The sequence below is a fragment of the Apus apus genome, chromosome 15, assembly GCF_020740795.1.
Source record: "Apus apus isolate bApuApu2 chromosome 15, bApuApu2.pri.cur, whole genome shotgun sequence".
NCBI lineage: Eukaryota > Metazoa > Chordata > Aves > Apodiformes > Apodidae > Apus > Apus apus.
This window is the reverse complement of record NC_067296.1, coordinates 13884286-13953984: the sequence shown is the minus strand read 5'-3', so window position 1 is coordinate 13953984 and position 69699 is coordinate 13884286. Positions and strand designations below refer to the sequence as shown.

The following is a 69699-nucleotide window of genomic DNA, read 5'->3' as shown; positions in this document are numbered from 1 at the left end:
CCCACTTTCCTGCTCATCTTCCCCCACCTTTGATGGTGCCTGCACTGCATCTTGCACCTGCAAGGATGAGCCCTCCACGTCTGCAGCCCCACGAGGGTCTGCACAGAGCAGATGCTTGTTGCCATCAGCCCCCTTGGTCCCTCTGCATTTCACCTCCAGCAGCCCAGGAGGCATCTGCCACCTTTGAGACATCCCTGGTGCCACCCAGAGCTGCTGCTGAGGCTGTATTTCCTAAGGACTGAAATTGCTCTTCATTTTCCCTTTCCTGCTGCTAAAGAGCCCCCCGGGAAGACCTGCCAGCAGTTTGCTGGGAGGTGGCCAGGGAGGGATGGGGACTGGGAACACCAGCCCATGGGCTGCCACCAGCATAGGCTTCATGAGCCATGAGGTGTGAAGTGTGGTGACTGGATCCCTCTGGGAGAGCTGCTCTTCCACTCTTATTTCCCCTTAAAGCTAATTAAATCAAACAATTTCCCTTTCAGGCAACTTGTTTCACTAAAACCTTAGGGCTCCTTTTATTAATTTTGTGGGCATTTTCTGTACTACCTTGTCCTCTCTGCTTTCCTGGTGGCACAACCACAGGAGCAGCACACATTTACTCTCAGATACCCACCCCAGACTGGCAGCATCTTTGGGCACGGGGCTGAGCTGGCTTTGCCTCTTCCAGGAATTGTTTTCTGCATCTGGAAGTAACTGCTAGGGCTAGAGCCACGATGAGCAGCTCCTGCACCCTCCAGTGTGCACACACCTGGATGGCCCTGGCTCAGCATGGCCTGGGAACTTGCTGCAGATGGACACAAAAATCCCTCCAGCGTGGAAAATTTGGCCCATTTCTGCAGAATTGGCCAATGCAGGAAAATTTGTGGGAATTCTTATGGTTTCCCGCTGGGGAGGTGGGAACAACCACCCTCTCCTTGCCTCCCCAGGGGACATGGGGATGTGCTGGTGGGTCTGGTGGTGGGACCCAGAGAAACGATGGTGCTGAGTGGGGAGATGGCAGTGACTGGGGGTGACCCCTTTATTTGCTCAAAGAAGGAAAGTACTTCCTGCTCCTGTGTCTCCAAGTGATCTGGGCTGAGCATTTAATCTCTGGGAGGCATGGGAGGGAGAGCAGTGCACCTCCCCACGAGGGGCTGAAGGGGCTTGGGTTTAATATCTCAATTTCTTTGCATGTTCACATTTCGGAGAAGGAGACGCGGCTGCTGGCAGTGGCCTGGGATGAAGGACAGATTTCTGTGTCCAGCGAGGAGGATGCAGTGTCTGCTTCTTGGGTGGGACATTTATAACCCCCCCCTGACCAGCCTGCACCAGCTCCCAGCCTCCAGGGGGATTCCAGCTCTCCAGGGAGGAAGCAGGACCCGCCGCCTCCAGCGCGGCAGATGGAGGGAAAAGGGATTTATTTACTGTGAGTGAGCTGGGAACATCCCCAAACCTTCCTCTGCCAGCAGCAGCAGTCAGGAAGGGAAAACACTTTCAAATGATGGAATTTGTTGACTGCCATTAATGTTTTATCTCCTCCGTGACTGCTGGGTGGAAATGTTGTTCCTGGCTAGCAGGGCTCCCAGGCTGGGAGCTTCCAAGGGGATAAATCAGATCCTGTTCCTGATGTGGGACCCTGAGGAGACACTGTGGCCACTTTCTCTGCTTTCATTTATTTCTTCCATCAAATTTGTCTTAAAAACTTGTCTTAAATAAATGCATTCACTTTAAAAAGAGTTTTCTTCTGAACCAAATAGGAATGTCAATGATATGACATGGAGTTGTCTTGGTTCATACGGGAGGGATGGATTAATCACTAGGAAAGTGTTTTCTTTCCAAGGGCTGATGAGCAGCCTCTAATGTCAGTAACTCCACACACTCGAGCAAGGCACAGCCCTCTGAGTGTTGTTTTGTTTTCTTTTTTAACCTGGATCTGTGAATTAAATAACGTTTCTGTAAAGCTGCAAAAAAGAAATAACAAACCAACATGAACCTCGTTTTTCTCCTCAGACAGCAAGGAAGTCACTGGGTAGTTCTTGAAAAACTTTGAGAGGCAAAAAGGGTGAGTTGTGGGGAGCCAGGTGGCAAATGAGCAGGGAGGAAGGCTGAGTCAGTCCCACCTGTGCCCAATCCCTTGTTACTCTTCCCATTGGTGAACGTGGAAATAATTGTAATAAATGTGGAAAGCTAGGAAGGAGATGGTTTGGGTGGCTTGAGGAGATCTGCCCTCCCCAGAGGCTCTGCTCCCTGCCCAGGTAGGATGGTGTGAGAAAGGCAACTACAGAAAAGCTGCTCTTGCCTGAGCTGTTTTAACGTGCGTCGGCTCATGACTCTAATTTTGCCTTAATTTTCCTTTGGCAACTTTTCATGCTTGGTGTTTGATGTAGCAGGCGTGAGATGCTCTTTGATGTGATTTCAGCTAGGAAGCAGGAGGAGGCTGGAATACCTGATTTAAATTCCAAGCCTGCTGCAAGGCAGATGAAAGGACTCACTTGGATAGCTGCTGGCTCCCAAGTTTTGTCTCTGTTGTCAGTGCAGGATCTCAGATTTTTTTTCTCCTTGGCTGGGTGATATCACCAGCCTCTCAGCTCAGGGCTGCCTTGTGGGGTGTTTTTGTGGGTTTTTTTTGATCTTTTTTTGCTACCTGACTGCAGCTGAAAGCACTGAGTTCTGTCTCTGAGCAAGGGACAGCTGGCTGGGTGAAGTAGGTGTTCTTTTGCTGTTGGGTCAATTGGGCCAGCTAGGGAAGCTCCATGGAGGTCACCTCATTCACTACCTGACGGTAGGAGAGGGCCAGAAAGCTGGATGGGGTATGAAGTTGGATAATTCTGCTCTGAAGCTGGGAGAAAAATCTTCAGCAGAGGAAGTTTGGGGGACAATTGCCTCTGTGTCCAGTGCTCATCCTGGAGCAAAAAAAATTATAATTGAAATATGTTTTGCAGCTAAACTAATGTTAATGATGATAGCCTTCTGTTTGGATTTCCTTCCTTATTTCCTCCTCTCTAGAAGTGCTCAAGGCCAGGTTGGATGGAGCTTAGAGCAACTTGGTCTAGTAGAAGGTGTCCCTGCCCATGGCAGGGAGATTGGAACTGGATGGTCTTTAAGATCTCTTCCAACCCAAACCAGTCTGTAATTTCATCCTTCCCCTCTTTAGAAGGTCAGTAAACAAGTTAAGTGATTTGTTGTGCTCCTCAGCTCTCCCCTCTGGCTTGTGTGTGCTCCCCAACCTTCCTTCTCCAGCTGCTGCAAGAGGGACTCAGCTCCCGGCAGGACCAGATGTGCTTCTGGGGACCTTTAGTTCCTTTAGAATGTCTTCTTTCCCTAAATATATAACTAGGACTTATCCACATGGTTGGCAAGAAAACTAGGGATGCAACAGGTAGGTAACAGTAGAAAAACACCCTCTTGCAAGTGGTGTGTACAAGTTGTGTCCTGAAGTCCACCTGCCTGGCCAGCATTAACTTCATCTCCCATTGGTACCTGACACAGACACGGGATCATCCTGCTGATACCTCCATGTTGCAGGGATACAACCATGTGAAACCATTGCTGTTTAAAGCAGTGCAAGGCTGTGTGTATGAGAGAGAGAAGGATGTCACAACACACCTGGTGAGACCCTCCTCAAAGGAGCTGCCACTCCAGGTTTTTCTCTGGAGTCTCACTTGCTTTTTTGATGCCTCAAACTTCACAAGTGTTTCAGGCAGCAGCCAAGTGTGTTTTCCTGAATCCAGCAGGATTGTGGGAATCCCCTGGGGTGACACACACCCCGTCTTTAGGTGAGGGTGCTGCCCTGCAGGGAAATACCCCCTCCAAGGGGAAGGTGCCTGCTCCTTTTCTCTGGTAGCTCTTTTTTTTCATATCGCCCTGGAAAACGAGTCGGTGATTGTGTGAAATGAGTCACCGAAGTGAGGGCAGGTCCAATTACATGTTGTCGTGTGCCTTGCTGAGATGTTTTGAATTAACAGAATTAGCTAATTGGGTGAGCTCTCTGCTCTGTCCTGCAATTACCAGCCCCAGGCACTGGAGAGTGGGAGGATCCTGCAGGATACATCCTGCTCCAAGTCTGGAGGAGGCTTGGAAGTGACAATCCTGGTACTTCCAGCACATGCTAATGTCTGTGCAGGTCACAGGAAGTCCTTGTTTAAAAGAAGCAAAACAACCAAAAAAACCAAACCTGGCTGACATCTGTGTGGAGAAGAGCAGATATTCAATTAAGGTTTAAACTCTCTGTGCAATTACTGTGGCAAAAGCAAAGGGCTGGTTAGTGCTGATAGCTCGTCTTGCACCTCACGAGCAAATCTCACAACAGGGGAAAGAAACTGTAAAGCTGAGTGTCAGGTCCCTGGCTGGGAGCACGAGCTGGGAGCTCCTGAGCTCTGCTTCAGTCCTGCAGCCAGGGAGCCTCTGGATGCCCCCAAGCAGAGGGAAACCCCATCCAAGTGTGTGGTTTGTGTGCAGAGGAAGGCAGGGCTGTCCAGCCCAGACCTGGCATGGAGAGATCATAGAATCATTGAGCGGTTTTGGTTGGAAGAGGCCTTCAAAGGTCATCTAGTCCAACCCCCCTGCAGTGAGCAGGGACACCTTCAACTACAATAGGTTGCTCAGAGCCCTGGCCAACCTGACCTTGGATGTTTCCAGGGATGGGGCTTCTACCATCTCTCTGGGCAACCTGTTTCAGTGTTTCACCAGTCAGCATGGTGGAGCCTCCTGGACCTGCTGCACCTCACTGTGTGCCCCTGGCTTGGGTCAGTTTGGACCATCAGGGTGAATGGATGGCAGAGAAGTGTTTTGGGACATATAGTAAGTAGCATGAACAAGCAGAAGTCAGGGCTGGGCTTTGTTGGTGGCTCTTCAGGGAGAAAGACAGCTGGAAAGATTTCCCCTAGATGGATGGTGTCCTGCTCAGGACTGTCTGGGGTTACTCCTGGTTTGGCAGCACTGCAGGGACAGATCCTGGCTGAGCAGGACTGCATTCTGTGGGGCAGCCCAGAGAGCTGGGTGAGTGCTTTAAAACGGGTCTGTGCTCTTCTGACTTGGCCTCTTCCCTAGAGCCAGCAGGTGATGGGAACTTCTGCTGTGCCTGGCTGTGTAAAGATATTCCTGTTTGAATGCAGGTGCTTTTTTCCCAATTGCTGTTCACTGGAGAAAGCAGTTTCCTCCCTCTCCAGGGTGACTATGGCATACATTGAGCTGCTAAAAAGCCATGCTATCTTCTGTGGCAAATCTGCTCTCCCATGTCCTCCTCCCCCTGCAGCAGCCCTGGAAGCAAGCTTGGGCCTGGGGAGAGAAGCAGGACATCATCTAGATCATCCCAGATGGAGAGGGGTGCAGTGCCACAGCAGAGAGAAACAAAAATGTACCTTACTTTCATGCTAAGTCCCCATTTGTACACAGTGCTGAAGAGGTGAGGAAGCAGGGTTAGATCTGGTGAGCTTCTCCATGGAGCATCCCCAGCAGCCCAGCCCAGAGGAGAAATTCCTGACATATTTCTGGGCTTTCATTCAATTTACAAATTAATTTTTACTGTTCTCAATTGCACGAAGTGACTCTGGCATGTACCTGTGACTGAGCCTGGGGTAATGTCCAGGTACTGAGGGAATTGCAATTAAATTGTGAAATCCCTTAAGCTTATTAGTGAGTAATGGTGTCAGCTTTCAGCAGAGGCAGGGAAGCAACAGCATTTTAATTTTCCAAAAAGGTCCTTGCAACACAATGCCTGGCTTGCTTAGTGCAGTACAAATGAAAGATAAGTCCTGGCCAAGGAAAGCTTTAAGTTGCTTTTCAACAAATTGACTTTTTTCTTCATTACTGCTTAGACTCTTATCTCTGATTCCAGGCTAAGGGTGCTAAACTTGAAATATTAGAAGCTGAGAGAAGCAGTCAGAAGTGGTCCAAGGATATGAGGTGTGGACAGTCGTGTGTGTCTGCAGGAGTTTTATGGTAGTCAGGGGAGAAATCCACTGAAATACACTTTATTGGTGCATTGCTGCATGGCCTTCCCATGGAAGCAGTGTGATGAATCAAAAGAGCAATGAAAATTTCAGTGTCTCCTCCAGGTCCTGTAAAATGGCAGCAAACTCTCTGGGTCTTGCTGTCTCAGGCTGCAAAGTGCCTTTCTCTTGCTGAGCTGTCGTGGCTGTAGAAATGCTCCTGCCACAAAGTTGGGGTCATTTTGGAGTTGGGTTGGAGATTTTATGGTGAGCATCACACGTGTCCCAGCAATCCTTTTCTAGTCCTGAGAGAGTTCAGTGTTTGTGGGTTTGCTGGAAACATCCCACCCCACCAGCCCTGCCCTCCTCTGAGGCATTTGTGATCTGAGCCAGCACAGGGTGAGCTGCAAATTTCACCAATACATGAAAAAATTCAGATTTTCCTTTGGAAAAACCTCAGGAGCTCAAGCTTAACCTTAGATTTCTGTCAACACTCCTGCCAGGAACAAAACGGCTGAATGGAAGTTGAAGCATGGGATGTGTTTGCTCTCCCATGTGTTTTCACCTGAGCTTTGTGAGTCAGGGGCCTGCCCTTTGAACCAAACAGAGTTAAATACAGGTAGTTCAGAAATACTAGGTTTTGGTGACTACCAGCAATAGCCTCATTTTTCTGGTTTATTAGAAGGATGGAGAGGGTGTAATTGGGAGCCCTGCTCCTTCTGCCTCTCCCCTGTGGTGCCTTTCACTTTCTGGGTTATTAAACAATTCAAGGACATTGTGCACATTTGTTTTCCTCTGTTTTTTTTCCACCCCTTTCATTTTGTTTATTTATTTCTACACAAGTCTTTGGGAACACAATGCTAAAAATGTTATTAAGGAGACATTGACCATACCTGCCCTGCAGATTTTTCTGATAAGAGCAGCTGCCTGTTGCTTTAGAGAAAGGAAGATGAAATACGGGCCAGCTGAAAAGATATTCCTGGCAAGAGTTGGTGGAGTTGCTAAAGAAAAGACCTTTGGTCTGTTGGTGATGTCCTTTGCTGCTGGCACGGCCACTCCAGGTCTGCAGGGACACCAGGCTGCTGTGGAGAGCTGTGGCTTTAGAGGTGGCCCTTGGCTGCAGAAAGTGGAGTTAGGGGAGAACAGGGTGGCCTCAGAACTTGCTGAATGGTTCAGCCCATGCCCCGTGGAAGGTGTTGCATGGGGAGGTTGTGTCATGTTTGCCTCAGGGAAAGGGTGATAAGACCTGCACCAGAGGGGGGTGATGGGGATGCAGCTGGATTAGGGGTAAAAGAGTAGTGGACTCTCATCTTAACAGGAAAGAGGGTGTGATGTGGTGACCTGGAAAGAAGGAGTCTGCAGGCTTGTCCACCTAGCAGAGATGTCCCCTCTTGAACTATTTGCTGGCTCTCAGGTAGCTGGGCTTTCCTCCTTGCATGTGCCCAGTGCAAGTATTTCTGCGCCAAAGGGCAACTGAATAACTAGCTGCTGGGTGCTGATCCACCCTGGAAGGAGGTGCTGGGCTACTGAGGAACAGGAGACAGGCTGGCACCACACCTCCCAGCCTCCCTAACCTGGATCTGCTGACTGCCTGTGCCCAGACACCCTCTCTGTGTTGCAGAGCTCTGTGGATGGAGCCTCTAGCACCTTGTCAGCACGGACAGTGTGTTTCCTGACCAGTGCAGAGCCCTTGTCAGCCCAGAGCTGGTTGTTCCACCCATGTGTTTACCACAAGCTGCTGCCAGTTTGAGTTCAAGGGCATCACTGCTCACACAGAGAGAAATCCCTGCCTAGTTTGTGGATGGAGGGATTTGTGCTTTACCCTATCACTGTAAAGTTGTAACAAGAGCTGGATAAAAAAGCTCTGCTGCTCTTCCAGAGGGCTGCTGGATGCGAGTCACCAAAGCCTGAAGTTATTTTCCTCTCTGACTGCAAATTGTTGTGAGTGACAGTGTACGAAAGTCACTGCATCAAACTAAGTGGAATCAGATGGATAACAGGCCTTCCCAGGGAGCTGGAATTACTTGGCATTTGACTCTATGGCTCTCCAAACTCATGAGGCATCTTGTGCGTCCAGGGTGCCAGCTCACCTGCTGTGCCTCAGTGCTCATCCAGTGCTCTCCCTTGCTCTGGATGTATTCAGGAGTAGCAAAATTTGGGGTGTGAGGTGCCCTGTTTCATTCTCCTGTGGATGGGCTGGTGCTGGAGGGTGGAGTATACAATATATTTTGGGAAAGAGGTTGCACAGATACTACTTGGATAAGCAGCAGCGTGAAAGGTGCCAGTCCCAGCTCTGAAGTTGTCCTCCCCTTTGTGGGAAGGGGGGAGGGAGATCCTTAACTCTAATGAGAACATTTGTGATTCCAACGAGGGCTTTCATTTCCACCCTGGCTTCTATTCTGCATATTTGATGCCGTTCTCTAATGAGAGACTACAAATGTTAAGATGTTAGAATAATATTGCCCCAAGGTTCACACACTAATGACAAGAATTATCACCGAGTGGTTCAGGACTTAACAAAAGGTACAAAACAATTAAGCTGTGATTAACTGTCGAGTGTTTCCGTAATTACAGAGCTAGATTTTGTGATTACTGCCTTTTCTAAAACAGAAGAAATCCAGTTGCAGAGACTGGTTTACTTAAAAAAACCACAACCCACTGGTGATGGGTGGGAAAGCAGAGGAGCCCAACCCTGTGTCAGGGCCTGGAAACCTCAGTTCCCAACGGGATCTGGAGCCTCGTTAATGCACATGGATGAGATGATTTGGTACCTTTAGGTGACAGATGGTGTTGCAGTGCCAGGGGCTACTAAATGGAAATAAAAGCATGAAAAGATGCTTTTTCTGATGCCCAACATGGCAGAGACTTGTCATCTCCCTGCTACCCAGCTCTTCCTGAGGCAGGATCCACCCCTCAGTACCTCCAGGTGCAAAAGGGTGAATTATTCTCGCATGGGGAAGCATCTCACTGTATGGAAGAGAATGTGACTGCACTTCTTACATACAGAGGCTTCCAAAAGCAGTTTTCAGGATTAGAGAAGAGGGAGGGAATTGGATGAGGTTAGCAGGATAGAGAAATTAAAAGGTTTAGACAAAAACTCTGATTTTCTGTGAAGGAGAAACAGTGTCAGAGGTGGGTTCTGTGTGGCATGTGCAGGAGCATGAATGTCCTGGAGGACTCCATCTGTTCCATCCATTTAACTCGTCAATCCATACAGATCTGTCAAATGTATGGAAGAGGAAGCTGGGATAAATCTTGAACAGTTTAATTATGGGGTAGTGGCATAAATATTTCTGCTAGCCTCCTGGGCCTGGAAAAAAAAAAAGAAATCTTGTTTTCTCATTTGCCAGCAATGAGATAAGAGGCTGAACAGATTTTCCTATGGCTGGAGTTCCAGCCTGGCTGGCTTGTGCCCAGGGACTGGTGAGTCCCATGGGATGAAGGGGGCTCAGTGGAGCTGTAGCACTGCTGTGTTTTGCCTAAAAGCTCCTGAGCTCCTTGGTAGGTTATTTATAAGCAGTCAGAAATCAGGAGTGATTTGTTATTAATGAGAGATTCTAATTCAGATTCTAGAGGGGGATTCATTAGCTGGAATGGCTTTCCTGGATGTGAGTTGATAACAGCCTTCTGGGTGCCATGCATCTGGCTCCAGAGGGAGGTCTGATGCTTTGGGAGCAGGAAGGAGCCTGGAATAGAAGCAGTCTGGTACCAATGGTTATGTGACTTCTTCCCGTTTTTTCCCCTAGAAGTCTTGCCATGGGGTGAATGGTTCCAGCTCCCAGATGGTGCCTCAGGGGGGATGGTTCCTTTCTGTAGCCTAACTCCTTTCACACCTTGTTTTTTTTCCCCAGTCTCACCTTAGGGGTGTGGAGCACTTCTTGCAGAAGCTAGCACCCCCAGTTAGGAACCAGCTGCAAGAGGAGGACAAAAAATACAGAAAGGAACAAAGTACACAGGCAGCACAGCTACAAATGGGTTTGTTCCTCTTGGCAGAGGACTTAACTATTGAAGAAAATTGGGCAATTGGTATTGCTGCCAGCTGTACAGTGCTCTTGGACAGACAAGGTGGAAGAACTAATTTTCAACCCTGCTGGGATGGAGAGAGCTGTAAATTACAAAGGGTGGAAAATGCCACAGTAGAGACATGAATAGAGGGGGTGGGGGGGGAAATTGGTTTCTTCCCTTGAAAGATTTCTAGTGATATGAAAGAGACCTAGTTCTGAGCTAAAAAAGGACCAACCAACCTACTTGTATTTCACAAGTGCTCACTTAACTGTTGGCACAAATAAAGCAGGCACCCCTCATTGCTGATACACACTTGAGAAAGGAGAAGAAAACCCTCTGCTTTTATGTTCCCCTTCCGAGTTCCTCCCTGGTGTAGCTGGTTTCACTGACTCCTCTGCAGGATCAGCTCATTAATCAGCCACTGCTGCCCTTTCTGTAGGTCGTTTGTGGGAAACCTCAAGGAGGAGCCAGGTGGGTGTAAAATGGGGCTGTCAGGGGACAGCAGAGCAGAAGGGATGTTGTCTCCTGTGGAGCTGGGACCAGCCAGGCAGCCTCAGCTCTGCCTGCCATGGCTGGGCTGTTTGCAGCATTTCTTGTTGATTCCCCTGTGTCTAATGATAGGGTTGAGCTTCCATTTGGTGGTGGTTATTAGCAGAGGCTTCCTCCTCTAGCCAAATGCTTCCTTTTGTGAAACTTCCAGGAATTTCATGTGCTAGGGAGGTGGTGGTTCTCACTTCAGCTGAGGCTGACATTGCGTTGCCAAATATTAAGGAGTTATTGAGTGTGTAGAGCAGGTTGTCAAACCACCAACACCAGTAACCCCTGTGAATGCTCTGGAGTGATGTTCTGAGGAGCAGCCCCAGCTGAGTGGGTTCCCAAGGCTGGTGCTGTGGGGCCAGATTGGGTGGCTGCCCTTGTCCCTGGTGCTGGTGGTCTAGAAATGAGCTCATGTGTCTCTGCCTCCCTGGCTGCTGCCCAGCTCACCCTGTCTGGCAGGGTGTCAGAAATGCTCCTGCCTGCAAATAAACCCTCACTCGACTCGGTCCTTTTAAAAATAAATGGAGGGAGAAACACCAGTCAGCACTGGGTTGGTTTGGTGTGAGCCCTGCCTGACGTGCTCACGCTGCGTTGCCTTTGCTTAATGTTTGCCAGGCTCCTGGGAAATGAATCAGCTCACGCAGCTATCGCTGTTCCAGCAGGGTGATCACTTCTGGGAGGCTCTGACTGAGATTGCCCTGACACCAGGACTGTGGGGAGAAGGGATGGGGCAGGATTTTCTGAGTGATGGACAACCCATTGTATTAATGAGCCTCGTGATGTTGAGGCAAGATTCAGCATTCCAGCTCGGCTGGTGGAAGGGGGTCTGATTTGTTCAGGTGGCTTTTAGCCCATGAGCAGCTTCTGACATAAGCCCAGCTGCAAAGACAGGTACCTGGGGACTTTGTGCAGCAGAAATAATTTCCCAGGCTTGGGATGCTGTGGAAGTTGGAGCAATGGTTGCTCCTCTGGAGCCTTCCTGGCCCCATTTCCAGGTGAGATTATTCCCAGTCCTCTGCCAACCCTGGATTATGGCTTGGAGGGGCATGTACTGAAAGGGAGTGGATCCAGCTTGGGCATCACTAACAGAAAAGTTCATCTACTTTGGTAGAATGAGGGTTTTTGTGAGACATCCAGTCTGGTTTTAGAAGCATAAGATCCTCATGAATGTCATCTGTCTTGATGACTTGTTTTACTTTTGAATTATCTTGAATGTGAATAAAACTTTCTTCTGTGGCTGTTCTGTTTCAAGCTGCAGGCCTGGAAAGGCTTTGCTGGACTGTTCTTGCACAGAAAGCAAAAGTGCTGCAAAATGAGTCTGTACTGTTCCTTTTGTGCTGTGAGCAATTGCACAGTTGTGGTTGGTGCCCTGCTGTGCCACTTCCATCCCCTCAAGCAGAGGATGTTCCCAGGAGCTGCTGGTGGGACTCTGGCACCTGGGGGGTTGATGATCCCCCCTCCTGAAGCAGCGAGACCCAGTGGAGCTGGGAATCACAAGATGATGTGTCCCACAGGGACACTTTCCTCCAGGAATGAAAAGCTGGGTGGGAGTGGAAAGCTCTTAGAATAATAAAAAAACCCACATCTAAAGCCAGTAATGGGGCTGTTGGTCACCATCTCCCAGCAGCCTGGGAAGATGCTCTGATTTATGGGATGGCAGCAGCCAAGGGCATTTCTACTTAACCCCCCAGCACTTTGCTGCTTTCTTCCTTCTGTGGTGAGTGGAGCTATTTGCTGAGGAGAGAAATGTGATGTTTCAAAATATTACAGCATGGAAGTGCTGTAAAGCAGGGGGTGGGAAAGGTGAGAGGCAGCTCCCAAGTGCCTGGAGCACTCTCCACTCTGGTGGCAGCAGCTCAGGACACGTCTATGGCTGTTGCTACAGGGGGGTAAAAGGTTTCTGTTCATCTTTGGCTTTGTTTTTGCAAAAGGAAGAGAAATAAATTCTAGGCAATGAAGCTTTTACCTCTTTGCCTGTTGTATAATGCAGTGACCACTTGTGATTAACAAAGGGTGACCTCAGCTCTGGGGAAGTTGGAATAAAATCCATGCAAATAATGGATTGTTTTCCTGCCCTTGTGGGTGGTGCCAGAGGATCAAGTGCTGATTTTATTTGGGGTCCATTTACAAAAACAGTTTAAGTTCAGGTTGTTTCTATTCCTTCTGTAATGTGCAAGAATAAGCTCAGCAAGGAGGTGGCTCCAAAAGGCCACCGTCCTCTGTCTTCTACAAACCCTACTGATGCAGAAAATACCCTTGGTTTTGGCAGGGTATCTGGGACACTTGCTGGAAGGTTCTTGCTTTACACATCTTGATATTTCTTTTCTTGAAGGTGAGTTGAATGGGCTGTTGATGTGAGGGGTGGTGGCCACCACGTGTGCCTGGTGTGACAAACCCTGTGAGGGACAGGGGTTTGCAGGACATGCTCTCCTTTCCTTTGGAGTAACCACCAGCAGCATCCCTGAGCTGGTTCAACACCTTTTCCTCCAAAGTGCTGCAAAGCCAAGCCCTGCCCTTGGAGAGTGCTCTGGCTGCAGCAAGACTGACGAGTTGGGTTTGATCCGTGTTTATGTTGGGTCATAATGTTCTTTTGGAACATGATAATCCCTCCTGCTGGATTGCTGGGTCCAAACCTTCAACCATTAGTGTCAGCTTGCACTGGAGGACTTGCTGTGGGATTCAAAAGTAAACTAGAAACAATTTTGTTGCAGGCAAGTTATTAAAGATTGAATGATGGCAGAAGATACCTTGAAAGCAGTGTGAATGCTTTCATATTGTTATAAATATTAAAGTGTGGAGGGAAATTATAGAAGACAGACAATCCCTGGATGATCTAAAGAGTAATAGGTAAATATTACATTTCAGTAAATTTGCTTAAAAGGATTCTGCCCAGTTTAACTCAGACCTCAGAGTTGGTAGGTGGGGAAGCAATTGCTACCAGTCATCCCAAAGAAAACTGTTGGCTTTTCACTTTTTGCCTTGGAGTTTTTGAAAGTGACTCAGGAGAGGTGGATGCTGAGCACAAGGGAATAGCAGGTGGGTTTAGAAGGTGCAGGGAGGCTGTTGGGGCTGTGCAGATGTGATCTTGGTCCCTGGGCCACAGCACAGGTGCTCAGGGCTTTGCTCTCCCTCTGCATTCCAACCCAGCCTGGAGCACATCACCCTGCCTAGCAAATAACCAGCTATTCCGGTGTGCCTGTTCCTTTGAGAGGCTGATGGAGGTCGAGGCTGGTGAAGGGAAAGAGGAAGGTCTCAGGAGGAGGCTGGAAGGATGGAGGGGTGGGAGCAAGAGGGGTTTGCTGCACACAGGCCCTGCCAGAGCTTTGCTTAAGGGCAGCACTTCCCAAAGCAGCGCGTCAAGGGCAGAGCCCTGGAGTCTGCAGCTGGGCACTTGAAAACCAGTGGGCTGCAGGGTACCTGAGCTCTCCTCAAAGGGCTGTTCCTAACATCAATTTTAAAAGCAAATCTAATGGAGGATGAAATATGGGCAACAGCTCTGTGGGTTGAACAGCATTACTGTGTGCACCTCCTGGTCCAGTCCCACTGCTTCAGCAGAGCTTGAGCTGCCCAGACACAGCACACCCTGGGATGAGGCTCTTTCCTTTCCAGTGTAAGCTTTATCTGACCCTTTTGAGAACTGCAGTGGGCTTTGCTTCATGTTTAGCAATCTGAATTTTTCCTTGTCTCCTGCACAGAAACATTTATTCATTCCTGGGCTTCGACCTAATTCCTGGCCATAAATATTCCCTGTCTGCGAGGGAGTAGAGAAGAGATGATAAAGCAGAAGCCCCAGTCAAATGACACAGATGTAAAACAGCCTTTCAGTGATTTGCTTTGGTTGGACATAATTAAGTCCTGCATTTCATTGCAGTCCTTGGCTCACGTTCAGATCTCAAAAAGTCTTTGGTGATAAGGATCATTTTGGCTTCAGATGAGACTGTTGGATTCTTGCAGGAGCTTGCACAGGAGGGGTGACATTTCATATTGTATTGGCTGAAAGGAAAGCCACGAGGCACAGCCAAATCCCAGCTTTTTTCATTGCAACCAAGTGCCAAGATGTCACTCCTCCTTCTGTGCATCTTTCTTGTGTATTCCTGCTACTTCTGTGAGCATCAGTTGCTTTGCAGTTTGTCAGCTCTGGGTGGGCTCAGCTGCCCACCCTATCTGTCAAAATTGGAAAGTTCTTCCTTAAATTTCGTGTGTGTATATATATATATAAAAATTTTCCTGGATAAGGATGGACTTCAACACAGATCCATGTGTTTCATTGTACTGGGCCCTATGTATACAAAGCCCATGCCAGCACTCCCATGGTATTTTGCTGGGAACTGTGTCAGGAATTCAGATTCCTTTGTGCTGCTCATTGTTCTCCAGAAATAATCAGCATCTCCCTGAGATATGAATGAAAAAAGCATAATGAAGGTATAATGAAGGAGATGAGTCAATGTTTTGAGTGGTAAAACCCAAAGGAGTTCATGTTATATCCCCCTTTACTCAGATGTCTTGAGAAGCCCCCTGGAGTGTTGTGTCCAGTTCTGGAGCCCCCAACATAAGAAGGACATGGAGCTCCTGGGGAAAGTGCAGAGAAGGCCATAAAGATGCTCAAAGGGCTGGAGCAGCTCTGCTCTGGGGACAGGCTGAGAGAGTTGGGGTGTTCAGCCTGGAGAAGAGAAGGCTCCAGGGAGACCTTAGAGCACCTTCCAGTGCCTGAAGGGGCTCCAGGAAAGCTGGGGAGGGGCTTGGGACAAGGGCAGGGAGGGAGAGGACAAGGGGGAAGGGATTAAAACTGGAGGAGAGGAGATTTAGGTGAGACATCAAGAAGAAATTTTCAGTGTGAGGCTGGTGAGACCCTGGCCCAGGTTGCCCAGGGAAGCTGTGGCTGCCCCATCCCTGGCAGTGCTCAAGAGCAGGTTGGATGGGGCTTGGAGCAGCCTGGGCTGGTGGGAGGTGTCCCTGCCTAGGCGGGGGGGTTAGATCTAGGTGATCTTTAAGGTTCCTTCCAACCCAAACCATCCTGTGATGATTCTGTATTCTGTTAGCTGTGGAGCAGGGTCCTGCTGGAGCTGCCTAGAAAGGGGCCATCATCATGAAGAGGCTGAAGATATCCAGGGAGCTTTAGATGTGCAAGTTTTCATAACTCCTGGCAGAGGAAAAGGACCCAAGCCTGCCTTTGCTTTCTTTCTTGCTGGCTGTTGTATTGGTTAATCTCACCTGTGCCCAGCAGAGTTCTTAGGTGCTGGAAGGAAATGGAATCTTTGCTGGGTTATTCTTGCTCCCTACCTGGGGAGATGCCATGTGCTGAAACACTGCTCTGACCTCCCAGACACCTGCTCTGGGGACCCGTGGCCCTAACAGGGGGGTAGAGCTTGGGAGAGTTGCAGAAAAATCTTTAAATTCCCACCTTTGGAGCTGGATCCTTGAGTAAGTAAACAAAGCTATTGGGGGTTTTGGGTGAGAGAGACTCCAGGAGGTGTCACCTCCCTGGAAGGCCCCAGCAAAGGCTGAGTTTTGATTCAGTGAGGTTTTAGCAGAGATACCTTGTCTTGCTTTTCACCTGCTGGGTTGAAAAAGCCTTTTCCCAAAGGAAATAGGGGTTGAAGCTCCAATTCACTGGCAGTGGTACTGCCTGGATGAGCAAAGACTCTGAGTTTTCCAGCCTGAGGGCTGGCTCTGTTGCTCTGAAGCAGATTGAGCACTAGCTATGGAATGAAATGTTCTTGTAGGACAGTTTTCCTTGCCTCCAAAATGAGGCCAACAGAGAGAGCAAAGCACGAGCTGAGCTTCTCAATGTGTTGCTCATTGGGGATGATGCTCATGATCCAGGAAGTCTGGGAGATTTCAGGTGCATGGGAGGAAGGATGTGGAAGGAAGGACAGGAGATCTGGGGAGACCTTAGATGTGCTGAAGATCAGCAAGGAGCTCAGACTCCCTTCTAATGGTGGGATGCTTGCCCTAAAACTGAGCCTAGGAGAACCTGTAGGCAGAGGGAGAGGAAGATTGGTTTGGTGTTGGATTGCTGTGGACTCTGCTGCTGGTGATCAGTGCTGCAATGGCCACGTGCCCTCTGCAGAGTCATGAAGACTTGATATGGCTGCTCTCAGCAGTTGTGCTGCAGTTTTCCAATTTTTCTTACCATTCTGTGTCTCTGGGGGTTCTGCTAGGATCTGAGAGCAGAGTCAGATGGCAACAAACTCTCCCATTGATCTCCATTTCAGTCTTGCTCTCCTGATGGTTGGCTGCTGATGCTCAGTTCCTTTGCAGGTCCTTTGAAACGTGCTGAGAGGTGGGTTGTGTGTGTTGGCTCCTTCATCTCATGCTGCAGAGGGCTCTTTCATGCTCTTTTGAGGCTTCTTTGCTGCTTTTAGGTTGCCCACAATCTCCTGACTGGTTGGAACCTCAGGAAAGTGTGGAAATGGATGAGTCTAATTACCTTTTTTATTAATGGAAGAAAAATAAAATCTCCTTTGGAGAGAGTGTGTTGTTTTCCACTGAGAATTTCCTTATTCAGATTTAATTTATGTGTGGGGGCAGGGGGGGGTGCAAATTAGCAGTGTCTCAAGACAGGCGGGAAAGTGTAGAAGCCTGGAGAGCCCCAACTCCTGCAAGTAACTGCTTGCTCAGAAATGTGCTGGGAAGTGCTGGGAAGCTGGAAATCTAGGAATCACCCCCCAGGAGCAAGGACTGTTTTTGCTGTCACTCTGAGATCTTTTGCTTCATGCTGGAGCAGTGAGGAATGAGCATAGATGAGGTTTCTCCTAAAGGATCCCAGGGTGCTGGAGAGGGGTCCTTTGCCCAAGGGAGTGCTGCACCCTGGGCTCTTCTCTTCCAGCTGATGATCTGCAGGAAGAAAACTGCTGTGACTGTAGGGGGCAGGGAGGGTGACTTCTGCTTGAAGTTCTGTGCAGCCAGTAATTAAACACCATAAGGGTTTCTCATCATGATAGCTAATCATTTCCTAGCACAAAAGGTAGTTTGACCAAAACAAACCCCAAGCCTGTTCTGGACTTGGTTGTTGGACAGGAATTTTGTGGTTGCCTAGGAACCAGTGATCAGAGCCTGATTGCATCCAATATGGGATGACAAAGGGCATTTTCATCACTATCATCTTTTTTTTTTTTTGTGGCCATAAGGTCCTACAGCAGCTTCCAAAAGGCCACTTCTCCAGAGTTGGGGAATGGGCAGAAAAGGGTAAATGAATATTGGGAATTTTGAGGTAAAGATACTCACGTGGACAAGCCCATGAATTTAATCATAGAGATGTTGGCTTTGCCCAGAAGGTCTCCCAGCTTCAGGAGCCAAGTCAGAGCAGGTATTAAAAAAGGAAAAAAGCAGTATTTTGAAGAAGGAACTAGACAGCAAAGGATGTTTCTCAGAAGTTATGAAGCTTAGCCAGCTGATGAAGGAGAAATATTAGAAGGGCTTGAAATCTGTGGCAGTTGTGAGTAAAAACCAAACCTTTAAATAACTTTAAACAGAAAAATAAAAAGATGGTGCCTGCTGGTGGGTTCTTCACTGGATGACGTGGGTCAATCAGCACGATAATATCTGGTCAGTGTTTCTTTGTGGCATTTGGAAAGACAAAATGATGTGTGTTATCTCTCTAATGGGAGAGAGAATCCTTCCCATTCCAACTCTAATCAGCAGGGTAGTAAATTATATCTGTTGTCAGGGGGTACACTTAGAAATCAGTGTCTGTGTAACTTGTGTGTGAGAGGCTCAGGAGAGCTGGCTCTGAAGATTGAGGTCTGCAGATGTTCATTTTTAATCAACGACAGAAAAGCTGGGAAAGGGCTAGTTTATGTTTTGAAAAGGCTGTCATTGTGTCCCAGATAACTGCAAGTTAGTAATCCAGGACAAAATAATGGTATAAGTGAAAAGGAATTCAACCGATGAGGAATTAAAGGAGAGGAATAAAACTAATGGCTTTATGAAACATCAGGCTTTAGAAGAGGTCTGAATTCATTAGCTTAGTCATGGTGATTAGGAAGCTGTAATACAATGTTTTGTGAAGTGTTTGACATCATTTCCCAGGGCGTGTGGATGGAGGCACCTGGGGAGGGACATGCCCATGGTGGTGGGAGCAGGCGGGGCTGGGATTGATGCCCTGCAGTAGGAGCTCTGCTGGGGATTGGGGTGACAAGGCCTTGGTGTGTGCCTCTGTCAGGCCTTTTCAAGACATAAAACCTCTTGCTGGGCTATTTGTTAGAGAGCTATTTGTTGAGCCTTTTTTTTTTTTTTTCTCTAGGATCATAGAATCACTGGGTGGTTTGGGCTGGAAAAAAATGTTGCTTTCAACTGGCTCAAACCCTCACCTGTAGTTGTTACAGGTTAGTGCATCTTTGAACTGGAAGAGGGGGGATTTAGACTGGATATTAGGAAGAAATTATTTCCTGTGAAGGTGGTGACACACTGGCCTGGGTTGCCCGGGGAGGCTGTGGATCCCTGGAAGTGTCCAAGGGCAGGTTGGATGGGGCTTGGAGCAACCTGGGCTGGTGGGAGGTGTCCCGTCCTGTTCTAAGGTCCCTTCCAGCCCAGTCTGTGATTCTATGATTCTCTCATGGTGATACAACAGTGAGAGACTTGCCAGGAGAGCGGGTGAGCACAGGCAGAGCCTCTTGGAGTTGCTAGGTGACTGCTGCCCTCAGGGCACTGTCCCCCAGCACTGCTGGGATGAGTAATGCACTGTTTGCATCCATTGGAGGAAAACGCTGTCACTTTGGGTCTTCTTGCTGGTTGAGTCATTCCCACTGGGAGTGGTGGGTTATGTGGGTGGCTGAGAGAGACTCCTGCCATCCCAGAGGAGCTCAACCCTCAGGGAAAACCTCTCCAGCTGGGCTGGGGTTGGCCAAAGGGAGCATCCCAGTCACCTGCCACTCCCTGGTCCCATGTCAAAGAGCTGCTCTTGGCACACAAGTGTGGCCCCAGCAGCAAAAAGATGTCCCCGTTGGCCAACACTCTTTAGGTGGCAATCAAAGACCTTCTCTAAATTTTTTTTAGACTGTCCCTGGAGGGTAGAGAGGCCTTTCACATCTGACTGTAGAGACAGGGAGAGCAGGATACTGGGAGAAGGCGAAATGACCTGTTCCAGACACAGCCAGGACTGGGGTGCAGTCACTGACCCCTCTGGGTGTGCAAGCAAATGCTTGTGACATTCCTGTGGGCTTCCAAGGCTTTAAAATTCATTTCTCAAGTTGAACACAGTGTAACACAAGAAGTTGTTTGGTTGATCATCCCTCTGGTTTCACACGAGACGTGATTTCAGGTTAAATGCTCTTTTGGCAGTGGCCCAGGGATATTAGGGGTGAATCAATGAACAAGTCTTTTGATGTCCCTTCTCCTTAAGAGGACAAATGAGAGATATTTTAGTCCATGGTAGCCAATTATTTTGATGCTCTCAGAAGAACATGTTGTGAAGTCCAGGGAAATGTGTTTTGGGGGTGTTCCCTGGCCAGTTGAAGGAATTCTAAGCTGTTGTGTTTTCAAGCTGTTTCCCCTCATTTCTGGCATCAGAGGGGTGAAGTGGTGGTTGCAACCAAAGTTGGTGGGATGCAGCTGTACAGTGACAGTGTCCAGAAGGCCATTGACAGGCCACACCATGGTGAATGCTGCACAGACACAGACTGACCAGTTCATTAAAGACACTGCAATTAAAGCTGAAGGGGCAGAGGTGGGAGATTATGGTGGAATCAATGGCAAAATATGAGCTGTTGTTCCCATCAGTGGTACTGGACCTGCTCATATCCCACTGGGTTTGGGAAGCTTTTATTTAGAACATGGAGTAAACACATTAAGAGGTGAAGGAAAGAGTTTTTCCACCAGGGTTTTGCTGTTGAAAAAAAAAAAAAAGCTGTTGCAGATGAACTGGGAAATATGGTCTGGGAGCAGAGGGTGGGCAGCAGAGTGAGGGATGTCCTGTAGCAGGGCTTGGTGCTGGGGATTTCTTTCCCAAAATGTCAGGAGGTTTTGGAAGCCCTTGCTGAGCTGTTGATGTGATCTGCACAAAGGGCATAGCCTGACACAGCTCACAAGCTCCAGGGCAGCTCATCTTTGATTTGAGGCTTTTTTTCCAAGCAGGGACAGTAAATTATAGGCAAAAAAAATAATTCCTGTCAAGGATCTAATGATGCTTCAAGTTCCTGCAACCTTTCAGATAAACAGGGTGGAATGCTGCACTGACTTCTGTAAGAAATGTCTAAAAATGTGCAGTGAACATAATGAAGCAAAATTGATCTGTTGTTTTCTCTCAGGAAACAAATACTGCACGAGGAGGCAAAAAGAAAGCAGGCCAGAAAAATACAGCTGTGGTGTCACAGTGGGTCAGTCCCAGGAACAGCAGCTGTCCTCACATTCATGTTTTCACAGAAGAAAAAAAAGAAGGAAAGCTAGGAGCTGTGTTTATGCAGCTGCATCTTAATGTCTAAGACTGTTTGGAGGCAAACAGTCCATCTACATGTTCAGCCCAAAGCACATCAACAGATGAGCTGAAGAACAACCTTGAGACACGTGCACTGGCCTGGCTGAAAGGCAGGACTTTTGAGAAGAGAACATGAGTCTGTGATGTGGAGCTGAGAGAGGTTCCCTCACTTTACACATAACAGATGAAACCAGGAGCTGACAGGCAAGAAAACATGTAGCACATGCCCTTGAGGGGGTGGATGGCAAAGGGAAGGAGAGCAGTAGCAGCTGAGCTGGGCTGGGGAAAGCTCAGAGATGTTTCTTAGCTGGGCCCCAAGTAAGGTGTGATCCCAGGAGTCGTGTCCTTGGGCGTCTTCACCTGCCTCTGAATCCCTGGTTGGAGTCCCAGCTCAGTGGGTGCAACAGCCCTGCTCTTCTCCAGGGCTGGGTGAGCTCCCAGGGCAGCCAGACAGAGCTGATGGATGAGACCAGGGCCACCAGCAGGTACATCCCAGGTTCCCCAGCTGGGTCTAAGACAATGTGGGTGGGGAATGGGTGTTTGCTTGTTCCTCTGTGGCCTGTGCAAAAGGCATTGGATGGTGTTGGGTTCTGCCCTTGCAGAACTTCAGGGGAGCTCCAAGGCTTGGACCAAGAGGGGAGCAGTTGGAAGCACCTGCATGTTTAGGGCTCACATTGCCAGCAGCACATGTTCCCTGCCACCTTCTACAGCTGCCATTAAGCAGTTGGAGCTCTCCCAGATTTCTGCTTCTCCAGGGCTGGCAGAGCAGAGGTCTCCTCCAGCTCTGGAGGGTTCCACATGCCTCTTCCAATTCTCTCCTTAGGTTTTTTGCCATGTCTTCTTGTTAAGCAGCAACCCCCCCCCCATAACTAGGAAATGGTTTCCAACACCCCTTGAAGATGGCATCTGCACCTGCTATTTCTTAGAACGAAAGACAGTATTTTACTTCTGTTATTTCTTCCTTTTTTCCTAGAAATTATTTTTCAATCACATCATCTGGTGGCCAGAGGTGATGTTTTCCCCAGCTGAGGTAGCCTGGACCATGGGAGGATGCTGTGAAGGACTCTCAGCCTTTCTGTTCCACACTTATTTTGTTTATTTTCCATCAAGGTCACAGTGTCTCATACCTGGGGTTTGGCTCTTGCTTTAGCTGGAGGCTTCAAGAAAATAACAGTGGCAACATTTCTTTCTGGGAAAAATCCTGGGCAAGGTTGAGTGGAGCTGCAGGAAAATTTGGATGAAATTCATCTAGGATTGAGCTAGGAATTAAAAGGGGAGATGAAGGCTGGCTTTGAACTTGTGGTCTTTTTTGCTCTGTTTGGACCCTTGTGGTGCAAGAGCTTTCAGGGAAATCAGTGCACATCAGCTGAACTAAACCCTTGGGGGAAGGAAAGTCAAAGGAGCAAAAATATTTTTACAACAATATTCATCAAGCAAAGCTTTTAAGCCCAGTACATTTCCATGCTGGAAATAAAGGCTTCCTACAGCCCCCCCAAACTACCAGACTTTACTGTTAGTTTTCTGTGGAAGGCACCTGGGTATAGTGGTGAACTTCCTTGGCAGAGGAATTCACCAGGGATTTGTGGAGGCAAAACAATGTGGGATGCAGGGAGAAAAACCTTCCCTGTGCAGACCCACCAGATCCAGCAGGATGGGTGGCAAGGGGGGGTGCACGTACTCCCCGTGTGTCCACCAGTGTGTGGGCAGCTGGTGGGTATCACCTGGGTTGGCAATGGGGAGGATGAGGTGGTGGCTGCACATCTGGATAGGGCTGGGACTGGCCAGATGTGTGCTGTGCCTGGCTGGAGGTGGGGTGATCAGAGCAGGGGTCTGGACTCCCCCATGGTGAAGGGGTGCTGGGGAGCATTGATGTCTCTCGGGGAACACCAGCAAGGGATTCTGCTGATATTTAGGGATGACATACCCATTTCTCCTTCTTTATCTAATAAACGTGATCCCTGTCACAGGCAGGGATCTCAGCTGAAACATTTAGATGCAGATTTCTCTCTAGCAATAAAAGCAGGGAAGGAGCAGCGAGGTGCGGTGCTAGCGCTGCCAGCCCTCGCAGACTTCAAGCTTCCAGGGAAAGACCATCAAGATGATTTGCCAAGGAGACTGGCAGATCAGTATGACTCCCATAAACCGCTCCTGGTGCGTGCTTTGGAAAACAAAAAGGCATCTGTGCTGGCTTCAGACAGGGTCGTTCACTGTCCTGCCTCATTGTTTGCAGAGGAGCACTCCTGAAGTTGGTCAGATGCTGAGCATGAGTCTCCTCTCCCATCACATCTGCTGCTCAGTGTGTCCCCCCAGCACCTGCACCCTTGCAAAGGGACACGTGGTGCGTGTCACACCCCGGGAATGTCAAAGTGAGGTCAGGAAAGTGCAGCTTTGAGGCTTTGCAAGTGCTGCCAGAAGGTGAGCTCAAGGAAAGCTTAGACCCAACTGACCTTCCACTGGAGAAATGTTCCTATTTTCCCTCAGGTGTCCTCACTCCATCCTAGGTGTGAAGAAGCCCATGAGTATCCACGGCGAACGAAGAGCTGACTAGACAGTGAGAACAAAGCCATATGCTACGTATCATCATTCCTATCCTACACTTTCTAAATCCCCCTCCAGGATCACAGCATTTTTCTCACTTGGGAATTTTATGGAAGGAAAATAAAAGCCTAATAGAAGGCAGAATGAGCTCCATGCTTTCTGCTTCAGCATCACCTGCTGGTTCCAATGGGATTTGCAAACCCATGGAAGAGCTCAGAAGGTGCAAAGGAGCCCATTTGGCAGGTGTTGGGGTTTTTAATGGGGTGCATGGTAATGGATAATGGCTCAGTGCTCAGGAGTGGCTCTACCTGCAGGCTCAGCTGGGGCAAACAGGGCAAGGACACTAATAAGGCAATAAGCTTGTTAAATCATTTACGTTTTACTGTCATACTCTGAGATTCACAATGTGGAGACAATAAAATGCATCCTTGGGCAAAATCTAACAACCAGCCTTGGTGGCTGTGGCACTGAGCTGCTTTAGTATCTAGTTTAAAGTTAGTAGAAGCAACTCCTGGTACATTGTAAAATCTAATCCATCTTCCCTGAAAGCTGAAAGCCTGCAGGAAAGCACAAATCCAAACCTCCCAAAGTGCGATTGGCCCTGAGCTCTGGAAGCAATATGATAAGGGCCATTTTCCTTCTTTTTCCCTTTCCTTATCCTTCATTAAGATTTGATGAAACCAACTGATGGCATGAGATGTTGCTCCAGCTTGTAATCTTGTGCAAATATCTTAACTGAGCTTTATTGGTTTTGGACATTGATTTTGTTTTTATTTCAAGAAGAGCTGGGATATATTTCTTTTTTTGCTCTCAAAGTCTGTCCTCTCACATGGATTATGCCTCAATGCAGAACAGGGACTTAACCTGTTTGCACCAGATCCTCAGCCATGGAGAAACCTTGGGAAGAACTTGTAGGGGAACATCTTCCAGCAAGATGTTCCTGTCTTGGGGATGGACATACAAGCACCCCAAAGAGTCCTGATCTCTTTGTGAGGATGCCCAGGGGCCTGTGTTAGACATCTGTGTGAAGAGTTGATGCTCTGCTCCCTGGTGCCATAAACAAGGTATTCCCATGCCCCACACCATTTCCTAGCTCTCATTTGCTCCTCATCCCACCCCTTGAGTCAGCCATGGGAGAACCTGGACCCAGAGCACTGCTGTGCTCAGGGCTGCCCCCTCACAGTGGACCCCTAAGGAGCTTTATGGCTCCTGGTTGGAAAACCCTTAAATAATACCTCAATTTTTTTCCTTTTTTCCTGTTTCTGAGAAGCTATGTGTGAAAACCATGGTAGGGTTTCTATTTCTTAAGGACCTTTCACACAATTTGTCACATTCAGAAGAGGAAATTGTGGTGGGATGTTTCTGTTTCTCAGGGACTTTTCACACAATTTGTCACATTCAAAAGCTTGGCTGAATCATACACATTTATTTGCTTTTGCTAAACCAGGTCTGAAAACCTCTCACAGTTCTCCAACCTTCTGTGCACTGAGCTTTGCTGAGGCTGGACAAGGAGAGGAGCAGCCCCAGGTGACACAGTTTCATCCCATCATGGTCACAGGTGGTGCAGGTTGGATGGGTTGGGAGGGATAAAAGGGCTGGTTGAGGCCAGGGAGGGGGTTTGGTCCTATGGAGAGCTGGGAGCAGGTGGAAGCAGATCAGCCCTGGTTGGACCAAGAAACTTCTAGGTGAGGCTTTGGCTTGGGGCAAGATGGGAGATGTTCTTGGTGGAGGTTAAATATTATTTTTGTAGGGGAATTGTACGTTCTCCCTCACTGGGAGGAAGAGCTAAGGGGCCTGGGGTGTTGGATAGTCCCCCTCAGGGTCACCAGTGCCCTCAGTGCACATGTGCCTGTGCTGCTGTGGCCAGGCCTGGCTGGGTGCAGTCCCTGGCATCGCTGTGACACCAATTTAGAAGTGCTTTTCTGTTCTGTCGAGCCTTCAGGCCCTGGTTCTTGGCTCCTGTGAAACAGCACAGCTTTGCTGGAACCAGCTGATCCCAGCAGGGCCATTGGCTCTCAGTCCCACACACGATTATGGGGAGCTGGAGCCTGTGCAGCACTGCTGGGGCAGCCCTGGGCATGGCACCTTCAGGGTGGGCACAGCAGCTCCATAAACACCATATGTGAGGAGACATTGCATCTCTGCTGCTTGTTGCACATTATTTACATACTCATTCTCTACCTCAGCTGCTGGTTCTTCCTCAGTACAGATTTGTTAGGCTGGAGCCTTCCCAGTGCAGATATTCAAGCCTTTGAAAAACTGATGGGAAAATATTTCCCTCTACAGCTGCTTGAAATACCCAGTGAACTTTTGTTTCCTCTTGCTAGAAAAATGGAGCAAGGGAAGGCTCTGAGGCTGCGTTTAGGTGGGTTGAAGCCATGAAAACAAACTGCCCAAAAGCAAGTTATCCAGCATCAGCCACTGTTGACCCAAAGAAGGGCAAGACCTTGAGTGACACCTTGCAAACCTCAGAGGGAAACAAACAGCACAAGGAGGCTGAAGAGCTTGATGCTGGACTTTTTTTTTTTCCAGTGAATTTGTTGCTCTCAAAGCTGCTCACTAAGTAAAATGAGTGCAGCACAGAGGTGATAAGCAGATCTTCACTTTGAAGGTCTTCTGTGAAAATCACTGTCTGAGCACAGAGATGTTTTCCTCCCTAAGGGATAAGAGGTTAAAGGGCTGGGATGGAGCTTGGAGGATCTGAATCCATCTTGTGCTTCTTACTGAGTGCCTGTGCACATCCTGGAACCAGCAATTCCTTTCCCTAGACCAGAGACTCTTCCTCTCTCAGCATCTGGGCTGTGGGGACCTCAGATAGTGAGCCCTGGGTGCCCAGTCCCAAAATGGGTTTGAAAACCATCAGTGTCCTGGAAGGGGGGGGATAGAAGGGGGAAGGAGGGCTTCTGTCCTGGGAGACTGGAGAGATTTGCTCACTCTGTGTTTGATGGACTTGAGATGCAGGGAGGACTAAGACTGTAAAAGAGGATATAATGTTGCAGAGAGGATTGTTAATGACCTCATCCCCAATCACCTGAAATGATCAGTCCCAGGGAAATTGCAAATAATGATGGCAAACAATAAAATATCAGAGCAGTGGGTAGGATGGTCTACTCTTTCTCCTGTTAGAGCTTGGGGGATTTTGCTCTAAATGAATTCATGGTGAAAGCAGGATTCACTTTAATTATTTGTAAGTGGTGAGGATCAGGCTCACCACTGCACACAGTTGTCTTCAAAAGGCTGCTGGCATGAAGTGGTTCTTCTCCTTCCTATGGACCTTGTAGCTTAAGGGGGTGTGGGACCTCTGATCCCAGTGGCTGCCATCCTTTGGACAAAAGCAAGTGATGGAAACATGGGAGAGACTGGAATTAGGACTGAAGCAACTCTTTCTGTGAGTTTGTGCTCAGGCTTGGGGAGCTAAGTGGCTCTTTCTTCTCCCATTAAGTGGTCCCAGGGAATGTAGCAGGAGTTGATGTATTTTTTTGGCATGGAAACTCCATTGCTTTGGGAGCTGGAGAGCAAATGGAAGGGAAAAGGTGGGTAGAATAGATTTTAATGTTTATATTTTTGCCTTTGTGCTTGAAATGGGCATGAATTATACTCATTTTGCTGTTCTGCTATTTTAAAAAAGAATCAGTTGACTCCTGCTCTGTAGGCTGGGTGCCCCTGGGGATCAGCTGTCTCTTGCAGGAAATTGTTTTATTGTATAATGTGCCTGTTCCTATGGGTTAGATCCTTCCTTGCAGCCTTGGGAATGGGCAGGGAGGTGCCCAGCCAGCAGCAAGGTTGGGTTTTCAGAGTCTTGCAAACACTGAGGGCAGGTAGAGCTGCCTTCTGGGGATATGAGGGTGGATGAGCTCAGCTGCCCTTCTCTGGTGGTTGAGCTAAAGGTTGAATGCAAGTGTCTCAGCTTATATTTATGACTAAGTCAAGAGCAGATGGGATATACTGGGTTCACTTGCCCGTGGTGTGGACTGGCCCCTCACCATCACCCTGCCATACACAGGCTGAGATCTTGTCTCTACTGTGCTCTCCCTGAGAAGTTCAATGATCGTGGAAGGGAAACGGGGACTTTGAAAGAGGTGGGGACGTGGCCTGTGACATCCTGCTGGCCCCAGTCCCCTCGGTGGGTCTGGCTTTCCAGTAGTGTCCCAGTGCAAGCTGAAGTCAGCAGGAACCTTTTTTCCCAAAGTGTGTGTGTTCCCAGGCCCTGTTTGCTCCTGGTGAGCAGATATTTCATGGTGCTTCTTTTGTTGTGCAGCTCAGGATTGCAGAAAGGGTCTGTGGAGATTTCTGCCATCTCTAAAAGGAGCCAACACAGAAACTACAATGAATATGTATTATTGCAAATATTGAAGCAGCCAATGTTCTTCTTAATAGATGTTATTTCTCATTCTGTGAATGAGTCTATGGGTGGCACAGGAACAGAATTTGTCACCACTGCCTCAGTGAAGGGCTGCTGAGTCCCCTTCTAGAGGGAGCTCTGGGGAACTGGGTTTTGGGGCTCAACAGAAAATATTTTTCCACTTTGCTGGGAGTTTTCCTTAATTTCCTGCCATTTCCTCTGATGCTCTAGTTGTTGGCCAGAGCTCTGTGATGTTATGCAGAGCACTTGGAGTGTTCAGCACTGAACCCAACGTGTCCTCCTCTTCTGGAGCTGGTGCAGGGCTGAGCACTGGCTGCCCTGTGCAATTCCATAGCTTCACCATCTGGGACATCATTTTCCCCACCTGTTTTTCACACTTCCCAACTCTGAAAAGAAAGCTTTTGTTTTAACTTCTCTAGCAGTGATGCAGTTGGTTGATTTTACTGTATTTAATTTAATTTTATTAATTTTATTTTTTTTTTTTTTAGTTAAAACCCAACCCCTGCTCTGGTGATTTCCTTGGTGTGGAGCAGTGGGCAGGAGGATGCAGTACTTGTTGCAGCTGCTCTGCCTGCTCAGCTGCAGACACAGTGTTCCTGCTCAGTACCCACCTGGTGGAGGGAGCAGTGATGCTCAGGAACCCCCCCAGTGCTCACTGGTGACACTGGCCTTGGGGAAGCCACTGCTGGGCTTACCTTGTAGAGATGCTTTATAAAACCAGAAGGATGGGAGAGAGGGAGCAGAGAGGACAGGGAAGGACTGGGAAAGCTGAGAGTGAAATAGGGAACCAGAGGGAATGTTCTGAAGGATGCATGAGGGGTGAATCTGGGGGATTTTTGAGCAGTCAACTCTTGAAAAGCATGAAGAGTTGATCAGGGAAATGAGACCTTTTGTGCTTTTCTGCAGAAATGTTTCACAGCAAATAACAATCCTGTCGGGTCTGCTTCTCATCCCAGCAAACAGCTTGAGCCCAGTTGTGTGATACTGAAAAGGAGTGGGATCACCAGTGGTAAATCAGTGCCAGTGTCATTGCCTGGATGAGCACAGCACTTGCATCAACCAGAGATGTTCTCAGTCTTTATGGTGTGGAGGGTGGTGGAAGGAGCCAAGCTGTGTGTGCCTCCCTGTGTGTGCCTTTTGGTTTTGGTTGATGGATTTGTGCGACGATTAATGTCTAAAGAACAAATTTCACCCACCATCTGTGATGCTGGTGCAAATGTAGCTAATTAGCCTTTGACATGTGATTGGCAGGTGCCTGTCATCCCAGGAGTGGTGGCTGCATTTTTGAACCTTTGCTTTCCAGCACATTCTGTATCCCCTCCCCAGCCTTCCTCCCTCTCCTCTCCAGCCCAGGTGCTTGTTCTGTGCATGAGAAATGATTTTACATCTTGCAAAATTAATTCTCTGCTCATGATGGCCTTGATTAAGCAGATTGGCAAACTGTGCTAAAGGTGGCAAAACAGCTCTGGCATGCAGACATCTTCACCTTCTGAAAGCAAAGACAAAAAAAAACCCCAACCTGTCAGCTGTTGCTGTTGGGAAATGCAGGTGGCTGTGAGCTGGTTTCTGCAAAAGCAGCAAAAATTCTCCACATTTAGGAACAGTTCCTGTAAAATTGACCTGGTTGAAGCAGCTGTAGATGTAATTATTGGCACTGGAGCTAGATCAGCTTGGAACAGTTGAGGTTTGTTCATCCACAGCTGGATAAGGCTGTGTTGGTGCTCCAGGAGTTTGGAGATAGAGAAGTTACAAGTAAGTGGGGAAGGCCCAGGGTCCTGCCTCTGCCAACAATCTCCATTAACTGGGCAGAGAACAAGCCTGCTTGGGCCCTATTTGTGGTTCATTACAATATAAGCCCCTGAAAATCTGCAAATCACACAACAAATTTAATTTAAAATATTTATATTATAATTACCTAACCAATTCATTGAAATAGTTCTGTAGACTTTTGGTTTTAATTGTATTTTGCTGATATCTGATGGAAAATGGGGATGAGAAGAAAAGCATTTGTACCATGACTATGTTTTTGAGTTGCATGTTGAGGTTTTGGACACTTTGCTGTAAATCCAGTGGCTGCTCATGGTGTGTCACCCCTTCATGCAAGATTTCTGGGCAGTCATTGCCCAGAAGAAGGGTTACTTGTTTGGCTTGTTCTTTTTTGACATTTGTTACCTTGCTGCCTGCATATAAACCTTCAAGCAGAAGAGATGTGATCTGGTTTTTTTTTCAAGAAATAGGATGGGAAAATTCTTTTTGGGTCATGCAGATGAAATCTTTATGACCTTCCTTCTCAGCCTTGGTGCATAGACCCCAATGGATTTGGAGGAGACTTCAGATGGGGAAGAAATATGGCCAGTCTCTTGCTCTTGATATCTGTCCTCTCATCCCAGGGATCCTGAGAAGAGAAGGTAAGATACTGTGAGATGTTCTGGGAGGACAGATCCCTTCATAGTTGAATTAGGATTGGGATCAAATCACCTGGAACAGCAGGCTTGGGACTCTTGGGACTGGAGGTGCAGCATGATCATCCTGGGCTTCTCCTGACCAGGAGGATCAGGGCTGAACAGTGGGAAGATGCTGGATGGAAAAGGAGAATTTTCAGAAGGGTTTTTGTACCAGACACAAAACATGCCTTGGCTGTCAGTAGTTCAAGGTGGCACTCTTGATCCTTTGTGCAGCAGTCATTCCAAAACACTAGGCTTTGAGTCAAAACAAGCACAGCAACAAGATAGATGGGTGAACATGCTGTATTTGTTGCACTGAATTAACATAAAATGAGTATTCGAAGGGCCAAGTGCATTTATTGGGGTGGGAGCCAGCAGAGAGGAGCAGAGCTGAATTTGCAAACATTCTTTCCACATGGACTCCTGGGCTGTCCATCTTGCAGATTTACTGCTGTCCTTCCTTCAGCCTCTGCAAATCAATCCAGTAACAATTAAAGTAATGTCTAGTCTAGCATTTATTTCACACTCTCTTGTTAATGGACTGACAAAAAAGACAACCCACAAAAAAGGACTTCAAGCACCAGGACTGCTGTGTTTCACCAGGGGGCTGTATCTCTGGGTCATGCTCTTCCCCTTGTTTCCCTCACAGAGACCTGAGACCTGCTCTTATGGAAGCAACTGGGAACATTACCATGAATTACCATACTGTACTATTACATTTCTTGTAAAGAAGGTGCAGCTGCTGTGCTGAATATCCCCAGACATCCATTAAGGCAGAATGGGAGCAGAAAGGACTGGGCTATCAGCTCAGTGTTGGGCTGGCTGTGGGCTCTGGAAAAGAAGCAGCATTTGCTGCCCTAAAACCCATTTTCCTTTTCTCCATCTCCTGGGCAACAGTGATGTGCCCCGAACTGGATCAGACCCGTCTGTCCCTGCCTCTGCCCCCAGCACAAACTGCTGGGAGATGCCTTCAGGGAAACGCAAGAGATGCCCAGAAGCACCAGACCATGAGGCTCTGGTCCTCAGCAGTCCACCTGCCCCTGCTCTGGGATGAATTTGGGGATGGACCTCCCTCCAAGACCTTTTTGCACCCTGTTTGGGGGTTGGTGGCATACCTGGGGGCTCTGCAGCTCTCGGGCACTCTCAGGGTCACTGTCCCATGGGTTGCTTTGAGACCTGCAGTGTCTGCGGGGTTGACCCTGAGGTGGTGAATGAACCGCTGCAGCAGCTTCAAAGAAATGTGCTGCCCTGACTCTGATCCGAACTGCAGGACGGTTTGGGTGACAAAAACGACCTTTAGCAAATGCCACTAGAGTAATACTTAATAATAACAACAACAATTTTCTGCCCCTTCTCTTCTCAGCCCTCCTTGCATTTTTTTGCCAGTTTCTGGGTCAAATCCCCCCTTCTGCTGCTCCCGCGCCAGCACAGCCTCCGGGCTGCCCGATGGCTGCGGGTGTGGGGGGGGTGTGTGTGTGTGGATCTGGCTTCCCCAAGCCGTGTCCTCCCCACTGCCCCTATCCCTCCCTTCCCAGCCCGGGGGGGCTGCGGCAGGGGTTGGAGACTGGGGGGGATGGTCCGGGTGTGTCAGGGGGGCTGCCGGCGGGTGGGAGCGGGAGAGGAGGAGGCTCGCAGGTGTGTGCTCGCGTTCCTTTCGGTGCCTTTGGTTATTTATTATTCCTCCCCCCCCCACCCCCCCCTCCTTCCTTTCCTCCTTTCCCCCTCCCTGCTTTGCTCTTACGCAGTGGGAGAAGCCAGGCAGCCAGGGCTGGCTCTGCCCAGCCGCCGTCCGCCCTCCCTCCCTCCCTCCCTCTCTCTCCCCCAGCCCTCCCTTTTCCTTAAAAACGTGGGCTCCGGGGTGCAACCCCCTGCGCCGGCAGCATCCCTGCCTGCCGGGAGCAGCCCCTCCGCCCCCCTCTGCACCGACGCCAGCCCAAGCGGAGCCTCCGCAGCCCCCGGCTTTGTCCCCCGGCATCCCCCGTCCTTCCCCCCAGCCCGGGGGTGCCTGGATGCGGCTGCCGGGGCCGGAGCGGCGGGGCAGGGCACCGCGCTGAGGGGACACCCGCGCTCAGGTAGGCAGCCCGCGGGGGCTGGTTTTCCGTTTTTTTTAGGCTTTTCTTACCGGTTGCCCTGGGCTGGGTCCATACAAGGGAGGGGGAGGTCGTACCCCAGCGGCGGGGGGTGTCCCCAGCCGCGGAGAGAGGCTGCGGCAGCTGTCGGAGGGGACACGAAGGGGGTGTTGGGGTTGGGAAGAGGTTTGCGGGGACTCGGCGACCTGGCGGGGCGGGGGGAGGCAGGTGGGAGCATCCCTGGGGAGGGATGGCGCGGTGCAGCCCGCACGTCCCTGCGCTGGCGGTGTGGAGAGATGCGGGAGCTCCCCGGGTGCTCGCGGTGCGCCAGGCTCTCAGGGACGCACCTCATCAAAAAATGCTCTTGGGAAGGGTTTGGGGGGGGGGGGGGCTGTGCTCTCCTGGTCAATAAACCTTCCTTCTCCCCCAGTGTCCCTCACCACAGGCTGGGCTGCGGTCCCGCGCTACCCGCTTGGTCAGCAGATCTTGAAACTGTCTCTTTGGTGCCCCAGGTCCTCGGCACAAGCTGGTGTTTCAGGATGGACCCGCTCTTCCCTGCCCATATTTTGGAAGATCCTGACTTGAGAAAGCTGCTGAACGACTCCTCCATGCTGAACCTGAGCTTTCTCCCCAGTAACTGGTTCAACAACGGCACGGGGGACAGTTTCCTGCCCCTCAGCATCAAGATCACCATCGTGGTTGTCTACTCCATCGTGTGCATCGTGGGGCTGGTGGGCAACTGCTCCGTCATGTATGTGATCGTCAGGTAGGACACGCAGGGAGGCTCTGGGCAAGGCTGGGAGTGGGGCAGACCTTCCTCCCCCCCTGAATCCCTGCTGCAGGTAAAGCAGACAGGCTCTTCCCTGGTCATTGCGAGGTGCTTTAGAGGAAGCGACGTGGCATTCGTTTTATTGTTTTGGTTTTATTTGTTTTTCTCCCTAGGCTGTGATGAAGGTTCCCACCAGCTTTCAGCTGCCCTCTGGTGCCTCCTAAAGTTTAACCCAGAGAATGGAACAGAGCGAGCAGATATGCTCAAAAAAGAAAAAAAAAAACATATTTTTGGGTTTTGTGGGTTTTTTTTCCAAACTGCCAGGCAAGGAGCTGGAATGTTTTTGGGGAGGGTAAAGAGCTGGGAGCATCCCACTGCCAGGGTGTGCTGGATCTTTGGTGGGACCTGTCCTCCTGTGCCATGGCCAGCCCCCCAGCTGTAGCTGCAGGTGCTGCTCCATCTGGGAGCTGATGCTTTCCAAAGCTGAACCTTTGGGTTTGCAAGGGAAAGGGCCTGCTGGGAGGCTCAGCCTTACTTTAACGGGGGCTGGGAGGGGAAAATCACAAAAGTAGCTCTTCCAACCCTTTGGAAACTGTAGACATGAATAAGATGTGACAGGTTCTGCTGCAGGGAGGAGGACAACTCCTGCTGAAGTCAGGAGAGCAGAGGGACAGAGCATGGAGCATGCACTGCTCCAGCAACCATCCAGCCTCCCTGCACAGTGCTGGCATCCCTAGTCTCCCTGACTGGTTCTGCTGTGGTTAAACTCCCCTCTCCCCACCCCAATCCCCGCTCTCAGAAACCCTCTTCCCCCCGTAAGTACAAAATAAGTTAATGAAACCAATGGGGCTGGGATTCTGTGTCAAACACCAGCAATTCCCTTCTGTTCCTTATGGTAAGGAGAGGGCTTCCATTTTATACATATCTTGGAGCAGATTCCTGGTGCAGGTGGATGCTGCCAGCACAGAAAAGACAGGCTGAATTTGTTTTCTCCTCCAAGAGAGGACAAAAATATTTAGCAGGTATTCAGACAGTGATGAGATGAAGTCTCGCTCCTGCCAGGAGCCCTGCTGCTTCCAAAGCATCTTTCCCTTGAATGCACACAACTTGGCTGGGGAAGATGCTGCAAGATGAAGTCTTTGGTTTCACAGGCCAGAGAATAGCAGCTAAATCTCTGCTACAAGGGCAAAGGGATGTGCCTGATCCTTGGGCTGCCTGTCCGTGCTGTTCCTGCCAAAGAGATGGCAGGGAGAAGGGATGAGTCTGGGGATGGAGAGCAGGGATGTGCAGGGCAGCAGTGGGGACCTGATGTTTCTGTTCAGTGTAGCAGCAATCACAGTGTTTGAGGACGTGTGTAAACATGGTGGGTAGGGAGGCTCTGGGAGTGGGGAGTCCTTTTCCCATGCTGGTGCAGCTCCCTGGGAATGCCAGCCAGTGTGCATGCAGGCTGAGGAAGTCTGTGCCCCATGCATCAACCTTAGATGTGGGTAAGAAGGAGAAGTTTTGGCAGAGCTCTTCGTGTCTGCAAAGGTTTGGAGGATGCGGAGAGCAGGACCCTGGACAGAGCATCACCAAGAACGCGACCGGCCCAAACCACAGCCTGGCCAGGGTGGAGCTGTGCTGTGGCTGTGTGGGGCTGTGCTTTCATAATGGTGGCTTCTGTTCTGCTTCTTGCTGGCTTTGATACCTTCCAGTTGGACAAATGGGACCCAAGAAAAGAAAGTGGGATTTAGCACTGGAATTTCCCCTGGAACTTAGCTTTTTGTGTGTGTGTTGTCTGGTTTTACTGGCTCTAAACAGTTGAAACCTGAAGACAGGTGTCACCCCATCTCCCCCAGGCCTTTTCCACTTCTGTTTCCTCTATCCCCTAAATCCCTACATGTACAAAATAACTAACAGAAGTTTTAATTACTTGGGTATTCATTTTTGGGGATTAATCTCTGTTTTTTCCCCAAAATTTCCATGTGAGCCTGGAGGGGCCACTGGAATAATGTGTGCTGGGGAAGTTCTACCTGATCCAGAACACATGCAGGAGAAGCTGCTGTTTCTCTCCATCGGTGTCTCCTGGGAGCTCAGTCCTGGCTGAGACTAACACTGAGTTATAGCCAGAGAAATAACCCTTCATGATTCAGTGAGCAACTGCAACTGCTGGTTATTTCTGCCTAGGATTCTTCTCTCCTTGCCCTGTCTGTTAAGGTCAGGAGTAGGTTGGCGATTAGCTGGACTCAGTGTCTCAGACTCTTGACCCTGGCTGTGTGTGCAGATTCACACAGAGCTGCTGAATTGATGGCCGTGCAAGGAGGATGGGGATGACTTCTCAAGCTCAGTTTCTCTCCCCAGACTGGAGCATTGGTGCTTCTGGGTTCCATGCCCTAAACAGCATCTTTTTGCAGTAGGTTGAATGCTGGTTGCTGGTAAGTCAACGTGGGGCTTTGGGACTCTTAATGATCAGTCTCTTCCTTAGTGGAAAGATGACTGGCAAGCCCTCTGTGCTGCCTTCCTATCATCTATAGGTGTGGTGCTCCCTACAAAAGCTGTTTGTTTTTTTTTTTCCTTCCATGCTTATGCTTCACCAGGGATAAGCAGACTTCAGCATCCAGCCTGTAAACCTGGGGTGTTATCTTCCCTAAAAAGAACAGTATAGTGATGGAGACAGTAATTGCTTCCTGTTTAAGAGAGACTTGGGAAATACAAAGACTCTGATATCAGTACTTGAAGTTGGAGGCATCAGGAAGGCTTGGTTTTAGTTTCTCTTGCATTATTTTTTTTTTCTTTGCAGCATGAAAAAAAAAATTTAAAATCTCTGGTATTTCACACATACAGACAAAAAACAAGTTAAAAGCTTCCTCTGGATTTTTCCCTCTGTTGTAGAGCCCAGCCTACATCTCTATTATATTTGCAATGATATAAAGTTTAGAATGATTAATTTATAGAGACAGTCATCAGGTGACTGTCATCCCCTCCTAGTGCTGAGCAGCACTAATTGGATCAGAGGGAGAAGGGCTCTCTTCAGAACACGGTTTCCTGGACAGTGAAGGGCCTGTTGTGGGAACCTGCCCTGTCTGGGGCTTTGTTCTGCTGGCTCATTGCAGAGCTCCTTGCCAGAGGAGATGATGAATGCCTTCCCCTCCCTCCTTCTCCTTCTGCTGTTTGCTCTCCTCTGCATAAATTTCCCATGCTGCTTTTTAATGAATGTGAAAGGTTTAGGGATATGGTTAAGCACTGGACTTGGTGGGGATGGGTTAATGGTTGGACTCAATGGTCCTCAAGGTCTTTTCCAACCAAAATGGTTCTATTCTGTGGCTCTAAGGAGTTTAACAGCACAAGGCAGAGATGGTTTGGGGTGAGAGGAGGGGAAAACAGGCTGATGAGGTCCCTCTTATCTATTAACTGGATACTGGATGCCTGAAAGCTTTGTTTTTAGGAAGAAAAGAGGAGGAGAATGTATCATTTTTGCAATGGCCATGGGGCTGGATGATCCATGGGGCTGGAGGTGAAGCTGACCCATCCATAAGAGCCACCAAAGCATTGCTGCATGGGATGTGACAGACCCTCATGCCTTCACCAGTGTGCCAGGGAAGGGACCAAGGACAACAAGAAGCTTCTGGTCCAAGAAGTCCTCTTTTGTTTCCCTGCTCCATCATGCTGCTGTGATGCTCAGTGCTGATGATCCGGAGGACTTCTTTCCTCAGTGTGGGCTCTGCTTGCCTGGATCAGGTTCCTGTGGGAATGATGCCTCGTTTCTAGGGCATTTCTTTGCCACAGCAGATCTCTGCTGGGAGCCTGGCAGGGTGCTGGGGATGCTCAGCTCTCCCTAGTGAAAAAACTGGTTTCTCAGAATATTTTAAGCTACTGTCTTTAGGCAGACTGGGGCTGTTGGGTCCTTGAATTTCATTTGCTGCTTCCAGCTGAACTTTAGGAGGGCTGTGATGGGCATGGCTGTGCCAGCCATTGTTCTGCTTGGAAAGGTGCACTGATATCTGAGAATAGGGTGAGGGCAGTTGGCTGTGATGAAACAGGGAAAATGAAGTTAATTATGAAATTGCAGAGTTGCTGATTTCTTGATAGAAAGATTTTTAAGGGAAGAGCCTCCCCCAGATGTGTATCTCATATCAAGTGACTGTTAAATGTGGCACGGGCCCAGCAGAAGCTAGTGGCATTATTTGAGACCCCAGCCCTCCCCAGATCCCCCTCTTTTAGTTTTTCATGGCAGAAAAATAAGAAAAGACAATTGTTGCAATTTGTAGAGAAAGGAAACCCACACCAAGGCCTCTGTGCTGTGTGGAGTGATAGGGGCTGGGGATGATGATGTGAGCAGGAGGGGACCTGCTGCAAAGGGCAGGTCTGCAGCTCCTCAATTTCCAGGCTCCCAGGGGGCCAGGTGAGCTGTTCCTTCAACCAGGGGCTCAGCCCATGGCTCCCAGCACCTGTGTCTGCTCCCTGCTAACACAGCTCTTCGGGCTCCAGTATGTGCTGGAGGGTCCTTGGTTTCCCCTGGCTTCAGTGGGATGAGTGGAAAGGGGTTGCTGATGTGCTGCAGGAAGTCCATGGCATTTAATTTGGGACGTGGTTCCCAGTGCCTTTTTGGAGCCACCAGTATCACCCAGACACAGCAGCTAGACTCAAAGGGCAAGAAAACTGGCTGTCCCAAGGCATTGCTGCCCACCCTGGCTGGTGGCAGACTCCTGAACCCTTGTTTGTCAGTCACTGTCCTCCAGGTAATTGATGCCTGGCTGCTTTTGCTGCAGCATCTGGCTTCACAGCCCAAACTGAGTTAAATTTGTCCTTCTTGAATTCTCTGGTTTATTTTTTTCTGGGTCTGTTGAACCACTGAGAATAAATTGTCCTGAATTGGATAATTTCTGGATGAGGGGGCTCTGAAATGGTGATCAGAGCAGCAGGGACATGGAGAGCACAGTGTGGGTGTACAGCTGGGGAGGGACACAAATCATGATGGTACGTGCCAGAGCAAATATCATCTTTGTACAACCTGAGGGCTAAGAGGAGGCTGGGAGCAGAGGTGTCAGTCAGCTGGTGCTGGTTTCCACCATCAGAGGCTGGGAGCAGCTCAGCAAAAATCCTCCCTGAGCTTTTTCTGCTCTGTTTTGCTTCCCTGTGTGTGTCCTGGGAGAATGGCCAGCGCTGTCACCCATGTGTGTGGGGTGGGGATGGAGGGCTGCTCTTCCAGGTGACCAGCACTGTCTGCATCTCAATTAGCTGGAGCTACAAACACCAAAACCAGGATTGCTGGAGATAATGCTCATGGCTTCCCAGGGCTGAGGTCTGGGCTCTGGTCACTCTGCCCTGGTGCCTGCAGCCCTGTTGCAGGTTTCCTGCAGCCAGCAGGTCCTTAGCCCTGGTGCATCTGGACCTGCAGCCTCATCGGAGGGGGGTGGAAGGGAGGGAGGGAGGTTGGAGGCTCAAACAGGTTGGCAGCTCATTCTGGGACAGAATCCATCCTTGGGAAAAACGGGATCTCCGAGCCCTGGATGTGGAGGTGTCCTACCCACCCCCTGCTCTCCCGAGCTGTGGGTTCCCCTGGCTCAAGCACAGCTTTGGCCTGGGCAATGCAGCTTGAGGGTGGCTTAGCCAGGAGGAGGGGGAAGCCAAGTGCCGAGCTGACCTCCAGATGTTTTTCCTCAGAGGCTGCAGCAGGCAGCAGAGCAGAGCAAACTGATTACTTTTGTGACCAAGGTGGATAGAGAGCTGGGAACTGCCAGAGCTGCCCTGTGGGAGATGCTCCATTAGGAAATTGCTTCTGTGACCAAGTACAAGAAAGTGGCTCAGCAGGGACCTAATGTCCTCTGTGGAGGCCACAGGTTTATCTGCATCATGGTGGGGGGGAACCTCAGGTGCCTCCTAAAGCTCAAGAATTTAATTTGGGTTGGGTTTTTTTTTGTGCAGATTAAGAAAAAGAACACTCTCAGTTCCCAGAGGGAAAAGCAAAAGAGGTTAATCCTCAGAGAAGCGATTAATTGATTTTTTTTTTTTTTTGCTTGTACTGAACATTCTGAAAATGTTTGGGAACACTTGTTGGTTGGGATAATGGCTGTCAGCTCTCAGGGCGCAGAGAAAGTGGAACTCAAAGTAATTAATTAGGTGTAAATTAATTTTCCCCACCTTTCAAGAGCATAACATCAGCCTTAAAATCCACTTGAAGGTGGGGTGAAGGAGGTAAGCTGGGGGCAGCGTGTCCCTGCGTTGGAGGGAAGGTGGCTCTGCTGTCACCTCAAGGAGGGGTGAGGAGGAAAGAAGCAGCAGAGAGGGACCTGTGCATCAGGGAGAGCAGATTTTGCAGGGTTCCTTGATGAACAGTGTCTTGGAGAGGGGCCAGCGAGGTGCCCTGGGGTGGAGGGAAGCAGGAGGGAGCTGAAGGTTTGGAGTCTGCACACCCCAAGCTCAGGGTTTGCTGAGATGCCCCAAACTTCTCACTCTGCCGGGGCCAGGGCTGTGCAGCATTGTTCCCTGGGGATGCTGGATGGGTAGAGGTGGGTCAATAGTTTCTTGTTCTCCCACTGATCAAAAAAACCCCAACAAGCCACTTTAATTTTTTCAGCTTCACAGTGATGAAGTTGCCCATTGTTGTTTTATTCCCTCGAGTTATAAAATCATTAAAAGCAGTCAGGGTTCAAGGCATGTTGATGACTTGCCTTTAAGTCCAGCCCTCCTGGAAGGATTGACTTGGAACAAGTTTAACCTCTGGGAAGCTTGAGAGAGCCCAGCCAGGTCTGTGGTGAACAGAGGATGAGTCCAGCTCCTAGGAGACCTTTGCTAACACAGGCTTAAATGACAGGATAATTTCCTGAAGCCTGAACTGAAAATACTTATTTTTTGTGGGCTGATAAAGAACAGTGATTTAATTTCTTAATTTTAATTACCTCTTTTACCCTCTGACCTAGAGGGGAAAGTGTCTGAATCCATCCACAGACCCATCTCATGCTCCCTGTAACTATTGCCTTGTTTATTCCAATTGCAAGAATTCAAACAAAAAAGGCAAAACTCAGCCAGCCTGAGAAGCTGCTGCTCTGGGGCTGGAGGCTCCTTATTTCTGTGGAGTTCTGCCTGGGAAGTCCACTGGGAAGCACTGAAGCCCTGACAGTCACCTGGTTGTGTTGGATTTGAAAAGTGTTTGTCTTCTTCATCCTTTCCCAGCAGGAAAGACATTGGTATTTGTCCTCTGCTGCTTTTGGTTATTTAAGTTGGTCTGATCTGGGTGGATTTCTAAGAACCCACCACCTTGCTCTGCTGCTGTGATTTCTGGACCAGGAGGAGCCTGACTCAGGCAAATGTGGGGATCCCAAGTGTTTCCATCAACATCCACCTGCTCCAAAACCTTCCCTTGGCTTTTGAGGTCAAATGTAGGATCCTTTGTTCTTACTAACTGAAGCCACAGTCTGGTAGATAGCACTTCCAAACTCCTGACTTCTAATACAAACACAGCTTAGTGCTCTAAGAGGGGTAAAAAATTACAAATTGGACTTTATCTTCTAGCCTGTGGATTCCCTGGCTGTTATTCTTCCAAACCTGGCTCAGTCACTATGTGTTTCAGCAGAGTTCAGAGTGTGGCAGTGATAATGTTCCTCCAGTCGTTCAAATAATCTATCAAGAGATGAAGTTCAGGTCATTAGGAGAGGACTCAGTGCTGGGGAGAGCAGGTAGGGTTGCTGTTCTGAAGCAATTTGACAAAAAAAAGAGCTTTTTAGGTCAAGTCAGACCCCACAGTGTTCCAACACAGCAAACTGCAAGTAGTGCAGTAGTTTGTGGGTTTAAGTGTTGCCCTCAAATGAACTTGCCCTCTGTTAATAACACACATCTTTGTCTGCCATTTCTGGCACCATTTCTGCAGAGACCATTCAAACAGTAGAAGATAAATGAGATGTAGTTTTAAAATTATACGTATTAGAGCTCTTATTTTGCCTGTGGAACATCCTGGAGCTGAACTCTTAGGCTCAGTCACAGAGGCACTGCTGAGCTTCCATGTCTGCAGCCTCTGCATGTGTCCTTGGGTAGGTGATCACATCGTTCCATCCTTTCCCATCTGTGAAAAGGAGATGATTTCCATTAAAACAAGGTGAATCTTCTTTTAGGGCAGTGAGTTCATGTGATGAAAGTGATGCAGAAATGACAAAATCCCTTTGACGTGGAGTTGACTCGTGGTTTTATCCCAAACCTCTTTCTTTAAAAGGAGCCTTTTTGATATTTTGATTTTTTTTGATGCAAAACTCATACGTGGCCGGGGCTGGTCATCTTGCCCATTTTTTTTGATAGCTCACACGAGCCACAGTCTTTGGCTACCAGCCCACACAAAATGGCTAATCAACTTACCCCTGGACTATCAGATGCCTTTCAAATCAGGTTAGAGTGGAAGCTCTCACGAATATTTAAACTGATGAAGCTGTATGTGATGAAAGCCTGGATTAGCTTTACTGAAGTAATTTTTCAAGAAGCACAGTCTGAGTTGACAGCCTGAGGCTTTCATGGTCCTCACTTGCCCTCTTAAGGAATAGGCTTCTGCTCATGAAGCTGCTGGTGAAGGCACTGCTGGTATCAGTGTAGGAGCTGTGTGTGGAGAAGCGTGTGACAGGTAAAAGAAAAGGTGATGGTTAATCTCTTGTTGGTAAAAAATACAGAACATCTCCTTCCTAAAGCTGCATTCTCTTCAGGAGAATTCAATGTCTTGCCCATGGTGGTCAGGTGCAGGTCTAACCATCACTCATTCTGACATTTCAGATTCACCAAGATGAAGACAGCAACCAACATCTACATCTTTAACCTCGCTCTGGCTGATACCCTGTGTCTGATGACCTTACCCTTCCAGGGTACAGACACATTCCTGGGCTTCTGGCCCTTTGGCAATGTCCTCTGCAAGATTGCCATCTCCATAGACTACTACAACATGTTCACAAGCACCTTCACCCTGACGATGATGAGTGTGGATCGCTACATCGCCATCTGCCACCCCATCAAAGCCCTGGACATCCGCACTCCCCACAAGGCCAAGGTGGTGAACGTCTGCATCTGGGCCCTGGCTTCTGTCTTTGGCATCCCAGCCATGGTGATGGGATCTGCAGAGAATGAGAACAATGGTCAGTAGAAATGCATCCATGGGGGAGGGAGGTGTGGGTGACCAGGAGAGCCCATGGGCATGGGGAACCTTAGGGAGGGATACTGGTTCTTTCAGCCTGGTGAGCTCTGCTGTGAAGCCCTTTTAACTCTTTCCTCTTTGTCCGTGCACCTCTGCACCACTGCTGCTGTTTTTCTAGTATGAAACACCCCTGAGCTAAACCCAACCTGCAGATGCTTTTCTTCTTGGTGCGGGTTTGCTGACCTGCCTTTCCCTTTCGTTTACTCTCTTGCAGAAATTGATTGTCTGATTAAACTCCCCTCGCCCGTGGATTACTGGGATCCGGTGTTTGGCATCTGTGTCTTTCTCTTCTCCTTTATGATCCCCGTGCTGATCATCACCATTTGCTACAGTCTCATGATCAGAAGACTCAAGAATGTCCGCGTCCTCTCGGGCTCCAAGGAGAAGGACAGAAACCTGAGGCGCATCACCCGAATGGTCCTGGTGGTGGTGGCCGTCTTCATCATCTGCTGGACCCCCATCCAGATTTTCGTGCTGGTCCAGTGCTTGGGTGCCAAGGCAGAAAGTGAGCTCGAGTTGGCCATCTCCTGCTTTTGCACGGCGCTGGGCTATGCCAACAGCAGCCTGAACCCCGTGCTCTACGCCTTCTTAGATGAGAACTTCAAGGCGTGCTTCAAGAAGTTCTGCTTCCCCACCGCCTTCAGAACCGAGCTCCAGATGTCCAACAGGATGTGCAGCATCGCCAAGGATGTGGCCTATGCCTGCAAGAACTCAGAGGGGACTAACAATCCGGCCTGACTAGGCATGGAAATTCCCATGGTGGCTGTCGCCCAGCAGAGTCCAACCACCCCCACGTCGGAGCTGACTCAGATAACAGCTCTTTAGCAGGACCTCAAAACTGAGAGGTGAGGGAGCAGTTTTGGGGGTTGGGAAAACTGGATCCTGCAAGAGCCTGCAGAAAAAGTGAGCCCATCTGATGCCGTTTGAATTCCTGTGCACTCTGCACTAAGGAACCTGTTTGGGATCAGCCCTTTGACTCCTGCAAAACCCTGGTGGTTTGCAACAGTGCTGAGACTTCAGGAATGAAGGGTTTAAAGCAGGCATTGCTTCTGGGACTTACACTTCTGCTGCTGGGAGACAGACAACATGCAAAACTCTTCCATTTCTTTTTTCCTCCCTGAGCTGTTTAAGACGGGAACAGCTTCTGTGGCTCTCCAGGCACAGGTTTTACCCCTGTGGTATCGTTCTGAAATTAGACTTTGCTGAAGCCAAAGTGGGCAGCAGCTGTCAGACACAAATCCAAGATCGTCTCCAGGATGAGTCATCACAAAGGGAGAGATGTGGGGAGGGAGAGGAGGGAGCTAAAAGGAAAATTTCCAATGCCCTGAGCCAGGGAGCTGGAGCCTGGGGAGGACAGTGTTGGCTCCTGAGGACAGGGTCTGCAGTGAAACCCTGGAGAAGGGAGGAAGGTGGTGAGAAGGGACTGTCAAAACAAAACTGATGAATGTAGCTCAGAAGAGGAGGAAGAAAAGGTGGATGAAATGAACACCACTCCTTGTTTAAATGCTGCTATTGCTTTTCATTTTTTTTAGGCCTTTATTTCCATTGTAATAACGTGCAGAATGTGTCTGTGCGTACACCTGCCTAGTGCTGTAGGTACAGCTCTGCTGCAGGACTTCATCTTGCTGAGCATGTCTTGGGGATCTTCCTCAGTGAGAGGAGAGGGGAAGAAAGTGGCCTATTTATACATATATTTATGTCTAGGGGAGAGCCCTTTCAGAGAAGTTAGAAGGGTAGCTCCTGGAGAAGACACAGACACTTCTGGGGCAGCCTAAACCAGACCCACCTGCTCCACAGACCAGTGGTGTGCTGACCAGACAAAAGGTGGGTTCTTACATATATATATATATATATATAAATTATTATTTTCAAATGAAGTCAGATCCACAAGAGCTTGGGTAATGCTGCCAAGGTACCACCCTTCCTGCCAGTCATAGACTGGTTTTCCTCTTTCTGGAAAATGAAATGCTTGGTCATTTCATTTGATGATAACACATTCCCAAGGAGCTTAACCCCTGAGTGCCCTCTGTGCTGATGGGGACAGCAGACTTGTGTTCTCCCTTCAGCCCCAAACCTTGGGGAACTCTGGGCTGTGGGGACCAGTGGTGCTGATGGGGAAGCAAAGCAACCACCTCCAGTTGGAGATGGGAGGTCAGCTCCAAAGTGGGAGCTGGCAGCAACGTCTGCACTGTACAGATTTCACGTGAATATATTTCTTGTGCTCTGGTCTATGAGATTCTGTATTTTTAAGCTATTGATTTGCCAATATTTTAATGCTGTGATGTTCTTTATATATGCTGTATAAAAGAATTCAGTGTTATATTTCTATGTAGAATGTTTCCCTTATGGATGGGCTTAAAATACAGATGCAATTCCAGTGTCCCATGTATAGGACCCAGATCCCTTGTAAACTGCTCGAGCTGGGAGAATTTTCATGCTGATTAGCATTTGATTGGGAATCTGGAGGGATACCAGAGCAAACTTTGCAATTAGCACTTCCCCTGAATTGTGTAGGGGGAGGAGGAAATTTGGGCACTTTAAGCACTTTGCAACGGATATTTATCCCCAAGCACTCACCAGGAAATCTCGTACAACCCTTGAGCATGCCAAGAAGAACTCCCTGAGACCCACCCTGCTGGCAAGCTGCATCCAGGCACTGGGAGAGAGGAGGCTGGGGATGCAACAATAATGTGGGTCAGTGAAGAACCTTCTCAGCCCCTCGGCTGTCCTAGGGTCAGGCAGGGTGCTGGGTGGTCCAGTGGGAGCTGGGAAGTGACTCCTGGGCTTTTCTTGCAGTGCCATTAGGGGCTGGCTAAGGAGCAGCCAGCTTCCCTTTGGAGTTCTTGGTTGGGGTTTTTAAGTAGATTTTGTCCTCTGAAAAAATAATATACCAGTGTCTGGCATTTTTTAAAGTAAGGATTTTGCTATAATGACTATGCTGCAACCATCTTACAGAACCAAGTACTCAATAGATGTGTGTTTACTAAGCTTTTGGGTCATTCTGTGGCCCTTGCAGTGGGCGTGTTTAGGCATTCTGTCCAATGCTCTGTGGAGTTTGTTGTAAGAAGAGCAAGAAAAACCTGAAAGCAGAAGCTTTATTGTACTGTGCCTCTAGAGTGAAAGGCTCGTGGCTGGCTGATGTGCAGGCTGTTTAATTCCCTTCTGAAATGGTTACGTTGGGATGATTTCACAATTACAGAGTGGCTACTTGTGTGCTTTAATAAAGGAAAATAAAACAAACCCAACACCCTGTGCTTTGAGTGATGTGGAGTCTGAAACTCTCAGCTGTGTGGACCTGGGGCTTCTTTCAACCCCAGCACTGGTTTGTTTGGTTGTTTTTTTTCCAGCTGAAATCACTGCTGAGCACATGGAATAACACTGAAGCATCTCATCCCTTTGAATTTGAGTCAGGGAGAGCTTTTGTTATGCAGGTACATTTGTCTGGAGGCAACCTGCAAATAGAAGGTGTGAAAAAACTGAAAAATCCATGGTTGGAGGTGAGTGTGGGCTGCCTGTGCCCTGCCAGCCTGCTCAGCTGCTCTGGGGCTGGCAGCAGGCAGGGCAGGGGTGCTGGCAGCTCTTGGAGGTGAAGTCTGATGCCCGACTAAAACCAGCTCTTCCCATTTACTCCTGGGAAGTTCCAGAGTTGGGCAGGATCATGGAGAACAAGGAATTACAGCCCTGCTCTGAAAATCAAGCTAAAGTGAAGCTGGATCAGCCAGTGAGATGTGCAGCAAGGAAAGGGCCTTCTCCCTGCACAGAGCTCAATATTCACACCCAGGGAGGTAAAGACCAGGAGAGCATTTTTTTTAATTAGCAATAATGTTTTTCTTCTTTAAAAAAATATGTATATATTGGTGGGAAAAAATTGAAATATTGATTTCTTTTCTGGTTTGGTTAATTATAAGTACCCAGGGATGAGTTCTTATAGCAAAACCATAAACCAAACTGCTTTACTCAGTATTATGGGATTTATTAATGTACTAATCCCGCTGGAAAGGCTAAGGAAAGGATGAGCCAGGGACTGAGCTCTCCTGGGAAGCTCCTTGGCTCATGGCACTGGGACACCTGGCAGACCCAGGCTTGGAGAGGTGCTGTGCTCTGCTGAGGCCACGTTGCCCATCCTCTCCCCCTGCCCGGGCTGCTCACCTGACAACTTTCCCCCCAAAACAAATCAGACTTTCTAAAAGCAGAGATAAGGTGCAGAATCGACACCTTTGCTGGAGTTTGGAGGGGTTTATGCCATGGGAAGAACTTACCTGGGGAGGTGCTGAGTTATCCTTTACCCAGGTCAGACTGAGGTTGGCTGGTGGGGGCAGGGGTATTCAATCCAAACCCCCCTCCTCATGCCTGCTGCCTACAGAAGCCACAAAGCTTTTGACCTGCCCCAAGTGCCTCTGTCCCCAGTGCTGAAGACAACTTCAGGAGCTGGAAGGAACCCCGACTACAAGAGGACAAAAGCTGCATCTGCCCCACGTGGTGCCCGTTGCTCTGCAGCTCCAGACTCTTGCCCTGATGAAGACACTGATGCTGAGCATTTGCCAGGTCTGTTTTTCTAAGGTGTTTTGGTGAGGAGCTGTTCTCTAAACATGTCTGTTTATTTTTCCCTCAAGAAAGATTTGTTAACTCCTTAAAGAGCTGCAACTGGGCTCTGATCTCTCTCTGGGTGCTCTGGGATATCACTGCTGGGTCAGACAACGTGTGCCCAGAGAGGGATGTCTCACCCTGCAGTGCTTTATAGGGAAGGCGGGTGCTCTCCATAGTTACATCCTCTTTGTTTAAATCCAAAGGGTCTCCCGAAGCAGCTGGTGCTGGTGCAGCCTTTGCTACCTGCTCTGAAGAGGGACTCCCAGACTGGCTTTGCCAGAACTCCAGTTTGCTTTGTCACTCGTTGCCCTGGGCTTTCCTTCAGCTTTTTTAGTGTCCAAAATGAATTTCTCCTTCCTCCAGCCAGGAGAACCTCCTTTGGACAGATCCTGAGCTGTAGCCCTGCTGGTACTTTCACGGCCTCACACTGTTTCCATGTGGATCAGCTGGTAAATCACAAGCCCTACCCAGAGCTGTTTGAAGGGCCAGTTCCTGCTCCTTCTATGCTGAGAAGAACCATGCAGCTGAGGTGGGAGGGATGGAGGGATGCAGGAGAGAGAAGTGTCTCAACTTCATGGCGAGAAAGGCTTGTGAGGTGCTGAGGCTGAAAAAAGGCAAGAAAATGGAAGGTGGAGCTGAGGCTTCAGCATCAGCCCATAACCCAACAGTCAAGGTGCTGCATGAGGAAGAGAGCTGGACTATGAGAACACAGAGCATATGCTGTGTGAAGCCATGGGGTGTTTTGGGGGGGATAGGGATGGGATGTTGCAGGATCTGGATCCCTTCCTTGCCTTGGCTGAGCTGATACACATCTCATCTGTGTGGCCCACAGTGGCCACATGCACCTGCTCTCCTGCTTGTGTAGATTTGGGCTAGATGCCACCTTTGCTCCAAACACCTGATAACTGAGGTGTTAAGGCCATAACTCATTTTGAAAAAAGGAATGTTAGGGGTTTTTTAAAGCAAAAGGACTGCTGTTGGGGGGGGTGCACTTTAAGTCAAAGAGCCCCGAGGCGCACAAATTCCCTTTGTTCCTTTTTCCAGCACCCTGAAGCCTGGATAAATTGCATGACAGAATGAAATAATCAACAAACAGAGCAAGGTGGTTAAGTATCTTGGCAACAGCGATGCTCATCAGCCATGTAAACTGACTTGGCTCCCCCTCTCTCTCCCGAAAGGCAGTGAAATCCTGGCTGGCTGCTGCAAGGGAGGGATGCTGCTCCCTGCAGCCCTGGAGGACACAGCCAGTCTTTCCCTACCTCCTGATACACACGAGGTTTCTGCTTCAGCAGCACAAAAACTCACTGAAAGCTCCCTGGGCTAGAAAGTGCACAACACCCAACAGCAGCTGGGATCACCTTCACCCCACTGGAGAACACCCCTCATGTTCAAATTCTTGGGGATTTGGTCTTCCTGTGGTCAAGTGGAGGTGCCTGCAGGAGCAAAGCCCAGTGCTGACAGGTGGCATCACTTGGGATCTTCCTGAGTAATGAGCAGGTTGGATCATTTGTGGGTCCATATAGCAAGATATTACACATGTCCTTGCCTCTTGCTCCTGCTTTGGTCTCAAATCCATGTGCCTTTTGCAGGATATAGGTGCTGGGTGGGAAATCCTACCTGCACAGCCCATGTCCAGCTACTACTGGGAGATCTTGTAGCCTGTGCAGCCATCCCACTCCTGCAGCAAAGGGTGGTTTTCCTCCTGTACATGTTATTTCTGTGAGAGGAGGTAACTCCTGTGTAGATGGAGGGTTCCTGCCTGCAGTGGTCAAGGGGAGCATCTGCCACTTCCCTCCCCTCCAGGCCTGCAGCCAGGCAGGATGGGCTGGAGCCAAGAGCTGAGCAACACCAGCCCTGCCAAGCAGCAGGTTTTCAGCCTAGTGAAGTGAAGGATGAATCTGCAAGAAACCAAGCAGGAAACTTGATTTTTTTTCCAAGGAAACCACGGGTGGAATGAACATCTTCCTGCACCTGCTTTTTGGTTGCACCAGGACACCTTCCTCCTGGCCACTGAGAGGAAACCAGGCAAAGTGTGAACTGGCTTAGTCTCTTCCATAAACATTGATTTCTCTGTGTGTTTGCAGGCTGCCATGTGCAGTGAGTGCCCCCCCCCCCCCAAGTTCCTGCCATGCTGATTCATTCAGTGAGAGGGAATAAAAAACACAGGCTGTGTAGTCAGTAAGAAATCAAGATTAATGGCTTTTCTGCTTGGCTTCCTCTGTGTGAAATGAATCCCGTGTTGTGATTTGGCTATTTAATGTTTGCTCAGTGCATTAATAACAACTTCTCTGCTTGCACAGGTCATTTGTTCACGTTTTGGACTTCCCCTCATTTCTGCCTTGCACTGCTCTTGCTTTGCTTAGCCACAGAGAAAATTCCTGGAGATAATCACTTGCCTCCAGGGATTAAGTACAAAAGAGCAGAAAATGAGCCCAAGCTCTGGTGCTGGTGTTTATCCTTGCTCCCTGCATTCCTGTGGCAGCTGGGAGGTGGGTATGGAAAACCAAGCAGGGCAGCTCTCCCCACAGTTTGCTTTGGCATCTGCACTGGGGTTTAGCTGGAACGTGCTGGAAAAGCCCTTCTTGCCTCCTGATGAGTGTTAGTGATGCCCCTGAGCCCTTCCGCCTTGGGGCTCTCTGCCAGGATGGGGTACCCTCAGCTGTGGCTATCAGCCTCATCTCCCTGCCTTTGATCTGCTTGGAAGGAAGGAAGAAGCTGGGCACAGAGGACCTGCTGTCTCCATCACAGGGTTCAGAGAAATGTGATTACAGGCCAAGCGTTTCCACCAGGACCAAGCTGCAGCAGCCTGAGTCTCAGGGGAGGTTTTCATTGCCTTGAAATCTGACTTTATTAATTACCAGCCCCTGATCTCATTTGAGGGTTAAGTTTATGAAATGGAATCCTTATTTCTCTCTGCTTTCCTTATTTATCTGCCTTATTGAGTTTTGTACAGTGGATGTTTTAAGCTTTAGAAACTCCCGAGGTGTCTTGTTTTTCAGGCGTGAGCTGAGCAAGGAGAGATGATGGAGGAGGATGTACAGAGGTCCTGGTAGAAGGCAGAGAACAAAATTGTATCTCATCAAAACTGAAAACAGGGACCGTTCCCTTCTGTTGAAGGGCTTGGGATTCTCCGTTTCCACCTGGGATGCTGGTGGAAGCACCCAGAGCTCCCCACCCCTGCCCAGCAAGGGAACACGATGGCAGCCACTGTCACCCTCCAGTGCAGCCCAGGCTGCTCACCTCCTCCTGGGAAAAGCTTTCCAGCCTCTCCCTGTTCACCCAGTGAGGCCTGGACTTGGCTGTAGGTGCTTACAGGAGTGTTTGGTTTTTATCTAGATATTGAATATTATTATAATGATTTCTTTTTTAAGGGAGAACAGCCACTAGACAGCCCTTGAAGCCTCGGGCTAGTGTCTAATTCCCCTCAAAGAGCTTTGTTAGATAATTATAATACTTTTCTGAGAGAAAATAGAGCAATTGTGGCTTGTAATTAAAAGCTGTGCAGGCAGCTTTGATCTTGCCTTGTGCATCTTCACTTACCGAAAACAAATGCCAATGAGAAACTCTTGGCAAGGTTTACTGTCACTGTTCTTGGTGTTTACCTTCAAATTAACTCCTCTTCCTCCCTTCCAGCAAAAGGGAGGTGGGGGAAGAGAAACGTGGCAATGTGGCATGTGCCTTTTCAAGAGGGGTTTCTTTGGAAAGCTCTTTGGTTTTTTTGGAGGGTGCCTGATGTCCTGTCACTTCCTGATGGCAGCAGATGTGGAGCTTCCCTGGAGGCCTCAGAGCTGCCCTGGCTCAAGGGTTTTACCCCTCAAAACCAGCTCCAGGCACAGCCTTGGCTGCAGTGGCGGTGTCAGTGGGGTAAGACCTGGGCATGGGACAGGGAGCAGCCACCACTGTGTCCCCAAGACCCACAGAAGGTCCTCAGGTGACCTTCTGACTCATGGTTAGAGGGACCCCAGTCTGGGGAGACCCCTTCTCTTCAGCAGCAGGTGAAATGTCAACCCTTGAGCTGCTGAGACCCTCTGAAAAGGCCAAACCAGGTTCGTTTTTGCCAGAACTACCAGTAAAGCCGGAGGGTCACTGGTTCCTTCAGTTCAAGGTGGAACCATCATTGACACATTAGCACCCATCATCTCTAATCACGATGACACCCAGGGGCTCCCATCATCCTGTAGGCAACAAGGCAGGTGCTAGGGATGCCAGGCTGTGCAGAAAAGGGACAAATTCTCACCCCTGGATTGCTTTTACCAGTATCCTCTAGAGATGCTTCTGCTTCGTAACTTCTACATTCCAAGTATTTGCTCATTCATTTTTAATATAGCTTTTCTTCCCCCCTTCCCCCCCCCCCATCTAAGGATGCTTCTGAGAGCCAGGATTCATCCCTTTGTGGGTTTTATTTCTTTCCTTACCCAAAATCATGACCAGCAGTAGGAGACAGTGCGAGACTGTGCAAGTACCAGGGGGTTATGGCTTTGTGAGGGAAGGGGCTGCAGCACAGCTCAGGTGGGGACAACTGACCAAAACAGCCTTCACTCCTTGCTGCAGCCTGAAGACTTGAAAAGCAAGGACAATTTCTGATTCCTCCCTCATACCTGAGATGCCTGCATTTAAAGCCTGTGGTGGGAATATGAGCCCTGGATGTGCCCTCCTGCTTCCTGTTTCTGGAGTGGAAAACAGCTGCTTCTCCCAGAGGTGATGAAGCAGAGTCCTCAAGAGCTCTGTCCTTGAGGGTGCAGTCAGAGGTGATGTTCTTCTTGGAGAGGAGGCAGGCAGGAGCCCACTGCCTCTCTGTGCTGCTGCAGTGGGCAGGAGCAAGTGGGAAACCTTCAGCTCCTGCTGTAACCAGGGAGCTGTGAGGTTACCTGGCACCTTTGCACTCATTAAGACATCCTGGACTGTTTTGGAAGGAAATTTCCTTGGCTTCAGGGCTGAGCTGGCATTCCTGCTCATTGCACTGCTGGCAGGGAAGGGGGTTAGGGTGGGAGGGAGCCATGTGGGTCACTGCTTCAGACCCCTGCCACCCTGCATACCCTGGAGGGGGTGTTTGAGAAGAGGATTTGTTTGGGGAATTGTTAAGGGGGTTTATTTTCCCAATTCCAGCCCTCAGTTTGTGGCTAAAGTGGGCTAGTGTGACTCCCTGCAGGCCACATCCAGCAGCCTGATGAACCTCAACCGAATGAGCAGGTGGAGGGTTTTTATTGAGGATAAACTCGTGTGACAAGTGGCCAAATGTCTCCTCCAGGATGGTTTCTGCTCTCCCAGAAGCATACTGGCCAGGGCTGCCCTGCTCAGAGGCTCTGCATGGACAGATGAAGTTCATTGAATTACAGACTGGTTTGGGTTGGAAGGGACCCTAAAGATCATACAGTTCCAACCCCCCCTGCATGGGCAGGGACACCTCCCACCAGCCCAGGTTGCTCCAAGCCTCATCCAACCTGCTCTTGAACACTTCCAGGGATGGGGCAGCCACAGCTTCTCTGGGCAACCTGTTCCAGTGTCTCATCACCCTCACAGGAATGCATTTCTTCCTAAAATCTAACCTAAAACTCTAATGGCCAGAGTGCCCCCCCTCCCCATTGCTCCAGGAGCCTATTTGAGCTGAGCCCTGCAGCTTATTTTCCTGCTTTATGACAGGGATATTGTATCCAGCCCCGTCTCCTGGACAGGCCTTGGATTCATGTTGCAGCCTTGCCTCCATCCCCATGTTCTGGATACACCTTGAATGATTCCTGTAGGTAGCTTGTCTCCTAATTTCTTCCTAAAATCTCCACCCTCTTCCAGTTTAAAGCCATTACCCCTTGTCCTGTCGCGACATAGCCTTATAAAAAGCCCCTCCCCAGCATCCCTGCAGCCCCTCTCTCAGGCACCGCTGCGGGGGGCGGAGCAGCGCGGGGGCTGCGAGCGGAGAGTGCCCCTTAGTGCCCGGCCCGAAGCACAGCGCGGGGAGCCGAGCGAAGCCCTGCGCCCCTTGCAGCCCCTCTTCCCTTGCAGCCCCTCTCCCCTTGCAGCCCCTCTCCTTCGTAGCCCTGTGCCCCTTGCAGCCCCTCTCCCCTGGTAGCCCTGTACCCTTTGCAGCCCCTCTCCTTCGTAGCCCCTCTCCTCTTGTAGCCCTGTTCCCCTGTAGCTCCTCTCACCTCGTAGCCCTTCTCCCTTGTAGCCCCTCTCCCCGTAGTCCCTCTCCCCTCGTAGCCCTGTGCCCCTTGTAGCCCCTCTCCTCTAGTAGCCCCTCTCCCCTCGTAGCCCCTCTCCCCTCGTAGCCCTGTGCCCCTTGTAGCCCCTCTCCTCTCTTAGCCCCTCACCCCATAGCCCCTCTCCCCTCGTAGCCCCTCTCCCCTCGTAGCCCCTCTCCCCTCGTAGCCCCTCTTCCCTCGTAGCCCCTCTCCTCTCGTAGCCCCTCTCTCCATAGCCCTGTGCCCATTGTAGCCCCTCTCCCCTCGTAGTCCCTCTCCCCTCGTAGCCCCTCTCCCCTCGTAGCCCTGTGCCCCTTGCAGCCCCTCTCCTCTCGTAGCCCCTCTCCCTGCAGCCCCTCTCCCCTTGCAGCCCCTCTCCTTCGTAGCCCTGTGCCCCTTGCAGCCCCTCTCCCCTCGTAGCCCTGTACCCCTTGTAGCCCCTCTCCTTCTTAGCCCCTCTCCTCTTGTAGCCCTGTTCCCCTGTAGCTCCTCTCACCTCGTAGCCCCTCTCCCTTGTAGCCCCTCTCCCCGTAGTCCCTCTCCCCGTAGCCCCTCTCCCCTCGTAGCCCTGTGCCCCTCGTAGCCCCTCTCCCCGTAGTCCCTCTCCTCTCGTAGCCCCTCTCCCCGTAGCTCCTCTCCCCTCGTAGCCTCTCTCCTCTCGTAGCCCCTCTCCCCTCGTAGCTCCTCTCCCCTCGTAGCCCTGTGCCCCTTGCAGCCCCTCTCCCCTCGTAGCCCTGTGCCCCTTGCAGCCCCTCTCCTCTCGTAGCCCCTCTCCCCGCAGCCCTGTGCCCCAGCAGGACAAGGAGGAGCCGACGCTCCCGTCCCGAGCCCCTGGCAGGGAGCAGAGCCCAGATGCAGGCAGGTTGCTGTTGTCACAGGAGGTGCTGAGAGATGGGGCTGCTCATCCTCGGGTGCGTCGGAGGGATCTAAGCGGGGTGTAACTCCCTGCTGCAGGGTGCAGGGAGGAAGGAGGAAGGCTCTTCTCTGGTGTCCAATGGCAGGACAGGAGGCACAGACCGAAAGATGAGGAATTCTACTTAAACATAGGGAAAGACTTTTACTGTGAGAGCGGTGAAGTACTAGAAGAAGTTGCCCCAAGCTGCTTTGATATCTCCATCCCTGGAGCCGTTCAAATTCAAGAAGACACAGTCCTGGTTAATCTACTCCAGATGACCCTGCTTGAGCAGGAGGTTGGATGAGGTGATCTCCAGAGGCACCTCCAACCTCGGGCACTCTGTGGTTCTGTGTTAATTGTGTCATTTGTTTCTAAGGGGAAAAGCTCCAGAAATGACACTGTCAGGTCTGAAAGTGGGTGATTTAAACCCAAAAGGTCCTTTCCACCTCATGAAATAAATTAGGTTTTCCATCTAAATAAAAGATGCTGCCTTTCCTACAGCCCTAACGCCAGTGAGCAGTGGCTTTGCAACTCACTAGACAATTTGTGCATGAGGCGGCATCATTTGAGTCAGTTTTCTGCACTCGAATGTTGTTCCACCTGGGGATCCCTTTGCCAGCAGGTGGCGACCGAGCTAAAGCCTTGGGTGGCCGTGCTGCCCACCCGGGTGGGCTGGCGCTGCTGCCTGGCCGTGCCTGGGCAGCTCCAAGGTGTCAAAACCACCTTTGCATCCCCCCATCTGGTTCTGGCACCTGCCTCCTTCCCCGTGAGGGTCTGTCAGGGCCACAGCACCCAGCCGTCTGTCCAGAATCAGTCACCTGTACAGTCCCCAGTCCTCTCTCTACCGGATTTTCCCTCTAATGCCCAAATTCTTTGAGTCGTTTGATACCTCTCCAGAGCCATCAGCACCCTCTGAGTGGAGCTGATATCTTCTCCAGGTGCTTCCTTCATTGTTCTTCCGAAGTTAACACCTTTAATACAGAGGAAGCAACACAAACGATCATGCATTCACAAACCTATTTCTGTTTTTTAAAAGGGAAAAATGCAGTTGCCATCCTGATGTATTGAAGGTTGTTAATTTTGGTGTTGGAGCCCATGGGCACTGATAGGGCTGAATGGTCCCAAGTGGCCTCACCTGGGGCCCATGCCACACCCTCCTCTCCCACCCCATTGCTCCAGGAACTTATTTAAGTTGAGCCCTGCAGCTTCTCTTCCTGTTTTATCGGAGGGATGTCTCTTTTCAGCTCTGCCTCCTGCATGGACCTTGGACTCATGTTGCAGTCTTGATTCCAGCCTCATTTTCTGGATACCCCTTGGATGACTCTTGCAGGTAGTTCCTCTCCTGTATGGCCTCTGGTGTGTGTGATACAACTGGTCTCTAACCCTGTCTTTTGCCCCTTCTTCTTTTGTCCTGCACCTTCCTGGGGGAGTTTGGAGAGTCTGGAACCCAGACTGGTGCTTGTGAATCTGGGAAAAACTGGATGAGGGCTGGGGACCCTTTGGGTTTTGCAGAGGTAATGAGGGAATGTAGTCCCTGGCATTACTTTGGCCAAAAAAAGTCCCCTCCTGCTTACCAAGGTGTCTTGATGGCCAATAGCCAAAAGAAGGGAGCTGAGGCAAGTGCACTGTCCTGGATGTGGTAGATCAGTGCTAAGGGCTGAATGTGGCATTGAGCCCTGCTCACCTCCACAGGGGGTGGAGGAGGTGAGACTTTCCCACGATGGTGAAAGCTGGAAAATGTGGTGTGTTCATCAGAGAGTGGGAGATTCCCTCCTGGGAGAGGGAGGATGGGTCTTCAACATGGTTGTGGTGGCTCTTGAACCTTTCAGCACTGGATTTCTGATGTCCAGACCCTGGTTCCATTGAAGTACTTTTACTTAAACAACTTTTAGCAGTTGAAGAAAGAATTTCATCTGCAATGCATGCTAGGGTTTTTCTTGTGGTTTACAAAACACCTTAATCTTGTTATACATCTACAATATTTTATTTTGCAGTAGGTAAAATTCAATATATATAGCAAAGCCATAGGACAACTAACATAAGTTTTCTCTGGTGAAAGAAAGACTGGTCTCTCTTTTTCCCATGAGGTTTATTTCATTAATAACTCTTAAGTAAAGATGTATTTGACACTTAAAAGGAACAATCGGTTAAAAATAATTTCTAGCACAAGTTCCCCCAGTATCCATATTACTTGTATGGTGTATTGTCTAACACTATTTTTGAGACCCAAATCTTTCATTTGGTTGAAAGTTAACTGATGTTAACAGCTCAGGAAAGAGGGAATTTGGGGTTGAAAATAGACAACCCTCAAAATCGAATCCCTTGACACACATGCACATTCATGGGCATGAAAGTGGTTAATTTTCTTTGCCAAATCCTTATCTTGCCCCCTCTGCTTGTGAGCTCTGCTCCATGAGACAGTCCTCCAAGCAGCAGAGCTGCTGAGAACCGAGTGTTGCACTGATCTGAGAGCTGGGCTGCAGCTCCTCGGTGCTGCACAGCAGATGGCAATAAAGGACCGCATGAGGCAGGATTACACCTCTGAAAGGAAAGTTTTCTGCTCTTAATGCTTCAAGGTGTGTGATTAAGGACAAGGATATAGAGATGCAACCTGGAGAGGTTGGGAGGTGCAGAGAGGAGAAATGCAGGACTGGCAAGTGAGCAGGACAAACCGTGTGAGTGACAATGATAACCAGACACACATTACATGTAACTGCAAGAAGGGATGTTGTGCATTCATTGACCACCTCTCAGTCTGCTAAGGTGCCCCTGCAAAGCCACGGGGGGGAAGGGATCTGGGAGCCCCAACCCACTGCTCAAGAAGTTCTGCATTCCAGCATCTTCCGGAAGCTTTTCCGAAAGCTGTCATCCAGGAAGGCATAGAGGAAAGGATTCAAGCAGGAGTTGGCATAGCTTAAACTGGTGATGAAGTAGGATATCCCAATGACCATGGAGGTCTGGGGCAAGTCAGTGGTCAAAGCCACAATGGTGGCCAAGTGGAAGGGGGTCCAACAGAAGAGACATACAGCCAGGACTATGAAGACCATAATAGTAACTTTCTTCTTGGCTTTGTCCAGGGCTTTAGCATTAGAGTTCAAGTGCATGTTCCTCAGTTTGTAGAGCATCATGGTGTAAAGGATGCAAATGGTGGATACTGGAATGGCAAAGCCAAGGATGAGGGTATAGATCCTGCTGGCTTTGAACCAAAACCTTTCAGGCTTGGGGAAATTGAGACCACAACTCTTGATCTCCAAGTCATCTACGTAGACATTGGCAAAGATGATAAAAGGGAGAACTATGATGGTGACAAGGATCCAGATGCACAAACTGACAATCTTGGCTGCTCGGTATGTACGATGGGGCATCCTCTTGGACCTGACTGTAGCCAGTACTACCAGATACCTGTCTATGCTCATTACTGTTAGAAAATAAATGCTGGAGAAGATATTGTAGTGGTCTATGGAGAGGATGACCTTGCAGAGGACTTCTCCAAAGGGCCAGTAGTGAAGGAGGTGTTCAGCGATATTAATGGGCAAGACAAGTGTGAATAAGTCATCAGCTATGGCAAGGTTCAGGATGAACATGTTTGTCACAGTCTTCATCTTGGGGGCCTTGAGGATCACATAGATGACAGCAGTGTTGCCTGTGAGCCCCACAGCACAGATCACAGAGTAAATCACAGGGAGGACAATGTAGAAATCAGCTGCCTGCTCTTGAAAGGTTAAGTTGAACCTCATGCCATTGTCCAGATAGCAGCTGTTGCCTGCATTGCTGCAGGTGCTGTTCAGAGCATCCCAAAGAGAGCTGTTTGCCATGCCTGCTGCTCACAGACTTCCCTCAGATGTCACTGAAAGCCTTGCTAGCCCAGGAGGGACAGCCTTTCTCTGTGTGAGAAGTAGCTGCTATCTCATTCAGAAGTGGGTTATTTCCAAAGAGTGGGTTGTGAGGCAGCATGGACCATCTCACTTATCTCTCCTGTCCCCCACCGTTGCAGAAGTCAGATTTTTAAATTACTCATAGAAAAAAAACCAACAACTTGAAAGACACTTAAGGCTCCATGAACAAAGCAAATGAGAATTGTAATTCCTGTGCAAGTCAAGGAGCTCTTCTCTCTGAGGGCATCCTGCTGAGCTGTGGCTTGTCACTGTGCAGAAGTCGAGTGGCTCTGGTTTAGCCCTCTGCAGCAGGACACCTCCTGGGGATCAGCAGGAGCAGGGAGGGCAGAAGGGAAGCTTTGTGCCTGGCTGCTGTTCCCAGCCCTGGCAGCACCTGGAGGTGGCTGCTGCCTCACCTGCCCAGCCCTTGTTCTGCCGTGCAGGAGCTGAAGCGTCGCCGTGTGTGGTGAGTGCTCTCCTTGGGGTCAGAGCTCACAATCTTTTCATGGGCTGAGATTCCACAAACTGTGAAGAAGTTTCCAACACGGTTACTCCCTGCTCCCAGGGTCCCCTAGCAAAAGAAGGAGGTGGGGAATAGAATTCAAGGGTTATTTACAAAACTAAGGGTTGAAAAGACTTAACCCGCAGTTAAAGTAACCCTTGAACCAAGGGGAGGGTATGATCCTCTGCAATATGCCAACCATCCCCACTGCCAGCACCTGGGTCAGCACGCAGAGCTTGGCACAGATAGACAGACCTGCAAATCTCAAAAGTTCAGCATTATCCAGAGAAGAGGGAGGGAGAAGTACCCTGCAAGCAAATTCACTTCAGAGTGGCAGCCGGGATGAGCCCCTCTGCTGCCACAGCCGTCCCCGTTGCTTGCCCTGCGCCAAGAATTCCTCTGCAGGGAAGCACCAAACAACCGACCCCTCCTGAAGATCAAAGGTTTGGCAGCTGGTCCCCGGGCTCTGCGAAGGGAAGTGCCCCTCTTTGCTCGCCTTCTGTGGTGGCAGAGCAGGACGAGCCGGGGCTGGGGAGGGTCGGAGGGTCCCTTACCTGGAGAGCGGCTCCCGCTGCCTCCTCCGGCACCTGCCGCCCGGCTCTGCGGAGCCTCTTCCCTCTCCCCCGGCTGGAGGAGGGTCCCTGCGATGCTGACGTTTCCCGGCTTTGCAATCGTATCAACATGGTGACTCTGTGTGCATCGCGTGTCGGAGCAATTAGCACTTGTGCACTCCGGGGAAGGGGGGGGAAAAGTTTTCTCTCCGCGGGGTTATTTAACTAGGAAATCAGGTGGATGCTGGTGAGGAGCTGATGCTCCGGGGCTGCTGTCAGGCGTGAGGGGGATGCTGAGGGGCACAGGCAGCACCCAGGGCTGGCGAGCTGTTGCTGGCTGAAGGAGGGACGTGGGGAGGGGGTTAAACTACTTTGCTGGCTGGTTTTGACAAAGGGTGATGCACAAATGGGGAGGGGGAAAGGAGTGGGAGGAAGGTACGTGGCACTGGTGCTCAAAATGAACAAATAAACAGAGGTACCTCACCAAACCTGTGCTGGTTTTGGCTGTTCTGGGGGAGCTCAGCTGGTTTTCCCCAGCTGGGTCTCTGGTCCAGCTTTGGAAATGTAGCTGCATCCTTCAGATGTTCTGTAGGAGTCCTGTGGACCTCGAGAGAAATGGCCTCAGGACATACAGCAAAACCAGCTACAGAGGAAGGTCGCTTTCCCTTCATGTCCCTATAAAAAGAGGAAAAAGGAAAATCAAGGGTCAATTCAGGTCAGGTCACCTTGTTTAAATGAGCCAGATAGCTAAGAGCAATGGTTGACTTTGCTCCTTTTCTGGAGATGTTTACTCTTTCCTGGGAAGATTACTGTGCATTGGTGACTCCTTAGGGCCACAGGTGTAACTGACTTTTCAGCAGACAGTGAGTTTTTTATGCCCACTGTAGGACTCCTGCAGGGATTTTCTGTATCGGCCAAAATTTGACCAGCCTTTAGGACCTGAGAAAAGTTAAACAGATGTTAAAGATTGCACAAGAAGGTGGATAGGTCTGATATGGATGATGTTTCTCCAGACAAAAGACCCCCAGAGCCTTCCTCTTGTTTGCTTTGGGAATGCTGGCACAGTTTGTAAGTAGTTGTAAGGGAAAGAGGGATTTGATAGATCTGCAGGGGGAAGGCAGTTTTCCAGGAATTGCTGTTCTCTTTGTGAAAAAGAAAAAATACTGGAAGATAGAGAGTTTCAGGAGAATGTGATGTTAAAGTTACTGATCAGTAACTATTCCTCAGGGCAAAAGGGTGTAAAAGTGTTTTGTATGGAAAAAGTTTCCATTTTTATGCTTTTGGCATAAAGTACATCTCTGGGAGAGCTAAAAACCATCCTTGCACTCCCTAGACTTATCTTAGAAGTGGTTGTCAGGCTGCCTTGGCCAGTGGCTGTGTGCCCTGGTGCTGTTTTGGGACATATTCCTAAGGAGATGGACTTTGCCTCTTGAAACCCACGTTCACCCTGTGCAGCTGGAGTCAGCTGTGCAAACAGAAAGAAAAGGCAGTAAATCAGGGAGGGGAAAATCCCTTGCAAGGCTAAATCAACGACGCTTTATTGCCTTCATAAAGTCGGTGTGCTGCTGACTCCAGGTGAAGACCATCCATCATTCTGGAGTTATGGAAAAGTTCTGCTGCTGGCAGTGTCTGCGGGACATCAGGAGTGCCCAGCATCGACAGGGGACAGGCAGGGCAGGAGCTTTCTTTGCCTGAGTTGCTTTTGGAAGGCACTGCAAAATATTTGCATGGGATTATTTCCCCACCAACCGTGAGTGATGCCATCTGAGGGACCCTTCAGCCCTCTAGCACAAGGGCACATTGTCCAATGAGTTGTTAGAGGAGGCATCTTTCTGCCTTAGACCAGTGTTGAGTCCTTTTGAGGAGAACCTCTCCAGGTCACCAGGAGGGAAGCCCACCTCGCTCCTTTCATTAATCCACAGGGGTGATTAAAGAGGCTGAGTTACTCCAGATCAGCCCCTGAGACAGGGCCCCTTTTCCTTCTCCTTTTTCTAAGTCCCAGTAATGTTGCCTGAATTGCTGTTCTAGGACTCCAGCTTTCCCAGACACATAAAGGGATGGTTTTCTGCTTCACCTCCTAGTGCTGGGGAAGGGCTTGTACAGTTCTGGACTCTGCATCCCTCCCAGCAGCTGAGACAGGGAGCAGCAGTTCTCTGCTTCACAGGCCCTGGGCATGACTGTGGAGCTCCTGCAGCCCCAGAGAAATCCTGTGACTGGAAACAGTTTGATAAAACTGCTTTGCTTCACACCACTGGCCCTTGAGGGATTAGCAGGGAAGATAATCCTGTTGTCTTGGGCTCCTGCTGCTGTCAGAGAGTCAAGTTCGTTTCAAGGACACAGATACACAATCAATACTATTTGCTCACCAAAACAAAATGTTCTTGGCTGACTACCTTGCAGTCGCTGGTTATTAGGGTGATTTATTTATATGAGGTAGTCAGGTTCTTCAAAAGATGCTCCAGCACTGCAGGTTAGTATCCAGAACTGATTATGTCCAATAGTCTGTAAGTGGTGGCTTTGGTAAATAGAGCCCATGAGCCTGGTCAGGTTATTTGTTGTAGGATAATTGTCACTCTGCTGTAACCTTGGGGCTGAGTCTGCCCCCAGCTGCTCTGGCCCCAGCCCAGGGATGCACAGAGGTTGGCCACAGCATCCCCTGGGAACCACCTGCCCCTCCTCAGGGTGGTGCTGGCAAAGGAGCCAGTTGGTGGGTGCTGGGGCTGGAAAGGAGAAACCTGAGGTTACTCGTTGTCCCTGTGCTGGATTCTTCCCTTTGTGCCACAAGCTGGGACATCTCTTCCTGCTTCCTAACCCTTCCCAGCCACAGTGAGCCAGGTTGGCTCGAGCAGCTGATGATGTTCACAGTGTGGGACACCCCTGGGAACCAGGAGAAAGGTGGAGGTGCTGATTTTTCTGGGGTCTGAGGATGGAGCAGATGTCTCCAACAGGGAACTGGTGAATTGTGGGTGAAGAAAGGGCCCTTAAATAATAATAACCATTGCAATGGATCCAGCAGCTAGGGACATATCCAACCCACCACAAGCTGGAGTGAAGGCAAAGTGGTACAGGAGGTGCTTTCATCAGAATAGTGGGTCTGTCTTCTAAACGACCTGTTTTTGTTAAGCCGGGGATGTATCAATAACTGCCCCATCTCTGCTTTGACAGGGGAGCAATCAAGACAAACACTGTGGGAGCAATTTCCTCAGACCAGAGGTGATGGGAATAAAAGCTGCAGCAGTGGGAGGTGGTGTGTGGGCGGCTGGAGCTTTTTGTTCCCTTCCTGCAAGCCACAAAGGAGGTTTTGAAGCTCCGCGATAGGTCAGTGTTTGCTCCCAGGAGCTTCTGGAGATTCTAGCAGTTCTGCAGAAAGTCCCCAGCCCTCAGGTGTTGGCCCAGCCCTGGGCATGTTCCCAGAGGTGTGATCCAGCTGTGGAGGGTGAGTGGCTTTGCAAGAGGCTGCCTGGCTCCCAGCAAAGAGCTGGTGCTGTTGGTGCCTCTGCCAGGCTGGCAGCAGCCTGGGAATTACCAGAGTTCTGACAGTGTCCCAGCAAGGACATGGTGCTGTTTTTGCTGCAATTTCTGTGTATCTGGAAGCAGAGGAAGCTAATCTGCTGGATCAACCTATGGATCAATCAGTGGAGTGATTTGTCTTCTGGGCTTTGAGCTTTTGCTGTTCCCTAATGTCAGATTTTTTCCATCATCCCACGTGAATCACAGAACCTGGGCCTGTGAGGGAGAAAAGCATTGTGTGACAGCCCCTTGTGTTGCAGTACTCCAGGGTACAGTTAACTGCTTACTTTGCAGCCACCTTGGACTGCTGTTAACTCTGGAAACTATCAATGGCCACTGAAATGTTAACAGGCTCCTGCTTTCTTGCTGCTGCCTCTAGCAGGTGTTTCTGGCCTGTCTGCAGGGGATTCTGCAGCACAGCTCTTGGGTTGCAGAGGGAACAGGCAAGGTATAAGGAGGAAACATCATTTTAAAGGATCAGATTAAAAGATAAATACGAGGATCTTAGTTGCCCTAATTGATGGGTGGAAAAGAAGTGGGTGTGAGGCAGCAGGTAGAGATCTGCTCTTCTCCTGCCTCCCCATCCTCACTGTTATTTCTAGTGCTGTGCTGCTAGTGGAGGAGGGTTGTGTAGGACACATGTGCAGTCTGGTGCTGCAGGGCATTGGCATCCCATGCTGGAACCAGGCATCATTCAGGTGCTGGTGAGCTGGTGATTCTACAGCTGCAAAGAGCCCTTGGGAGCTGTGCCGCTTTCAGGTGATACGATTCGTCATCTTGACTTTTTTAATGACATCTGAACTGTTGCTTCTGAAAAATCACCCTTTTTGTCATTGCTTGGCCTGCTGTGAAGGCCACTAGGCTCTGTAAACACCAGCATTGTGACAGGGTTAGAATGCACCCTTGGAAAACCAGCACAGAGCCCAGCAGGATACTTGCTGGTGAGCAGGCTCTGTGCAGTATATTCCAGTATCTCTAAGCAACAGCTAAATATGTGCCCTCATCTTCTTAAGTAGCAAAGCTCATCTGGCCCCAAAAGCCTAATCATCAGAGGGCTATGGAGTGTGAATTGCTGCTGAACTAATTTCCTGCTTTGTTCACCCCAGTTTCCCCTCCCTCCTGTGTTATGACAGTGAAATGACTCATCTTGAACTTCAAATCATGTTTTAGAAAAATGTTTTAATACTTTGCGCAGTGTTCATTGTTAAAAAAACCCCACAAACCCAAATAACACCACTTGGAATCTCTCTCTTGCACAACATACTCTGGTGCAATTATACAGAGGCAGCACCTTTCTCCATATGCTCTTCAGGCCAACAAACATGATGGAGTGCAAGGTTTATGATACAGTTGATTATTCTAAGGAAAAACGGGGAAAAGCAGGAGGCCTGATTTAAGCTTTGTGAAACTTGACTCTCTGGCTTTGGGCTAGAATCACTCATTACAGCTCAGTGCTGCAATTAGTGCCAGCCTGACCTATTTAAATAGGTCATCACAATTTGTGTGGCCAAGTATTTGCTAATGAAAATGCAGTTTTAAGAGCATGATCCTTGTAGGACGTGTCAGTGTGATGGAGCAAGGGAGGTGAATTTCAGTAAGAAATGGTGTGCTGTGAAAAGCCAGCAAAAAATAAGAGGGAAGGGAAGATGTTGCTGCCAAGGGAGGTTTCTGACTGGTGCTGTCTTCTCAGCTGCACCCCATGGGTATGGTGGGGACATCTGTTTCTGAGCAAGCAGATTCAGTATGTGCACCAGAAATAACCAAGAGAGCAGCAGACTTCAGTAGGACCTGATTCTTCTCCCTTAAAAATCCAATTTGGACCTTAAATCCTGGGCAGTCCCAAAGCAACCCCCCAGAATTTAATTCCCTGGGGAGCTGAAGCTGCCAGGTCACTGGTGGGGTTTCCACAGAGTGTGGGGCAAGTGAGGTCCCCATCAAAAATCTTATAGATGCCAATTTAGTTACAGACAGCCAAGACATAGAGGAGGTGTTTCAGATGCCTGTGGAGGAGAAGCAGAAAAAGAAAAAAGAACAAAAATGTGCCTTTGTGTGTCCCACTGGGAATAATTTCTGAAGCACAAAACTCCTGGGGCTGTGCAGAGCTCCTGCCAGGTGAGTCTTTTCAGTCAGGAGCTGACCCAGCAGGAGAAGGTGTTTTGCCTTGGAGAGGCTGAGGGATGACCCAATGCATCTTTCCACTTCTAATGCCAGTGATCCTTGGTAATATCAGTGTCACTTTATCAATAAGGAGCCCACTTGGGCTCAGTGAGACTCCTCCATCTCCACCTGCTTCTCTGTCCCACTTTAAGGCAGAGGAAAATGATTTCCTTGTAAAATGGCCCATTTCCATCGACTTCTGCAAACTCTCCTCCAGGCTCCTTGCTGGGTAGTTGATTCTTTTTCTTGTAATAAGAGTTGCTTTCTTCTTGTAAATGCTGAGTGATGTGTTTCTCCACCGTGGCAGTCAGGAGGCACAGCAGCACATGCTGTACAGAGATGCTCCCCAGCCACATCAATAACCTTTTTGTGTGGCTTAGTGAGTCCTGGATGACTGCAGAGCAGTTGTGTGTCTCTGCAGGTTGTTGGCAATCGATTCCACATCTGTCCTGCAGTACATCCTCATTTACAGGGGGGCTGTGATGAACTCCTCACTCTGCCATCAGGCACCAGCAGTGTCTGTTCTCTCCTGGGTTTACGGGCTCAGCTGGGTAACACCGTGCTCGACAGGCAGGCTGGGCAGGAATAGAGATGCTTTTTAATTTTGAGGCTTTGAATGTCCCTGTTATCTAGCCAGGATTCTAGGTGAGATGATCTTTTGGGCTGTAGTAGCATTTCCCCTGTGTTTTGCTCTGCAGCATTCCTGCTTGGCTCACTTATTGCCTGGGCCAGCCAGGATCCTTCCACAGCCCTACAAGGGATGTGGAATTTTCTGGGTTGGAAAGAAAAACATCCCTTAGAGAGGCAGAACATGATGCTGTTACTTGCAGCTGGTGTTCCCACCTCTGCCCTCAGTTTGTCCCTTCCTCTCTATCCTGGAGCACCTGAATAATGGAGGCTTTGGAGTTCCATTAACTCTGTTGAAATCAGTAGAAGACTTAAGGGATTTTTCCCAGACTGGAAACAAACTCAATTTTGCCTGTTGTATAAGGGAAAAATATTGGGCAGAAATCAGTGGGGCAAAAAAAGGATCTTTTTCATGTGGCTGCAGGGAGGTAAAACACAGTTCCAGTGTGCAAGGTACTTCATTAGCATAAAAGCAACAAAAGTGACCCAAATAGTGAGTGGGCACCAAGTGGGCTGGTGGAACTGTCAGTGATGGAGCAGCTCTGGTCTGTGCTGGCTGGGATCTCTGCAGCTCCTTCACCTGCTGACAGGCTCTGGTGGTGTGGCTGGTTGTACCTGTCCTGTACCTTGCAGGGGTGCAGCCTGTTCTCAGGGAACAGGTTGGCTTCTTCAACTCTCTTGAGCATTTCAGGGAGTCCAGGAGATGTGGGAGAGGCTGATAAGTGGGGTTGGGTTGTCTGGGCTCTTAGGTGTTTCCCTGCTTCCTGTGATGGAGCCACTTTGCCCTGGAGAAATCCCAGCCATGCTGCTTTTGTGGAAGGGGGAACAGCTGAAGAGGAAAACAGGCTGGAAATTACCCATTCTGGGGAAAGTCACTGCATTTTTTTTCTGGAATCTGCTGGTGAGCCAAGCTGGATCCTGAGCCAAGGGATCTGCCTCTTGGGGGTCACTTCTGCTCCCACATTGCTCTCTGTGCACCTACCGTGGGTTGACACCCCACGGAATCATGTTCCTGCAGGATCCTCCTGCCAGGAGGGGATTTGACATCTCAGCTCTGTGGCTTGGAAAAAACAAACATTGAGGCAAACTTTCACTTTCACCTGCCTTTCTTGCCGGGAAAGCTGGGATGTCTGCCTGCTGTGTGGCACGTGGAGGAAATCCATTGCTGAAGGATCCCTGCAGGGAGTTTTGTGCTGAATGAAGTTCATGCTGGGGGGCAGGGAGGTGAGCTGGGAACAGCAGCTCTGCCTTCCTCCCCTTTGCTGCTTTAATTGTTTGTAATGACTTAACAAGCAGCACTGAACAGGGAAGCTGAGCCTTCCCTGCAGCAAACTTGTCTAGGGCCCCCGGTTGGAATTGCTTTGCTGGGTTCTCTTCTTTACAGGCTCAGTCCAAAGCCTGTGGGGATCAGCAGGGAAACTGTCAACTTTGTGGTGTCTGAGTGCTGAGCCAACACCAAATCCATGCAATGATCTGGCACAATTTAAGGATTGAAATGCTCTTTGCCTCAGCACCCTTTGTGTAGAAATGCACACCAGGGAGAGGAAGAGCAGGTTAGGTACAGAACCCCAGTGTCTGCAGAAAAATGAATGGAAATGCCTGGCTGCTTAGGTTGGAAACTCTGAGCCCATCAGAAGGGTGTGGATGTGGAGCAGCTGCCCAGAGACATCAGGCAGATGAAGAAGCAAAATATCAAACCAAGACTTCTAAGCGTTTTTGGATGTGAAGGGCTGCAGAGGCAGAGCTTGTGAGGCCCAGGGCCAGGTCTGGTCTCACCAGGGTGACTGGATTCACACTTGGTGGCTCAGCAGAGCTCTAGGAAATGCTCCAGCCTTTTCTTACAACTGGAAGGCATTGGGGTCAAATGGGTTTATTTCTGCTGTGATGGAGTCTTGAGTTTTCATTGGTTTTGTTTGAATTGGGTGGTATTTCTCCAGTCTCCCCAGAAGACTCCCTGCTCCTCCCATTGTGCCTTTCCAACATTTCTGACCCTCAGTGTTTCCTTTAAACTACAACAACTGAAAATGGGAAGTTTTTTTGCTGCCTCTTGATCCTGTGCAGCTCAGGGGGAAAGAAACTTCCTTTTCCTCACTTTGATTTTCTGCATTAAAGCCTTTTGCTCACCTCTCCAAAGGAGCAGGAAGAAACACTGCCTTTAAAGCTAACAGAACCCAATTGAATTCCCATATTGCTTGGTGCAAAATAACAAAGTTATTTATGTTAAAAATAACTCCACATTTTTGAAGAGATCTTCAGAGAAGAATATTCCTCTCAGTGTGGCTGATTACAAGTGGGCATGGAAGAAACTCTTTGCCTTAAACCACTCAAAGTAGTATTTTTCTTTTCCAAAGGGTAGAAGTAATTACATTTTCAGGATGAAAACAGATGTAGGGGATCAAATGAGCTCCAAGCCAATCTTTGTTTGCTGTCAATAACCAAATTGCAGCACCTGGTTACTGCAAGCTCTGCTGGACAAAGCGTTGACTTTGGGTTCTTAGGAGTTTTGTCAGAAAACTCTGTGGCCTGAATAGCTCTTGTACTTGTCTGTCTGTTTGCTCCAGCTGTCCATCATACTTTTTATTGTAAGTTTAATTGTTTAATTATGTTGTCCTTTAATTCAGACAATGTGCATCATCATCCACTTCCAGCCCCAGTTTCCAGCTGGGTTGTGTCATCTATGAGTGTATCCAGTGATGTCTGTGCAGGTGGAGGGAAGGAGTTGGCAGGTGATAATTTATGGCACTTTCTACTGTGGTTGGAAACCCTTGGATTTTCCATGTCCTTAAAAATGTCAGTTGTCTTTCTTTCTTCTGCTGCTCATGATGCTGCTGTGCTTGTGGTCTTGGTGGCTGGTCAGAGTTTGCTGCTTGGAAATGCAGTCCTATGGCTCCCAGTTATTTTCATGCAGGAGAAACTTCTGCGTGAAATGAAACAAATTTAATCTTCCAGTACTTTCGAGTTCTGTTTTGAAACATAATGTTTAGGATTGCCCAGTTTTAACTGGGCAAATTGTCATTCATGCTTTGTGGCCTTATTGTCACTTATTTAAGCAAGCAAGCTCAAGATGTGCCCAGCAGGTCCCTCCCTAACACAAAATGATGGAGGACAAGGCATTGCCCATCATCCTTCCAAGGCTATAAACCTTTGTCCTCTAATTTGTTCTTGGTGAGGGCCTTGCAGGGCTCAGGGATGAATGGATTCCTTTCAGGAGTGGGTATTTATCACTCAGGCTTGCCCTGCAGCAATGATGTGGAAAAATGTATTACGTGAAGTAACTCATTTATTGTTCCTTATACTGCAGGACCAACAGCCAGGCTGTCTTGGTTTTATCTTCCGTCTCCAAATAGCTTTTGTAGCCCAGCAGATAGAGATGGAAGGGGGCAAGTTAAAGAAGGGGATCCAGGTGAGAATAGTATTTATGGGAAGATCATTTGTGCCTTGGCTGGAAAGATCTGCCCTGAGAAGAGAAATTTTGCCTTGGACTTGCACACGTTGTCTGTTCCCCCTGCTTTTCAGTATCCTGGGGATTTGAGCATGGGGGGAGCTGGTGGTGACTTCAGAGAGGGGAACAACAAGGGCACACAGAGGTGTACTGGGAGTGTCTGGGTTCCTGTGGGCTGCAGCACTGTGGGGATTTGGGCTGAGCAGATTAATGCTTTTCTCTGTGAATCGGTGACTCGTTTGTCTCCTCCTGAGATTTCTACGTAAATGACAATGGGATGTGAATGTTGCTGTGGGTGGTGAATTGAGCCTGAGGTACAGCACGATCAGCCCCTGTCCTGTGTCCAAAGGTGACCAGGAGCAGATGTTCCCAGCCTGGCATGAGGATGAAATCCTGCTGGCACAGAGGAGCATCTGCTGAGCCAGGTGTTTAAAGACATCATCATCTTAGCCTGGGCCATGTACTTCCATGCATCCTTCTTTTCAGAAAGCAGTTGAAGTGTTTAAACATGAACAAGTAGAAATACCTGGGTTGCTTTCAGCTCATCCTGTGAATTACTCAGAGGAAGTTTGGCTCTTCTGTACATGAAGAGTTACTTCATGCTTTTGGCATAACTTTTTCTTAGTGAAAACACTGCCTGTCTTGGGCTCCTGCCACCCCTCTTCTGGAAGCAATTGCTGCCTTACCTGTGGAAGCATCTTCCCAGCAGCATCCCACTTTGGCCAGGTTCCACCTCCTCCCTTGGGTGTCTCTGGCTGGGTTCTGCTTGTGCTGGAGGTGCAGCCATATGAGGTCCCTGCAGAGCTGTGTGGGACCTGGCGTGAATGATCTGTTCCCTGCTCTTGATGTGAAGTTGTGACATGCAACTCAGTGTCAACAAGGTGACACTTTAATGCTGCTACTGTCAGCTTGTCAGTCAGTGCACACACACTGTGTCTGAAGGGCTTGGGAAGAGAAGGTGAAGGAAAGTTGGGATGAAACACCATGTGCCACTTAATATGATCAGTAATGCTGGGGAACAAGCCCTGGGAGGGACTCGGGAGGACTGGGCAGAAGGGACAGCTCTGAGAAGTGCCTGGCACGTTGCTGATGTACTAATGATTATCTTTACACAGCTGTGAAAAGGTATCAGGTTGCATGGCCTAAATGTCTGGATCTGAAGCCTCAGGCAGGGTGTTGCAGAA

The 69699-nt window shown here is 49.3% G+C and overlaps 2 protein-coding genes across 2 annotated transcripts; one reads left to right on the top strand and one right to left on the bottom strand.

The window, feature by feature from the left end:
• Nucleotides 1–32174: 32174 nt before the first annotated feature.
• On the top strand, nucleotides 32175–45430 carry OPRL1 (opioid related nociceptin receptor 1). Its single transcript, XM_051633342.1, has 4 exons — nucleotides 32175–32282; nucleotides 32792–33045; nucleotides 41779–42134; nucleotides 42408–45430. Exons 2-4 carry the CDS (start codon nucleotides 32819–32821, stop codon nucleotides 42929–42931), a joined length of 1107 nt encoding a protein of 368 aa, XP_051489302.1. The 5' UTR covers nucleotides 32175–32282; nucleotides 32792–32818; the 3' UTR covers nucleotides 42932–45430.
• Nucleotides 45431–56614: 11184 nt separating this feature from the next.
• On the bottom strand, nucleotides 56615–57709 carry NPBWR2 (neuropeptides B and W receptor 2). Its single transcript, XM_051633088.1, has one exon. It carries the CDS (start codon nucleotides 57664–57666, stop codon nucleotides 56668–56670), a length of 999 nt encoding a protein of 332 aa, XP_051489048.1. The 5' UTR covers nucleotides 57667–57709; the 3' UTR covers nucleotides 56615–56667.
• Nucleotides 57710–69699: the final 11990 nt, after the last annotated feature.

Excerpts from the sequence above, each read along its gene's own strand:
- NPBWR2 (XM_051633088.1), bottom strand. The coding sequence starts at position 57,666 with ATGGCAAACAGCTCTCTTTGGGATGCTCTGAACAGCACCTGCAGCAAT.
- OPRL1 (XM_051633342.1), top strand. The coding sequence starts at position 32,819 with ATGGACCCGCTCTTCCCTGCCCATATTTTGGAAGATCCTGACTTGAGA. Across the intron at positions 33,046-41,778 it reads GTCATGTATGTGATCGTCAG|ATTCACCAAGATGAAGACAG; the intron begins GTAGGACACGCA and ends CTGACATTTCAG. Across the intron at positions 42,135-42,407 it reads TGCAGAGAATGAGAACAATG|AAATTGATTGTCTGATTAAA; the intron begins GTCAGTAGAAAT and ends ACTCTCTTGCAG.